This window comes from Ursus maritimus, unplaced genomic scaffold, assembly GCF_017311325.1.
Source record: "Ursus maritimus isolate PB19 unplaced genomic scaffold, ASM1731132v1 scaffold_12, whole genome shotgun sequence".
NCBI classification, from domain to species: domain Eukaryota; kingdom Metazoa; phylum Chordata; class Mammalia; order Carnivora; family Ursidae; genus Ursus; species Ursus maritimus.
This window is the reverse complement of record NW_024423564.1, coordinates 5,544,892-5,616,980: the sequence shown is the minus strand read 5'-3', so window position 1 is coordinate 5,616,980 and position 72,089 is coordinate 5,544,892.

Genomic DNA, 72,089 nt, shown 5'->3' with positions numbered 1-72,089 from the left:
ATGGATTTCAGACTTGCCTAGCCAGCCCCTGCAATCACATAATCCAGTTCCTTGTAAGAAGTCTCTTAGTCTCTACATCCTACTACTAATATAGATCTCCTACTCCTGCTATTCCTCCTGGTCTGTTTCTCTGGTTGCACACTGACTGATGAGGTATCACAAAACAGGGTAAATACAGTTCATAAGGAAAAGGAAACACATATATGATCTTACCCAATAAATCACTGAGTGCAGTTTTTTGTTTGTTTGTTTTTTCCTGGGCAGCATGAATCCTCCTCAAATGTCCCTGACTCATACACTTAGGAGTCCAGCTGCTATGCCTTCATATTCCATCCCAAGTAAGCTCCATTAATCACTTTACTCAGATCTCCCAGCTCAATTTGTCACAATAGAACTTTTATACCAGTCAAGACTCTTTTCAGTTTCCAGTAAGTTAAACTAACAGAAGCCAAAAATGGGAGAATCACTGAAAGGCATGAACGACAGAAGCTCGAAGAACCTCAGGGACCAGAGTACTCAGGACCTTCACCTTACTTTGTTCCTTCCTTGTGTTCTTTACCTGCTTTCTTTGACATGGCAAGTTTCATGGCTACTAGCAGTCATTAGCCCAAATATTCCCAACATTTCTTTGTTCATTTAACAAATATTTTTTGAGAAACTTCCATACCTTGCACTGTTCTCAATGTTGGGACTACATCTTTAAATACACACAGAAATTCTGCCTTATGGCAGAGGAATCAAGGAATGACCAATATATAATATGATGACTGTAGGATAATGCTTTTTGGAGGGGCAAGAGAACTCTTTCAGGTTCAATTTTTAAAAATTGCAGACAAGACTTCTGATTGGATGGCTGTGGGTCCTGTCCCCACATTTCCCCTGTGACAAGCAGCCCTCACTCAGATCCATGGTTGTAGCTGATGTAGGGGGCAAGGGTAGCAATTCCTGGAAGGGTACATTTCCCAGAAAAGAGGGAGTTGGGGGTGGGGGGATGGGATGGACTGGTGATGGGTAGTGAGGAGGGCACGTGTTGCATGGTGCACTGGGTGTTATACGCAACTAATGAAGCATCAAGCTTTACATCGGAAACCAGGGATGTACTGTATGGTGACTAACATAATATAATAAAAAAACATTAAAAAAAAAAAGAAAAGAGGGAGTTGACTTGGTAGACAAAAACATTTTACATCTTTCCACAATCATATGTTGGAATTCCTGGCTTACTATTTTCTTATCCCCCAGGTACTCAAAAATATATTTCCTGTGAATTTAAGGGTAATATTCTTTGGGGAACCAGAGTAAGAAGAGAACAGTCTAAATGCAAAGTTGCTCAATTATCCTATTATGTTAGAAGACCCGCTGTGTATGAGACATCATAGGTGGACCATTCTGGGGTTGTGTAACCTGGGATAGGAAGGGCGAGATTGAATTCTTTGGCAACAACTTTAAAGACAGTGGTTCACGTATCATTTGTTCATTCACTAATTCATTCATACTCATAAAAACAAGTATTGAGCATATGTTATATGCAAAGCAAATATTCCAAGCCCTGAAAACAAAGGCAAAAATGCGCTCTCTCTATCATCAAAGAACTTAAGATGGACAGGGAGGCAGGAGTATTAAACAAATAATCAAAACGCACTCTGGTATATTCTGTAGTGCATATAGTATGATGGAAACACTGGGGCTGCATTTAACTTTTGGAGGAATCAGAAAAGGCTTTGTAAAAATGGTGACATTTGAAACAAGCCTCAAAAGATAAAAGTTGCTCCACAGATACATGTGTGAGGGGGCTGGCATTTCAGCGGCTGAGCTCCAAAGGCACAGAAGTGAGTGAAAATGTGGCAAAAAGAGAAGCTAGGCAGAGGGTGCAGTAGCAAAGGGAGTGGAGACAAAACTGTGAAGAACACACGCATGCCATTCAAACGACTTCAGACTTTGCAGTCCGGGGGCCACAGGAGCTCCCGGAGGACTGACAGCAGGAGAGAAGCTGTGTTCTAGAGGTTGTCAAGGAGGAGTGAAGTCTGAAGTTGGCCCTGTGGGAGCTGTTGAAGCAGTCCTGGCAAGAGCTATTACGCAACTAAACACAGTCCAGGGCCACAGGATCGAGAAGATGGGAGAGAGCTAAGAAATAATTACAAAGAGGGGAGAAGAGGACATGATTGCATTTCTGCCTTGCCCCCAGACCCTGAGACAGGTATTTTATACACCTTATTTTGTTTACTTTTTACAGCAACCCTGGGAAGGTGTAATGTCCCCCGTAAGAAATGGAACACAGTGAGGTGGACTCGATCAAGGTCACAGAGGCATTAAGTGGCCCAGCCAAAACCTATGCTCTTTCTCCCTCCTCACATGGAATCAAAGGGCTTGGTGATAAGGTTCCATCATCCCTCCCTTCCCTATACTCTACAGAAAGCGATGTGTGTGCACCAGCCCCAGGCAGCCACGAGAGGAAGGTATTCTGTTAGGTTCCATCATACTCAGGAAAGGAGTTTCTTATATCAAGCTGAGTTTGGAGGCCTAGTCAGTGTTCACCCTATCTAGGTCTGATGAGTTTTCTGTTATCGCTGCTGCAACAAACTGTCATCAACTTCAGGCTTAAAACAATATGAATTTATTATCTTACAGAGGGTAAAGTTCTGTAGGGTAGGAGTTTAACAAAGGTCTTACTGGGCTAAGATTGAGGTGTCAGTGGGGCTGTGTTCCTCTCTGGAGGCTTTAGGGGAGAATTTTTCCTTGCCTTTTCCAGTTTGTAGAAGATGCCACTTTGGTTCGTGGACCTCTTCCTTCAGCAGTGACAGCTCCAGTGTTTTTCCCACTGCATCTCTTTGACCTTCTTTTCTGCCTCTCTCTTCCACTTTTAAGGCAACTTCTGATCACGTCGTGCCCACATGGATAATCCAAGATAGTCTGCCCATTTTAGGGTCAAGTGATTGTCAGCCTTAATTCCATCGGTAACCTTAGTTCTGCTTTGCCATGAAATAGAACATACTCACAAGTTCTGAGGATAAGGACATGGAAAGTTGTGAAGGGCCATTATTCTGAGTAGTTTCTTTGCATGGTTTTAGACTGGAATCTTGTTGTGTTAGAGATTTACAAGGAGAGGCTCAGGGTGGCGGTGGTAAGTAAAGAGTTAACTAGCTATCCAAAAAACCACAATGACCTCTTGACAATGTTGAGTGTGGTGTAGACCTGTGGACCAAGAGCGAGGTTGTTGGGGGTAGGCAGCTCACATCTTCGAAGAAAAGCTCATCAAGGCATGACCAGTGGAAACCAGGATACCGGTCACCTGGGAAACCAAGTAAACATAAACATACAGCCATCCATCACTGCCATCTGGAAAAAATTGGGTAGTGAGGGTCTTCCTGTTAGGCCCTGTTCCAGTATTTATTTGTGTAGCTGGGGATCTCAGACCAGCCCTTCTGTCAGCGATGCTTCAGTGAGGTGTACGAGGCTGAATCTCAGCCTGGAATTAAAACACACCACCGTCCTGTGTGAACGTGGATGTAAATATTACCAGCAGACAGGTCACTCAAGAGATAGGTGTCCATATTTCCAAGTCTAAACAGTCTCTGTCGGTCAGACGGGGAGGCCCCATGTGCTTGTTGGCAGCATCGTCTTTAGAAAAAAGTCTGAATTCCCAGTGAATGCCGCATGTGTTCTGCTCTGTCCGGGAGCTATGGTGCCCAGAAGTCTTGTCCCACCAGCTCCTCCCTGGTCAATGTCTTCAGGTAGAGATATGCAGGGAAAAGGTGGTTTTAGTTGGGTCCACTGTACAAAGTGTCCTCTTGAGTCCTCACTGTTGGTCAAGAAAGTTTTCAGTGGTTGTTCCAGCTGTGGTGAGAGATTTGCCCTGCCCCCTTCACATGCTCTCACCCCGTCTGCCAAGTGATTCAAATATATTTATAAGGCAGCTGGCTGGGGTTTGCCGGGGCAAATCCAAGCCATGGATCAGAGCAAAGCCAAGTGACCCGTGTAGGGAACAAACCTATGACCTTGGCCTCCTAAGCACTATATCCTGACAGACTCAGCTAACAGAGCCCATGAAAGCCCACCCTTCAATTCAGGTCCGTATGCAACATTGAGACACTCAAAGGCTACCTGGCTGCAGCAGGAAAGAGAGCATTCAGACCACGCTAGATTTCCTGGGATTACATTGTTTTCTCTTACCTTAAAGATACATATGGGGATCCCTAGCTGGATGATACTGAGTCAAAACCAAACCTATTCTTGATGCCCAGGGAGTGCCGTGGGCTGCAGAGAAACTCTCCCATCCTTATTCATGGTTACAGTGTAAGCTCTTAAAGGGCATTGACTATGCTGCATCCCGTCCCTGGCACAGAGTAAATGTTCAAAAAGTGTCAGTAAAATGAAATTTAAAAATGGATGAATTAATGAGATAAGTAAAATTTTCACATGTATCCCAGCTTTACTTGAAAGGTGGTACTCAAACCCCCCATGGTCCTTATCACTTGTTTCATGGATGGGAAGTAAACAAGCCTAGTCCTGCCTATTAAGAATATAATCCAAGCCCACAGTGCAAGTCACACACAGACTTTTAAATTTTCTACTAGGTACATTAAAAGAAGTAAAAAGAAACATAAGAGGTTAATTCTAATACTATCATATTTTATTTAAACCTCTATGTCTAAAATATTGTAATTTTACATGTAAGTTATGTAAACATTATTGAGATATTTTTTGTTCGTTTTTGGTGCCAATTCTAGCAGCACATCTCAGCTCATACTTGCCACATTTCAAATAGCCACATGTGGCTTGTGGCTATGGTGTTCAACAGTTTGGCTCTAGATACTATCCACTCTCATTGGTCAATATCATTATTAATTAACAGCTGAATAACCCTCCACAAAGAATCCTTACTTTGATTAGTTCGTTAGTAATGGCTATGTTGATAAGTGCCATTATTTCCACTTTACAGTTGAAGAAACAGACTTAATTTCCAGCTAGTAAGTGGTGGAGGCAGGATCACACACTAACCATTCCTACAGAGAACCTCAACAGAACATAGAACAGATGGGCTTGCTTCTGAAAAGACTGCATTGCAGGGACTCTTCATTCTAATTATCTACCATGTTACCGTTGATTTAAGTCAAATGGTTTAGGCAGACACGGCCATGTTATAAATGTCATGTGGTAAGGATATTTAAGACTGGCTCAGGGTTCAGTGTTCCACAGGCTTTAGCATGGGAACCACTGCCTGATCCTTTCCCAAGTTCATTGTTTTAATAGCTGTCCCAACTCTGGCTGGCACCTCCTAACTCTGAGAAGAAAAGCAAGGCTTGTGGAAAGACACATTTCTTCTGGGCCATTACACACAGCTCCTTCATTTCCAATATTTTGTTCATTGGAACAATGAACCTCTTAGTCCTGCTTTCGGACAGAAAATTGAACTCATTTTCATTCTTCTCCTTCTGATTTCCAAATGGTAACAGTATTTGATAACGCTTCCCAATTTTATTTGCAGAGACCTATGGCCTCAACTCCCTCCCCGGTTATGCTCTCAGATAGACTCAAGTGTGGTTATTTTGCAGCATTAATTTTTGCATAGTCTGGCTGGTCTATAATGCTGCTTTGCTTGGAACCCTGATGCTGTGATTTTCCTCTTGAAATCCAAATTGTCTTTGGAGAAGACAACAGTTTCTCACCCAAGCCATGTCCAAACAGGTCTGGTCCCCAAACGATATCTGGCATGAAAGAGGCTCGGTGAGGTACACAATAAATAACTATAGTCTCATTTTAGACCAGATAGTTCTGAAGACTATGTTTCTTCTCTGTTGACCCCAATCCTTAGCCCCTGAGGGATCCTGACAGGCATCAGGGACATCCAAGAATGAACACAAGGATTTTCCTAAAACACTATGTGATCCTGCTATCCTCTGATTAAGACGCCTCAGTGGCTTAGTACATGCTACAAGATAAAATCCAAACTCTTTAATCATGCAACAAGCCCCTCCATGTTAGGACTCTTTCCTGCCTCCTCAGTCCTCTCCCATCACACCTCATGCCCCATGCTCCAATGGCACCAACATCCCTGAAATTTTCCTGAAAACACCAGATGGGTTCAGGCCTGTGATCTCTATACCTGAATGGCCAGTTCTCCCTCATTCTTTTCTGTGCACCTTTCAACACTTACTGTGGAGTCTCACCGGAACCGTCCCCCCACCCACCAAATTGGAATTGACCACTCTTTCCTTTGTGCCTCCCAACACTTTCCACTCCTCCAGCACAAAACTTGCAACATGCTACAGTACTTTTTGTTTAAATGGCTAAACAAGGGGCAAGGACTATGTCTTAGTTATCATTGACCCTCCTTTGCTTATCAAAATGTCTGGTGCCTGAATAAGCATTTTATTTATTTACTTATGAAGAAAGACTAGACAGATATTATGGAGGTAGGGTGACGACATACTGTAGGTAAATGGTTGCAGTAGTCAATTTGCCTGTCACTTAGCTCCTCTCTCATCCAGGGCATGCTTAGAAATCTAAGCATGGGTGAGGTTCTGGGACCTTTTGGTGGCCTGGAAAGTAGAGGAGATCAGGTGGGACCAGGAGAAGAAAAACAGGTTGCTGATTGTGTAGCATTTTCTCTCAGCTTCAGAAAACGTGAACAAAGGGATCCTCAGGTATTCTGTTAGGTTTCCCAGCTTAGCTCAGAAGGGAAGGCCAGGAAAAGAGGCAGGATCAGGGCAAAAGTCTTTCTCTGAAATTAAGTTTCCACTTGAGTGGAGCATTTCCTATGTGGCATTTTCTGAAAGAATGATGTGTAAAGTGCAGTAAAGTGAAGACTCAAACTTACTCCCCTTCAAATCTAGGAAGGAAGGTCCTGGATCCTTACTTGATTCCCACAGTTTAAAAATGACTGAAGAAAATGCTGCAAAATCTGAAATTATTGGAATGGTTATCTCTGATTTACAGAATCTAGGGAAGACTTCTCTTGGTCTTGGTCCTTTAGAAAAAGATTACTTCATAAGGAACAGACTATAACTGGGGGCCTTACTAGCACTAATTTAAAAAGCCCTGCAGGTTCCACCTCCAGTAACATCCGACCTTTCTTATCAGGACAACCTATGTGCATGTGTGTGCATGTGCGCACACTCATGCACACACATATGCACACACACTGCACAAAATATGTTTTAAAAAGCACTATCTTAAGATAATGGAGAGTGATTAAAATAAGGAAGATCCTGGAGAGAGTCTATACATAGAAGAAGGAAATGGCGCTGTTGAATCTGCAGATTTTATAATGGTTAGACCAATGTAAGCTCTACTCTGCGCCAGGCAGAATGGCTACAACTCCAATATAAAACCCACAGTCTCACTGGCTAGAAGAGCCAGAGTACTGGGGCAAAAACAAGTAGAAAATTAAGGGGGGATCCTCGAAAGGATAAAGACAAAGAGGGGGATCCCCAACTGCCACATTTCTTTTTTTTTTTTAAGATTTTATTTATTTATTTGACAGAGAGAGAGACAGCCAGTGAGAGAGGGAACACAAGCAGGGGGAGTGGGAGAGGAAGAAGCAGGCTCCCAGTGGAGGAGCCTGATGTGGGGCTCGGTCCCAGAATGCCAGGATCACGCCCTGAGCCAGCAGACGCTTAACCACTGAGCCACTCAGGCGCCCCCCAACTGCCACATTTCTGACTGACCCTGAACTACACTTACCATAGGGCAGACACCAAGCCACCTAGTAAAGTGAAAAGTGCTGAACTGAGATTTAAGCTGTTCCCCCAAAAAGGGAAACATTAAAAGAATGTGGGTGGCTCAGTCAGTTAAGCTTCCAACTCTCGAGTTTGGCTCAAGTCATGATCTCAGGGTCATGAGACCAAGCCCTGTGTTGGGCTCTGTGCTGGGTGTAGAGCCTGCTTAAGATTCTCTCTCTCTCTCTCCCTCTGCCCTTCCCCCCTGTTTGCTCTTTCTCCCTCTCTCAGGAAAAAAAAAATTAAGAATAATAAGGAAATATGATGAACACTTTAAACCAATAAATTGGCCAATTTATATAAAATGAACAAATTCTTAAAAGACACAAATCAGCAAGGCTTACTCAAGCTAAACTGCACAATCCTATGTTTACTTAAAAATTTGAATTAATAGCTTAAAACTTTCCCCCAAAACAACCAAGCCAGACGTTTCACTGGTGAATTCTGCATTGAAGGAAGATGTTATACCAATTATATAAAAGGAAAAGAAAAAACAGAATGGAAAGAAACACTTCCCAACTTATGTTATGAGGCCAGCATTACCTTGATACCAAAGTCACACAAAGACATTATAAGAAAATAAAACTGCAAACTAATATTCCTCATGAATACAGATGTAAAAAACTTATATAAAACATAAGCAAATAAAATCCAGCAATATATTAAGATAATGACACATTATAATCAAGTAGGGTATGTCTTTGGAATACAATATTGTTCAATATTTGAAAATCACTTGATATAATTTACCATATCAGCAGATAAAGGGGAAAAAATGAGCATCTCACTAGGTACAAAAAGATCATTTGACCAAATTCAATAACCATGATGAAAACTCTAAGCAAACTCAGAATTACAGGTAACTTCCTCAAGTTGATAAAGGGCATCTATGAAAAATCTGTATTGTACTTAATAGTGAAATACTGAATAGTAATATTAATATCAGAAACAAGGTAAATATGCTCACTCTCACCACTCAAATTCAACATCATACCAAAAGCCTTTGTTGATGCAATAAGGCAAGATAAAGATATAAGGTGCATAAATTTAAAAAGTATACAAAACTGTCTCTAAACACAGATAACATGATTGCCTACATAGAATCAGCACAGAAACTTGAAATACTTAAGGAAAAAATCTAGTAAAACATGTGCAAAATTTGTATGCTGAAACCATAAAAATATTGTGAGAGAAACAGAATACTTATAATAAATAGAAAGATATGTCGTGTTCATTAACTGAAACTCAATATTGTTGTCAGTTTTCTCCAAATTGATCTATAGAGTCAATACAATTCCAACCAAAATCCCAGCACCTTTTTTGCCACACTCCTTAAGCTGATTTTGAAATTTATAAGAAAAACCAAAAGAATTAAAACAGTCGAAGCAATTTAAAAAAAAAGAGCAAAGTTAGGGACTCATATTACGTGTTTTCAAGACTTACTAGGAAACCACACTAATCAAGACAGTGGGGTATTAGGAAATGACAAACAAAGATCAGTGAAGAATCCAGAAATAGGCCAAAGCAATTCAATGATGAAAGGGTAGTTTTCACAGCAAATGATGCTGGAACAGTTGGACATATGCATATGCAACAAAATGTATCTTTACCCATACATTAAGCCGTATACAAAAATTAAACGGAAAGTGGATCATAGACCCACATGTAAAACTTAACAGTTGAAAAATTCTAGAAGAAAACACAGAAAATTTTTTGTGACCTTGGATTAGGTAAGATTTATTAGATAGGATACAAAAAACACAACCCATACATGAAAAAAATTGATGAACTGGACTTCGAAAAAATTAAAAACGTCTTATATTTGAATGATGCTTTGAAGAAAATGTAAATACAAGACACAGATTAGGAGAAAATATTTCCAGAACATATGTCCAAAATATATGAGACCCTCACAATTCAATAATAAGGAAACAAATAACATTTAATCGAAGACAATACATGGATGGCAAAAAAGCACATGAAAATATACTCAACAACTTTAGTAATTAGGGAAATGAAAATTTAAACAGTAATCAGTTACCACCTATTAAAAAAGCCACTGGAAAGAATGTACAACAATGGAACCTCCATATATTGCTGATGTGAATGCAAATTGTACAGCTACTTTGGAAAACAGTTTCACAGTTTCCTGTAAAACAAAATATGCAATTACTGTATGACTCATCAATCCCACTCCTAGATATTTACCCAAAAGAAATGAGAACATATGTACACACACAAACAGATGCATAGATGTTTATACTGGCTTTATTCATAATTGCCCCAAACTGGCAATTATTCAAATGTCCATCAACTAGTGAGTGAATAAACAAAATGTGGTGGTATGTCCATACAACAGAATATTACTTATCAGTAAAATAGAATGAACTACTGATACATGCAACAACATGAATAAACTTCAAGTGCACTATGGTAAGTGAAAAAAGCTAGGCTCAAAACACTACATGACAAAATGCACGATGACATTCTGGAAAAAGCAAACATAGGGACAAACAACTTAGTGGTTATTTGTGGACTAGAAACATTGGAGGGATTTGACAACAAAGGGGCATGAGGAAATTTCAGATTGAGAAAATGTTCTATACCTTGATTGTGGTGGTGGCTACCGGACTGTATGAGTTTGTCAAAATTCATTGTATCTAAAAAGGGTGGATTTTACTGTACACAAATTACTCCTCAATAAACCTGACTTTAAAAAAAGAAAATAGAGCAATATCTTTAGTGACAAAGTAAAGCAGTTTTTTCATTAGACCCAAGAAGACATAGACCTAACCTCATACTTCCCATTTGACCTCACCCCTTGATAGAAAACAGAAATGGTGAAATTGATATTTGTTGAATGGAAAAGAAAACATGAGGTTATTTTAAGTGTAGAAAATTAAGTATAAGTTTCAAATAATGAATTAAGAATGCATTGTGATAACTGAATTATGGGTTATGACAAGGGAATGAACAAAGGATACTTGAGAAGAGTATGAAAACTTTCTCTTATTCAGTATAAGTCAAGTTTACTTCCCAGATGGGGTTACCATGGGTTGTAACTTGAGAATTTAAATTCACAGAACTAGCCTTTTAAAACTTTTATTTGATTTTAAATCAACTTCTTGTTGCTATTTTTTCTTTTGGCTAGAAAACTGGAATGTAGATTTCATAAGAAAGCTACCTTTTCAGCAACACACTCTAATTCATTTATGACTGAACTACAGTGCCACTTTCAGAGGCATTTTTTATTACTAAAGACAAAAGTAAAAGGCTTTTGCAATTTTCATATATAATTTATGAAGGGGGCAATTAAGCTATATTTTAACTTACAGATATTAATATGTTTAAAAATTAGGAATTTTTAAATTGCTAAAACTTCTATAATTCTAAAAACATTTTGATTAAAAAAAATTCCTGTCATTTAAACTTTATAAAGTTAAAGTCAAATGGTAATATAAGAATAATATAAGAATATAGAAATAAATTTCATGGACAATATTTTTAAAAAGAACTTTTAGATTTAGATTTGGACAGTGCTCTGCAATTTTCTCTAGATTCCTACTCATAAAAATTCAAAATATTTCATCTAAAAGAGTATATAATAAGAGAGATTACAAACAACTTTATGTTAATAAGTTTGAAATTTTCAACTCAAATTCCTTGAGCAACAAGATTTATCAAATCTGGAGCAAGAAAAAATAAGAAATCCAAATAGTTCTGTACTGAAAAAAGAAATGTAATCCATAATTTGAAACCTTTCCATAGGTTTCACTCAGTAATTTTGGAGTAGCTTGTATTAAATAAATCAAGATTTATTATAGAAAGCAATGAGGAAATAAAAACTACTTGAAGGCACTGAATAGTGACCAAAAGCAGGCAAAAACTGGAGAGGAATTAGTCCTTTTGAGACAGCAATTTTTTTCTGGAGGAGATTTGCCTTTATATGCTTTCTACCTGAGGGCACTTTTCAGTCTATACAATATAAGACAACAAGAATGCAATAAGGGAATACCAGACCTACCAGTTTGAAGAATCATCAAATGGAGTTCAGGGCTGCAACAGCAGATGAGAGTAAGAGAGGACATCTCAGAAAGGCAGGCGCCAAAGAAGAGCTCCAAAATGTGCATGTAAGCTCTACCCAAAGCACTGGATGACCCATGAACTATACATGTGTGGGACAGTTTCCAAGAAACCCAGTGAAAAACAATAGCAGAAGTTTGAAACAACTTAGTAGAGACTGGCTACTACCCATTATAAGGGAGAGAGTTGGGGTTTGAATCCAGCCAAGTTAATCCCTGATTAAAAATGTCTAATACAGAGCACCTGGGTGGCTCAGTCAGTTAGGCGTTTGCCTTCAGCTCAGGTCATGATCTCAGGGTCCTGGGATCGAGTCCCCCATCATGCTCCTTGCTCAGCAGGGAGTCTGCTTCTCCCTCTCATCCTCCCTCTGTGCTCTTTCACTCTCTCTCAAATAAAATAAAGTTTTATTTTAAAAATAAAATTTTTAAAAAAAATGTCTAGTACACAATGAAAGACCATTGGGCACACAAGAAATAGGAAAATGTGATCAAGAGAAATAGCTGTGACTAGAAACTTACTATGAAATGACCCAGATGCTGGCATTCACAAAGACTTTATTTATTTTTTTTTTTTTAAAGATTTTATTTATTTATTCGACAGAGAGACAGCCAGCGAGAGAGGGAACACAGCAGGGGGAGTGGGAGAGGAAGAAGCAGGCTCCTAGCGGAGGAGCCTGATGTGGGACTCGATCCCGGAACGCCGGGATCACGCCCTGAGCCGAAGGCAGACGCTTTAACGACTGCGCTACCCAGGCGCCCCTTCACAAAGACTTTAAAATAGCTGCATAAAGATTTTCAAAGACTTAAAGGGAGCATGATTATAATTAATAAACAGATACGGAATTTCAGCAGAGAAATGGAAACTATTAAAAGGTGTCAATGGAAGTTCTACAGCTGAAAATAAAAACATCAGAAATAAACATAACTGGCTGGGATAAAGAGCAGATATGAAAAGACAAAAGAAAGGGTTAACAAATGTAAAAAAATAGATCAATAGAAATTACGCAATCTAAGGAATAGAGAAAAATGGGGGAAAAAGTATAATCAAACTTCAGTAACATGCAGGACAATGTCAAGTAGTTTAACTTAAGGGTAATTGGAATCTCAGGAGGAAAAGAAAAAGAAAATGGGGCAGAAAAATATTTGAAAAAATAACGATAAAAAATTCCCCGAATTCTGTGAATAAACAGATCCAAGAAGCTCAATAAATGCTAGTCTGAGTTAAAAACAGTGAGAATCATGGGGTGCCTGGGTGGCTCAGTCATTAAGCATCTGCCTTCAGCTCAGGTCATGATCCCAAGGTCCTGAGATCCAGCCCCGCATTGGGTTCCCTGCTCAGTGGGAAGCCTGCTTCTCCCTCTTCCACTCCCCCTGCTTGTGTTCCCTCTCTTGCTGTGTCTCTCTCTGTCAAATAAATAAAATCTTAAAAAAAAAAAAACAGTGGGAATCACAACTAGGCTTATGGTAATTCAATTACTGAAAACCAAATATAAAGATAAACTTCAGAAGCAACCAGAGAAGAGGGAAACACTGTATGCGAGAACAATAACTCAAATAATGGCTTGGCATCTCTTCAGAAACAATGAAGGGAAAACATAATAGGACAATATCTTAAAAAGTAACTGGAAAGAGGAAAGAAGAACTATAAACATGGAATTTATATCCAGTGAAAATAAGCTTCAAACGAAGGTAAATTAAAACATTTCAGTTAAACACAAACTGAGCAAACTCATCACCACCTATGCTCTGACACCAATTATCTGATACTAATAGGGTGTTCTGCAATTCAATTCAATTCTGACACTACCTGGAGATTGTGCAGACCCCACAAGTTAAGGGCAGTCCTTCATGAAACCGTCCTGACTCAAGACTCCAGTCACTAGTCTTGGAGGCCATCTACACTTCGAACTGATATAAATTCAGAGATTCCCATGATGCTTCAGGTTTGATAATTCATTAAATTGACTCAGAGAACTCAGGAAAGTGTTATATTTACAATTACCATTTTATTACAAAGAATACAAATGAACAACCAGATGAAGAGAATTCCAAGCACATGAGCTTCCGTCCCCACTGAATTCGGGTGCACCACTTTCCCATATATCAGTATGTTCACCAACAAGGAAGATCCCACTGAACCACAATTTTCTGGGGGTTTCATTACATAGGCTCAATTAATTCATTGGCCACACGATAAAACTCAATGTCTGGCTCCCCTCCCTTGTCCAGAGGTTGAGCTGGCCCAAATTTCCTCTAATTATGTGGTTGGTCTTTCTGATGACCAACCCCCATCCTGAAACTATCTAGGTGTCTGCCTTGGTCACCTTATTAGCATAACAAAAACACCTCTGTCACTCAGGAAATTCCAAGGGGACAAAAACCAGGTTTTATTATTATTATTATCATTAATTATGCCACACCAACAGAACTAACGTACACGAAATGCTAAAGAAATAACTTCAGAGGGGCACCTTGGTGGCTTGGTTGGTTGGGCATCTGCCTTTGGCTCAGGTCATGATCCCAGGATCCAGGGATCAAGCCCCACATCTGGCTTCCAGCTCAGCAGGGGAGTCTGCTTTTCCCTCCTCTCTGCTCCCCCTTTCTCTCAAATAAATAAAATCTTTAAAAAAAAAAGAAAGAAAAAAAAGAAAAGAAAGAAAAGAAATATCTTCAGTCCAAAGGGAAGGGAAATGAGACAGATGAAAACTTGGGCAAATAAGAAGGAATGAAGACCACCAAAAATGTTTAATATGTAGGTAAATAGAAACATATTTTTTCACCTTTTGATTTCTTTAAAGACATGACTATTTCATACATGACTATAAAATTGTATTATTTAGTTTATAACATAAATAAATGTTATATATGCAAAATGGTACAAAAGTTGCAGCTGTAATAAAAATACTGTTGCAAAGTTCTTAGGTTTTATATGAAATGATATTAGATTAACTTCAAAGTCTGTGATAACTTAAAAGGGAATATAGTAATTCCTAGAGCAATCAATAAAATCAATGCAGAGTTATATGGCTAAAAAGTCAACAGAGAAATTACAAAGGAATGCTGAAAATATTGGGTTAATCTCCATCCCTTAAAAGTGCAGAAAAGGAAGAGATGAGTGACAAAAACAGACAAGACAAAGAAAACAATGGCAAATTAAGAGACCTAAATCCTACCTTATTGCTAATCAGACAAAATACAAGTGAGTTAAACGCTTTATTTAAAGGCATAGATTGTCAGACTCTATAAAAAGGCATGTCTACAAGAGATGCATTTTAAACATAAAAACACAGATTCCGGGTAAAAAAGAAAAAGATGTTTGTTCAAACATTAAGCCTAAGAAAGCTAGATTGGCTATGTTAATATCAATATAATATAAAATATACCTCAAGGAGTGTCATCAGAGATAAAGAGGAATATTTCATAATGATAGAAGTATCAGTTATTGAGGAAGACATAACAATCATAAATGCGTATGCACCTAACCAGAGAGCACTTCAAAATTCTTGAAGCAGAACTGTGCACAACAAAAAAAAAGAACTATGAAAAGTCCACAATCATAGTTCAAGATTTTAACACTCCTTTCTGAGTAATTGGTAGAACAACCAGACAAAAGATTAGCAGAAGTAGAGATCAGAGAAACATTACCAACCACCCTGACCTAATTGATATTTAGAAAACACTGCATCAGGGCGCCTGGGTGGCGCAGTCGTTAGCGTCTGCCTCCAGCTCAGGGCGTGATCCCGGCGTTCCGGGATCGAGCCCCACATCAGGCTCCTCCACTAGGAGCCTGCTTCTTCCTCTCCCACCCCTCTGCTTATGTTCCCTCTCTCGCTGGCTGTCTCTCTCTATCAAATAAATAAATAAAATCTTTAAAAAAAAAAAAAAGAAAACACTGCATCCAACCATATAATACATATTCAAGTACAAATGGATTGTTCAAAAAAACAGACCATTAAAAAGTCTCAGCAGATCTCTGAAAAACTAAAATCTCACAGATTACGCTCTCTAATAAAAGACTGTTAACTTAGAAATGTCTAGAAAAGCCCAAATATTCTGAAACTAAAAAGCATACTTCTAAATAGCCCAAAGTCAAAGAAGTGATCACAAGAGAGACTGTAATTATTTTTATTTGAATAACAATGAAAACACAACATATCAAAATTGGAGAAATGTAGCTGAACTTAGCAGAATGTAGAAGGAAACTTATAGCATTAAATGCTTATATGAGAAAAGAAGAAAAGTTTAAATTCAGTGATCTATGTTTCTACCCTAAAAGCTTGAAAAATACGAGTAAATTAAACTTGAAGTAAGTAGAAGTGAAGAAGAAAATAAGAGGTGAAATCACAAAACACAAAACAAATAACACAGAAATTTAACAAGGACCAAATGTGGTTCTTGGGAAAGGATAAGAAAATGTATAAATTCCTGACACCACTGATGGAAAAAAAAAAAGAAATACAAATGAACAAATATCAGAAATGAAAGAAGGATATCACTAGAGATTCTACAGTCATTCAAATATGATAAGGGAGTATTATGAACAACTGGATAAAATGAACAAATTCCTTAAAAGGCATAATTTACTAACCCTAGCACTAAATAAAATAGGAGATCCAAGTAGCTCTTTATCTATTAAAGAAATTTAACTTGTTAGTTAAAAAAAATCTTCCCACAAGAAAAGACTTCAGGCCGAGATGGTTTCACTGGTGAATTCTATAAAACACTTAAGGAAGAAATTAAACCCATAGAGTTGGTAGGATCACTTCCCAACTTATTTTTATGAGAGCAACAGGACCCTTACACTAAAACCTGACAAAGATATACAATTCCAGTCCATACTGATACAAACAAAAAATGAATAAAACTTTAATTTACTTTGTTAACGTAATAAAAGACAAGGATGATATCCTATGTATTCAGTAGATGTATACAAAACATTTGGTAAAATTTAAACCCATTCATGATCAAAAATAAATAAATCAAAGCAAAAAGAAAACAAACATATCTCCTTGAAAACAAGGAATAGAAAGGAACAGGGATGTCCTTAACCTGATAAAGGACACCTATCAAAAATCTACAACAATATCATACTAAATGGTGAAATATTATATTTCGCCAAGACTGGAAATAAGACAAAGAAACCTACTCTCATCATTTCTGATTATCATATTATTAGAGTTCTAATGTTGCAATGGTACAATAAGGAAAGGAAAAGAAATAAAATATCTAAGTATTGGGAAGAAAGAAGTAAATTTATTATTTGCAGAGAACATAATTGTGTATCTAGAAAATTCAAAGAAGTTTATAGGTAAACTTTTAGAATTAAGAAGTTAATTAGGAAACTTACTGGATTCAAAGTCAATAAACAAAAATTAAGTGTGTGTATAGCAGCAACGAATAAATAGAAAATGAAATATAAAGAAAACACAATCGAATAAAAGAGCATCAACTACCTAGGAATAAATATAATTAAAAATGTGTATTACATTACACCAAAATCTATGAAACAGTAATTGAGAGAAATTAAAGAAGAGCTAAAACAGATTCACGTTTAAGAAGACTCACTATTGTAAAGATGTCAGTTCTCCCCCTAATTTATCTAAGATTCAATGCAATCTCAACTGAAATTCCAACAGAATTTTTGCTAAGAGTAGACAAAATTTATAGACAATTGTATATGGAAATGTAGAGGGACAGGAATAGCTAAGAAAATCTTTAAGAAGAATTGGAACACTTATTCTACCACATGTAAGAATTATTATAAAACTGTGGTAGTTAATTCATTGTGTTGGTGGCATAGGCATAGACAAATAGAACAGAATAGGGAGTTTGGAATCAGACCCACACATACATGGACAACCACTGGCAGAGCAGAGGGGAAACAATGCTCCTTTTAATCAATGTTACAGTCAGTTGGATATCCGTATGAAAAAAAAAAACAAATCTTTTTTTTTTTTAAGATTTTTTTAAAAATTTATTTGACAGAGAGAGACAGCCAGCGAGAGAGGGAACACAAGCAGCGGGAGTGGGAGAGGAAGAAGCAGTCTCCCAGTGGAGGAGCCCCGATGTGGGACTCGATCCCAGGACGCTGGGATCACGCCCTGAGCCGAGGGCAGACGCCTAACGACTGCACTACCCAGACGCCCCCCAAAAACCCAAATCTTGACTCTTATCTCACACATTATTTAAAAAACCAATTCCAGGTGTGTTTTTTTTTTTAAAGATTTCATTTATTTATTTATTTTACAGAGAGAGAGAGAGTGAGAGCACAAGCAGAGAGAGCAGGAGAGGGAGAATCAGGCTCCCCACTGAGCAAGGAGCCCAACTTGTGGCGCTATCCCTGCACCCTGGATCATGATCCAAATGCTTAAGGGACTGAGCCACCCAGGCGCCCCCAATTCCAGGTGATTTTAAAACTAGATGTGAAATATGAAACAGTAAACTTCTAAAAAATAACATAGAAGAATATTTTCATGATCCTACAGTACGCAAAAATCTATTTCTTAAGCAAGACACAAAAACTTTACCCACAGAGGAAAATGTTAAAATATTGCTGACTTCTGTTTATCAAAAGACACCATTGAAAGAATGAAAAGGAAAGCCATAGAGTAGGAGAAGATACTTGCAATGCATATATCAGAAACATTCCCTACAGTCCAATAAGGAAAAGTCAGAAAACCTAGTAGAAACTGGACATTATTTTCTTCACAAAAGAGGATGTCTGCCTGGTCAACGAACATATTAGAAATGACTCGATCTCATTCGTTACCAGTAAAGTGCAAATTAAAACCACAATGGAGTAGATGATACACCAACAACATGGCCACATATGTTAGACTGGTAATACCAAGTGTTGGTGAGCTTGCAGAGTACGGGAGCACGCGCATGTTGCTACTGGGAGTGTAAACTGAGCAACCGGGGCGTATCCTCAAGTTGAATATACGCGAGTCCTAGAGCCCCGCAGTCCCGCCGCTAGACATACACGGCGAACAAATGCATGCAAGTGTTCACAAAAAGCCACATACTCGAATGTACCCAGCTGCACTCATTAAAATAGCCAAACCAGGAAACAACTCAAATGTCCCCAAATAACAATGGAACAGAGAAATGATTTGGAGTATATCCGTGCAACAGGAAAAACACAGCAACAACCATGAAGTAACCACGGGCACATACAGTAATAGAATGATGGCTTTATCCACTTTTTGAGCTCAGAATTTTTTGATTTAGAGGCAGTACGTGATCCTTTTAGAAAATAAGCAACAACAGACAAATGCAAAACATTAGAAATTATTCATAATTGAACTATCTTAAGACAAACCTTGTAAGTCCTTGGGTGAATTTCCTTGTCTTTTTTATATATCTCCATGTAAATTTAGTATTGCCTAGCTAAATTTATAATATGTCTACAATTTTGTTTGTATCCAACACTCATTCTTCTTAAACCTAGAGGCTTACTTGTACCTAAGTATGTTCAATAGGGTACATGGTTAGAGATGTTCTATTTTTAAAATAATGAGTCCATGGTCAAGTCAGGTAAGAATCCTCTTAGTTTAATACAGTTAGTGTTGTTGGTGCTTTTTTTTTTTTAGACTACAGATTTCATGGAGTCTTTAGTATACTAACACAATCATGATGTCCTAAGAGAGGTGTTATGTGGGATGATATTTATGCCTTACTTGATTATGAAACAAATCTGTGTATGTGGCTTTATAACTTGAAAATGTTCGTACCAGTGTTTATAGCAGCATGGTTTACCATTGCTCAAATTTAGAAACACCCCAAATATCCATCAACACGTGAATGGATAAACAATGGAATATTATTTGGCCATAAAAGGAACGAAGTTCTGATCCATGCTACAACATGGATGGAACGTTGAAAACATTATGCTTAGTGAAATGAGCCAGACACAAAAGGGCAAATATCGTATGGTTCCACTTTTATGAGGTACCTAGCATTGGCAAATTCAGAGAGGCAAAGTATAAGAGAGGTCCCCAGGGTCTGAGGGTTGGGGATTGGGAATGGGGAGTACTGTTTAATGGCTACAGAGCTTTTGTCTGGAATGATTAAAACATTTTGGAAATAGAGATGCACAACATTGTGAATTTGCTTAAAATTGTACACTTCGAAATGGTGAATATGATAAATTTTGTGTAGTGTAGACTTGGCCACAATAAAAATAATTACCAAAAAAAATCCTGAAGAATTTGATTCACAATTTAGGGGAAATTGGCAAACTTTTCCCTGCCGGATACTATGGATTTATTAGTTGCATATGCCAATATACAACCAATTGTATGTATTCGTTTGACACCAATTTTTCACATTCCTTTTTCCCGTTTCTCTGTTTCTGTTTGAGGATCTTTGTGGTTTCAGGGAGCTGACTTCTCACTTCTTGGGTAGAATTCACACATGTTAGATCAGGGTTCAGCAAACTTTGATCCACGGTCCAAATCTGGCACTCCGCCTGGGACACATGCATCCCTGCCCTTCATCTGCATGTTGTCTATGTCTACTTCTGTGCTACAACAGCAGAGCTGACAACTAGTCATGACAGAGATCACGGCCCCCAAGCCTACCATATTTACTATCTGGCTCTTTACCGAAAAAAACAAAATTGCCAACTTTAGGCTAGACTGAAACAATTAATATATTATATCTCAACCCAAGGATCCATTCAATTGTGGACATGTGGCTTTAACTGATCTAATCAGATTGAATCTCTGGAATTTTCCTTGACATACTCGTTAAGAGAAAGTCTCAGTCCCTCTGAATGGCAGTGGTTTGCAGATTTGAGGCTTTGCAATACTGCAGCCAGTTTGGCTACCAGGGAAGCCAGCCTAAGGAATTAACTGCACATGAAGATGGGCATGAGAGAAATTAAAAGTAATGTGGACAGAGAGCAGATGATATTGAGGACCTCTGGATCCAACCATGCCTGAAATCGTGCATTACTTCTGAATTTTCCTATTTCATGAGCCCATATGTTCATTATTGCTAAAGGCAACTCGAGTTCAGTTTTCTGAATTGCAACCAAATGATATATTAATGATATATTTTACTTAACCATTGTCCTAATATTTTGGTACTTAGACTGTTTAATTTTCAGTAAGTCTGAAATAAGCCTGGTAATTAAAAGCTTTTTTTCTGAATTTCCAATTATTTTCTTCCAGTTGATTCCCAGAAGTGGAATTATTGGGTAAATAATATTCTTTTTTAAAAAATTTTTTTATTATATTATGTTAGTCACCATACAGTACATCCCTGGTTTCTGATGTAAAGTTCCATGATTCATTAGTTGCGTATAACACCCATTGCACCATGTAATACATGCCCTCCTTACTACCCATCACCAGTCTATCCCATTCCCCCACCCCCCTCCCCTCTGAAGCCCTCAGTTTGTTTCTCATAGTCCATAGTCTCTCATGCTTCATTCCCCCTTCTGATTACCCCCCCTTTCTTTATCCCTTTCTAAAGGCTTTTGATATGCCTTTCCAATTTGCTTTTTAAAGCCATCACCAGAAATGTATCTATTTGCCACACCTTTGTTATCATTTTTACTCTTTGCTATTTTTAGGATGAGTCATATTTCCTTAAGTTTGATTTTCTTTTTTTTTTTTTAAAGATTTTATTTATTTATTTGACAGAGAGAGACAGCCAGCGAGAGAGGGAACACAAGCAGGGGAGTGGGAGAGGAAGAAGCAGGCTCCCAGCGGAAGAGCCTGATGTGGGGCTCGATCCCAGAACGCCGGGATCACGCCCTGAGCCGAAGGCAGACGCTTAACGACTGAGCCACCCAGGCGCCCCTAAGTTTGATTTTCTTAAATTACTAATGCGAGTGAACATATGTGTATCTTTATTAGCAACTTGCATTATCTGTTTGCTGAGTATTTGTTCATGTCCCTTCCTATCTAGGAAGGACTTCACATCATGTTGAGGTTTGAAAGAACAGCTATAGTTCTTCAGGTGGGCAGGAGAGGGAGCACAATTAAATGAGAGGCAATAGTATGTGGGAATGCAAAGGTGTGAAAAGTGAGGTGCATTGTGGGGACCTATCCGTTATTTAGCATATCAAGCAGAAGGTAGCGGGGAGGGCAGAGAAAAGAGGAAGGGGGAGTCGTGGGATGTGATGAAGCTGGGAGTGGGAGCAGCAGCAACCAGATCCTGGAAAGCCAGGCGGAATTTTGCTAATTATGTGTCCGATGTTAAGAGGCTTGTACAGGGAATAGTTTGGCTACTGTTTTTAGTGCTTTGGCAGCTCCATTTACATTCACACAAGCGGTGTGTTAATTTCCAGTTTTCTTACCTCTCCGTTAACGTAGAGCGCTGTGTTAAGTGCCTTTGGGTTTGGTAGCAATCAAGCCTGCATTTAAATATTCTAATATTCAGACTATTGATTAGCTTAAATGGTCTCACTCCTCCTGAGTGGAAATGTGTAAGATTTCCTTTTTGGCTACTGGAAGAGTGTGAGTGTGGAGGTGGCTCAGCACCCCGAAACTCAGGCCACTGCATTCCTGTTATTTCTGGAAGCCAAATCACCTGCTGACGTCTGCAGGCGCTCCTGAAGGGTCTGTGACGTCGGAGTCCAGCTCAGCACCTTTACGAGCTGTCTTAGCGTGTTTGGGCTACTAAGACCAAATGCCACAGACCGGGTATAGCTATTGTACTGTAAGTGCCTGACATGAAGCTTCTGGTTGCCAAGGCATCCATTTCAACGACGTGCATCTGGAACAAACATATTGCCAACTGTTGGACACGGCTCACAGTAAAAGCCCTAGATAGGAAGCTGGGTCACCCCCACCCATAGAGTTCTCTGGTTAGGAAGCCATGGGTGGGCTAGAAAACTGAGTGACCCTGCTTCTCCCTTCTGGTACTCTAATTCCCGCTTTTATGTTTTAAATTTGCCAATAAAAAGTGAACCTAGGCACCCCACGCTCCACTCCAACAAAGGCAGAGTGCCAGGTCCTCTCCACCCCCCCCCCCAAGCTCACTGTGTGGCCCTGGGTCTGGGGCTTCTGAGTAATGAACGCTGTTTTTTCAAGATTCCCTAATGGTTGCTTCTGAGGTGCACCTTACAATCATAATGAAAACCACAAGGGCTGATCCAGCCACGGCACGGGCTTCAGTCAGGGGAATGTCTATGGGGGCTCCCCACAAGTAGTAGGAACCAAGGTGAGTGCCCCCAGGCATCGCCAGCCCATGGCTCCACTATGATAGGTCAAGACCCACAGGAAACACTTACAACAACAGAAATTTATTTCTCACAGTTCCGGAGGCTGGAGGTACGAGATCAGGGCGCCGGCATGGCCAGGATCTAGTGAGAGCCTTGTACCAGGTTCATAGCCGGTGCTTCTGGCTCTGCCCTCACATGGTGGAAGGGGCTAGGGACCTCCGGGGGTCTCTATTATAAAAGCACTAATCCCATTCATGAGGAGCCCACCCTCATCACTTAAGCTTCTTCCAAAGGCAGTCTCCTAACACTATCATCTTTGAGGGTTAGAATTTGGCTGGTGGGGGGGGGTGTGTGGCGCACACAGACATTCAGACCATAATAAAACTCTAGGGTTGAGCTTTCCACAGAGGGGCAAGATTGGCTTTTTCTCACCTCTCACCTGGAGGGCTAGCTGCTCTCTGATCTGGCCAAGGTCATGGCCAAATGGTCCTGGGCAGGGGCAGGGCAGCAATCCATCAGTGACTTACATTAAAATCTCAAAAAGCATAGGAGGCACAGGGACCTGATGTCTTCCAACTTGCAGCTGTTATGGCTGAGGACTGCAAGTGCCAAGATATACACCTGAGTCTGCCGTGAATGTGCTGATTAATCTTTGGAAAAGTCAGGAAACCTCTATGCCTCTAATGTCTCCCGGGAGTAAATTCACTACATGTCACTGCGGCTGAAAAGATGGATGCTGGGCAAGGAAGGTGGAGAACTTGACAAACGTGTGGAACAATAACTCTTCCATGTCTTTCTCTTATTCCTTTAGGTAAGTGGTTTCCAGCCCTGGGCCGTACCCCAAGTTCGACAGGGGGAACTTTAAAAAAAAAAATCAAAGCCTGCGCCTCACCCCACAAGTTCTTCCGCTATGCAGCCAGAGAAGAGAACCCCTGGTCCACGTCATGGTCCTCACCCTGGCAGCTAAGAAGTCACTTGAAAACAGCCTCAGCACTGGTAGGAGGGCAGTAGGGGTCCACACAGATCACCCTGATGTGGGCTTCCCTATCCCCCCAGAAGGCCAGCTCTCATCACTTGATGACCAAAGTGGCCCTTCCCATTAGAGGCTTTAATAACATGCACAGAAATCAGGATAGGTGGAATCATAACAGAGATCCTCCCTCCTAGAAACTATCACTGGAATAACACTTTATAGAGAACAGAGCAGAACAGAAGCCAACTCTATTCATGACCAACAGATGGCGCTATTGGCCAATGCCCTGCCATTTAGGGCCCTGCCAACCATTTCTTCTGTAATACTTGGTAGAGTACCTGCATTTGTGCATGATCTTGAGATGTTTCACAAACACTTTTGACTTCACATACCTTAGAAACACAAAAACAGCAAGAATATTAAAATACTGCTGAAAAAGGAGCATAGTTATGACAAAATGAAAGTAGAGATAATTTTTAAAAACAGAGGGTGGTAAAGAAATAAATGGAAGGTTACACATCCATATGGTATTAATTTTTAGAGAATAGAAGCAATCCCAAAGGCCAGAGTGAATCACGAAGCCTGAGAAAAGTGTTGTGCCTACACAATTGACAATAATAAGCAGGAGATGCAGAGATGGACGAAATGGAAAATTTGTAGTGCACAGCTAGAGAATTACAGGACTTGGCACGCAACTCATCGTTACCACCAACCACTGAGTGCTTTCCTTTCTTCCATTATCAGCTGGACAGCCAAAGCCAGTTTCTATTAGGCTGTTTTCAATTCTAGAGATGGCTGGGGGTGTTTTTCTAGAACTTGGAACTAAGCATGGTAAAAATGATGCCACTTCAACTTCCGGAGTGAGACATGGGCAGCTCTGTAACTTCAAGCCAATTCTAATCTATTCTACCTTAAAGCGGCAAGGCAGCCCGATCTCACCTAACCTTAACTGCCAAGAAGTTCTGTTTGCCACCACACCTGCAGAAATGACTGAGGAAGTGGGTTAGATCAATAGATTTCACACATATCAAACAGGTTCGCATTAGGAAGAGATGCAATGTATCAGCAAGAAGGACAAACCGAATGCTGATACATTCTGGTATCAGCAAGAACAATTTAAAGCTGTGAGAGTCTGACATCTTATTTACAGGAAATGCACTGGGGAACTGTGAGCGCAAACCCTTTTGGACATTTTGAATTTATAGTGTATCCGTCAGGATTCGATCAAAGAAGAAAAACAAGTAGAGATTAAGAGATTTATGGCAAGGAATCGGCTTATGTGATCACAGGGGCTGGCTAGGCAAGCCCTACGTCCATAGGGTAGGCTGTCGGGGCTGGGGGGGCAGGCTGCTGAGCTGGAGCTGCTGTCCACAGGTGGGATTTCTTCTTCAGAGAAGCCGCAGCTCTCCTTTTAACACCTTTCAACTGACCGAATCAGGCCTACCCAGATTATGTAAAATAATCTCCTTTACTGAAAGTCTATTGAGTATAGACTCGAATTACATTTACAAAATAGGTATTTACAAAATACCTTCGCTGCAACACCGAGATTAGTGTTCGATCGAATCACTGGGTACTGTAGTCTAGCCAAGTTGACGCATCAAAAAGACTATCACAAATAATGTTTTGGAAACTTATCGTCTGCTTCTAAAGAATTTTTAGATTAAAAAAAAATATTCCAGCAGGCTCTAGGTACTAGATGCTTTATGTAGAAAGCAGAGATGTCATTGTCTGGAGGATCAATAGCCGGTGGTGAGTGTGCACTGGTGGTTCAGGAGGGCCCTCTAAGCTAGCCTGTGAAGTCCAGGAAGGCTTGCTGGAGGAGGAGGCTCTTAAGCAGGGTCTAGACTTAAACTTTGTGGAATGTGGCATTTAGGAGTGGGGAGAAGGGATGGCAGAAAAGTCATCATAGTGATGGTTCTGGCCCCTAGACTGTGCTGACCCCACTCCGAGGTGGTGCTGACATTCTCAAACACATCATAAAAGGCAAGTGAGTTGTGGCCGACTCACAGATCATTTTTACTTTACAGTGTTTCCACACCTGTGACTTTCAATGTAGCTGTTAATGATGTGTCCCCTGCCCCTCTCTACGGTCTCCAAGCTCCCAGGGAGGTATTGCCTCGGTCAGAAGTGAGAGTTTACTGCCGAGGCTGGCAGCACGCACGTGGTCCAGGTGCTCAGAACAGTGGCTTTCTCTTCCCATTTCAGCTTGTTCAGTTCATCTGCTTCCTGAGCAAACCTCCCTCTCCTGACCTGTTTCTCCGTTCCTTAACCCACGTCTTTCCTCCCCATCCCTCTCCCTTCAAGTCATCAGTCCTGTGCACTGGTCATCTGTGCATTCATTAGCAAGTGAGTCTCTTCGTTTGCAAAATGGATTAAATAATCTTTCCTACCTTCCTCTCAAGAAAGTCAGGGTAAAATGAGGCACTGTGTGGAGCCCCTTAATACTGGCACTGCCTTGGGGCGTCTAGGTGGCTCAGTCAGTTGGGTGGCTGCATTTGGTTCAGGTCATGATTTCAGGGTCCTGGGATCTAGCCCCACATCGGGGTGCCTGCTCAATGGGGAGTCTGCTTCTCCTTCTCCCTCTGCCCCTCCCCCATCTCGTGTTTCCTCTCTCTCTCTCTCAAATCAATAAAATATTTTTAAAAAATACTGTCTCTGTCACACAAAAGTACAGACGAGGCATTGCCATTATCTGACCCTATCTATCTATCTATCTATCTATCTATCTATCATCTATCTATCCATCCATTCACTCATCTCACCTATATTGTGTGTCACTTAAGTATAGAGATCATCACTGAATCTATGGTACCCAGCACAGTTTCCTGCACATACTAATTGCTCGTTGACTGTCTGGTAAAGACAATGATAATGAAATCACCTTTAGGAGAGAGGTCATTGCAAAAAGCCACCCTGTGGTGTTAGAATGTTCCCATTCCCTGCCTCTGGCTAATTAGTTAAGACCGAGTTCATGGAACATCTTTGCTAAGAAAGCTTTGCCTCCCTCTCCTCATGTCTGAGTTTCGTGCCTTCTCCTTTTCCTGTAGAATCATCTCCATACTTTGGTCATTTCTCTTGCTGTGGTGGGCTTTGTCTTTCAACAGGCAGGAGAGTTCTCTGAGGTGAAAGATCTAATAATCTTCGCCAGCATGGCTCAGTTCCCAGAACGATGCCAGTATGCCATCAACAGTAAATTAATAGCATGACACTCATCCCTCTTGACTTTTATTTCCATAGTAGCCTCATGCCAGAGAGACTATTCGGAGAGGGAATTATGCTTAGACGTGTGCTTAGAAATTTCATCTGTGTCTTTGTCAAATGGGTTGAAAATAAAATGGATTCCAGAGGACGGGCTGAGCTCCTGACCCGGTATTCTCTCAGAGAAGACGTGGTTCCCAGAGCTGTACCTCTCTGAAGTTTCTCTTCGCGGATTCTGTGACTTTCCTCAGGCTGTGTCCCTCACAGGTCTGGGCATGTAGGTAGTTAAGTGGCATCAAAAAGTGACAGCAACATGTACTGGACACCCAAGGAACTTCTAGAGGGTGCTGGTGGAGGAAAGTTCATTCTCCTGGCTTTGTTGTTGTTGTTGTTTTAAAACCTCAAAATATTTATGCATGTCTGCAACATGCGGCCTCTTTAAGGGGAGTCAAAATGTCTGAACTCATTTTCGTAGGTCTCAGATCTAACCCAGAGTAGGCACTCAATAAATATTTATTGATTTAAGTACCTGTTGAGCATGTACCCTCAAGGTTGGGGCAGGGTCATGGTTTTATTGTCCCTACTTATTAATCCATCTCTCCACTTGACCATTTCCTGTTGCTCTGAGGTGCCTGGCAACGTGATTCCACAGCACATCCATGAAGGAACCTCACCAGGTTACCTTTCTGAGTGAGAAAATGCAAAGTGAGAAATACAAAGACTACGGACTCTGGGAAAAAAACTGAGGGTCTTGGGTGGGGGAGGATGGGCTGGCCTGGTGATGAGTATTAAGGAGGGCATGTATTGCATGGAGCACTGGGTGTTATACGCAAGTAATGAATCATGGAACACTACATCAAAAACTAATGAAGTACTGTATGGTGACTAACATAATAAAATAAAATAAAATAAAAAAAGAAGTAAGAAGACAAAAGGATTCTGAGTTGTACATTCTGGGGAAGACCTACACAGCAAGGTAACTTGTTTGGGTTTTGGGGATTTTTTTTTGTTGTTTTGTTTTGTTTTGTTTTGTTTTGTTTGTAACAGGCACAGAATCATGCATTCAAGCATTAACTAACACTCTGCTGACTTCTGGAATGTGACCGCCAGAAAGCCATTGCCATGAGGGTAGGACTGCGTTGGTGCAGCAACTTTCAAATGCCCGCCGGACTACAGGAAGAGTTTGTGGAGCTAAGTAATTTATGGGGTGTTAAGAAGTTCCTTAAGCCATTATTAAAAACATGCAAACTCCTCCCTGCTCAGACCTCTAGTAAGTCAGACTTCTAACTAAGCAGAACTGATAGGCCATCTTTTGATGTTTAATGAGTCTGCAGCAGATGGGAGATGTGATGGACAGGGCCGTGGTGGTGATTTACTGGTCATGAAACAGAATGATGAGAGCCCTCTCCTGAAAAAAGAAAATGTAGCCAAAAGGGCAGGTTCCCCCCTCGCCTTCCTCTCCCACCAATCCCTTCCCCTTTCCTTCTTGGTGCATGTGTTTTTGATTTCCTCACCCCCGTGCCTCTCAGTACTGGGCTCATTTCCATTCAGGCGCACACAGAACACTGCAAACTAATTAGCTTTGGATACTGCCACAGGAAGTCAGGCTGCCAAGTCCTCTTTCCCCACAATTCCTCAACTCTCTCAGCCAGTCCTGGGCCCACGGCCTTGCGCTGGGCCTCTCTGTATAAGTTGCCAGTTCTAATTTTGCAATTTCCCTTCACCTTATCAAATATGCCCCGAGCCCGCCAGGGGACGGAGGGGGGACAGCTCTGGAGTCAGTCTTGTCCTCTGGACTCTTTCCTCTGGCCCCTTCTCTGCTCTCTCCCCACAATTAGGGAGTCTTGTTTGGATACGGTTTCGGTGTTGACTTGTTAATCTGACCTCGGTTAATGCTTTTTAAAGGAGAGTATTGCCCATGATGCAAGACTCAGGAGAGTTCCCCACTGATTTCTTCCACCCCACTCACATCGCCACCTCCCAGGGGCCCTGTACGTCTGACTTTTCTCAAAGGTTAACCCGTTTTCTCACGAGTTGTAGGTGTCAACTCTTCTCCAAGCAGTCCGTATTGAGAGCCCTTGATACTTCCTGGAATAGGGTGTGAAAGGGGGGTGGAGGGAGGCGAGGGGCTGAGGAATGGAGAGATTATGGTCTCCGGGACTCCAGCAGGGGAGGCCTGGCACCCACGCTCCTGCTAAGGGGCACCCCTTCCATGGAAGCCCCGAATCAGAGATGGAAAACTGGTAGCTTGCAGGCCAGATCTGAGCCACTGAAACAGAAAATTAGTTGTCAACATTTGGAAATCAGATTTCACATACAAATCCAAATTGCTTGTTCCTAGGAAAAAATCAGAGGTGGTGACACTGGGCCAGGGTTCAGGCCTACATGACCCCAGTTGGCTGGAGCTGGGCAGCGCCTGCTCCCTAGAGCTAAAGCGTGGACTCTGCAGGTCACTGCAGCCCCCACTCGTCTCTGTGGTCTTGTTAATCTCACCTACCTGGCTCCTGTAATCATTTGAGTTGGCCGTTCTTGCTCTAAATGGAGAAAGGGAAATTTAATATTGACCCCTAAGAGACTTGACAGGGCTTTCTGCATGACTTTTCTTCTTTTCCACATTCATTTCATCACCTCAAGTACCCACCACATCACAGAGATTGCCTGCTGGGTTCTTGGGCTTCCTTCTCCATTACGACCATGAGCTCCCTGAGGGCAGGCCTCAGGGATGTCTTGTTCATTGTCATACTCCCAACACCTTACACAGGCCTGGATGCTCAACATATTTTTCTTGGCAGATGACGATGATATTCTTTCTCATTCAGCAAATGTTTACTGAATGCTCCCATGCATCGGGCTAGGTCAGTGTTAAGTGTGATTCCAAGGTCATGAGACAGGTCTCTTAATGAGCTCTGAGAGGAGGAACTATAGAAGTGGCAAATAAGATATGCATGGAAAGTAGAGAATTCAAGAGGGTAAAAAAATTGTGTTTTGATGGACCAAGTTCTAAGAGTGAGCTTCTCAGAGGAGAATGCTCCCATAGGGCTTTCTCAGTTGGGTAGGATTGGGGTACAAGACTCACTTTTTTCACCACACCCTTGGTCTCACCTTTGCATCAGAGGGCTCGTCCTCTGAACTACCAATTTTTATCTATCCAAATCTGCCAATGACTGAACTATATTCATTTCTAATCATTGCTTCATGGCTTTGTTGCTGTGTGGTAGGAGGCCAGCTGGTATGGAAAACCCTGAGCTCCAGCCCACTCTGTGGTATGCCTAGATGAACAAAAATGGCGCATAATAAATACAGTGCTCAGCAGGAGGAGGCTTAGCCAAAGTCTTGATGGCGATGATAATGGAACAGCATGGGCAGAAGGCTGAAGCATTCAACGTGCAAAATGTGAGATGCAAAGAGGGAAAATGATCCTGTCTTCATGAGCTGCAGTGACAGAAATGTTCGATGTCACCTACAGCGACTGCTTTCCTGGACCCGTACTGACAGCGGCCCGCCCCATCTCTGTGAATCAAGGAAATTCTTCTTTTGTGCTGTGTTCAGTGCTCAGAATTCCCTTTCCAAGAAGCCCTTTTGATGTAATCACCATTTGCTGTACTGATAGGAATAATCTCAGGGACCTTTGTCTACATGACCTTGCTCCAGAAAGGCAGAGAAATTATGACTGTGAAGGCTGCAGGGTGGGGAGGGGAGCTGACCAGGGAGATTTCATAAAACTAAAATACAGTGAAAAAAGAAAATCTTACACCTAACGTGTTTTCTTTCATCAATATTGGCTAGCACTTGGTTTATTTTAACACTGAGATAAACTCATCAAATATATGCTTAAACTATGTTCAAATCATGGTGGGTATCATTAGAAAAATAACACTGAAGGGAAGGGACTAGCAACTTACTGTATAGACTTCATATAGAAATATTCATTCCAAGCATGAGAGACTATGGACTATGAGAAACAAACTGAGGGCTTCAGAGGGGAGGGGGGTGGGGGAGTGGGATAGGCTGGTGATGGGTAGTAAGGAGGGCATGTATTGCATGGTGCACTGGGTATTATATGCAACTAATGAATCATCGAACTTTACATCAAAAACCAAGGCTGTACTGTATGGTGACTAACATAATATAATAAAAAAATATTATTATAATAAAAAAAAAGAAATATTCATTCCAGGAGCCCTATAGAAGGATATTTGCAATAATTATGATCTTTAAGATCTTGAACCTGTTGAAAAATAATTCTGAAATTATATAAAATTTATAGATATATACATACAGGTATAGATACAGATATGCCTAAGTTATATATTTATATCTCATATATATATATATATATATAGTGCATGTGTGTGTGTGTATATATATATCTCATAATATTAAAGACATGCTTACTATAAAATGGAAACTTCAGTTCCAGAGGTGTTTGAATCTTCACAGTAGACATTTGTCACCTATAGGAAACACATGTGCTGCCACTCACCCCTCCCACGTGCATTACAGACATCACTAATCGATCACAAAACTTGTTCCTGTTGTACTAAGATTGGTCACCAGAAAGAGTTCTTAGCACTATGTGCAGCTACCATTTCCAACCTACTGAAGTTAACATTCACATTGAAACTTATTTGCCATCATCATCTAGATCTTCACAAAAACAGAGTATTTTTTGAAGACATGCTTTGGATCACATAACACTCATAGAGGACTTCACAATTCACATGCATTACACAGTTTAATCCACTTAACATCCATGCAAAGATGTTATGATTCCTATTTTACAGATAAGGACACTGAGATTTGACTCCTATGAATGATGATATTCAAGAAATGTGACTTCCCTGCTTCTTAGCTTCTGGTCTTAGAGCCGGCAGAGACCTGATTACATAAGGAGAACCTCAGACTGCTGTACTATACCAGGATTTACACAGCAGAATTTCTTAGATAGATTTAACCTTTTAATCTCTCTTCCCAATCTCTCACTTCAATTTTTTGAAAGACACACATATTCTTTCTTTTGTCTTTTCATTTAAGCATTGTGTTTTTCCTTTTGCTTTTCTCCATAAAGCTGTATATCACTATAGATTATAGCATAAGACCAGACTTTCCAAGACCAGTGTAGAAATAAAGCTCTTGCCCAGGCCAGTTCAACCCTCATCCTGGTTAAAGCTCCTCAAACTGACAATCTATATCCAATAGAGTTCTGTGCCATTGAAATTTCTGGTCAGAAGGATCCAGACACAACTGGTGTTATATGTGAACAACTGGGCTGACTTGTCTCCTGGTTTTTATAGAAGAATTTGGTTTTCAAAGGCAGAATGATCTGCTTGAAATTAGCCAGAAGACTCCTCTCCAGTTGTAGGAGCAACTTGGCAGTTAGACATTTCCCCGCCACTCACGGCCCTTCCTCTATGAGCACCACAGAATAAGATAGGATTTGAGTAGCTCCAGATTCCATGAGAGAGTGCCTAAGACAAGTTGCTGAGAAGGGGACAAATTTGACCCACATGTTACCTTGAAACACATCACTCTAAGAATTGGCATGAGCCTTAGAGGATATCTCTCTCCCTCCCCCCTCTCTCTTTCTTTCTCTTACTCTCTCATTCCAATATAAGTAATTTTGAAAGGCATCAACCTTCAAAGGGACCAGTTTTTTTCCCTGGTATTTGAGATGGGGTACCTCCACAACTTATCAGTATGGGTTTTCTGAGGCTTCAATGGTATTCAACCACCAGACTAAAAATCCAGGTGAATATAGTTGTCAAGACATCATAATCCTAATTCAAATACACATCGAAAGTATATACCTGGACCTTTTAATCAGGAGCTTAAATTGTGAAGTAGGCTAGATCAAACTGAGCCATGACCTAATGATATTTGACCTGTATATAATCTATATAATTAAATCTATCATCTATTATATTAAATATAATCTATATAATATCTATATAATTAAACTTTTCTCAGTTTCTTGGTAGATAACTTGGGGGCTGCATTTTTCCAGTAATGGTGAAGATTGAACTTGAGAATCTACTTGTCTGAAGTCCTCCTTCAAGTCCTAGGAATGGCTTTCTGAGGTGTACCTACTTGCTAACCTCGCATGGTCTTGGTGCAGAAACAACAGTCTCTCCTCTTAGGGAGTTATGTGGATTACCAGAAGATGTTTTGTGGGGTCTCCTCATTTCTGATGTAACCAGAGAATTATCACTCACCAGGTAGGACCTGTACGTTCCATACCTTCTCTCAGTCATTAATTCACTATTCACTTTAAATAAATGAATAATTCAAAAGCACATTTCCACTATATTATTAATTTAAAAACCATTATTGCTTTCTATAGACTTGTTTTTCTGTGACAAATGATCAGTTGAGCCCCAGATTTGGACACTAGTTCAGAAAATCTGGGTTACATTTGGCTAAATGTACTTAGACTAGGACCCTCCTGGGCAACAGGGCTTAAACTCAAAGAGAATTGTTAATTCATTATTTATTATTTAATAGAAAACAGAACTTTATAGTTCATTATTTAATCAAAAAACATTCCATTATTAGAGTTGACAATCATCGATAAATAAAGCCAACTGTAGAGTACTGGTCTAGAACAACTACTTCCTTTTTCCTGTTATCTGTTTATATCGTATATGGTCATGTTCTAACTATAACAATAACACCCTCTATTGCTGAGAAGTGAAACCCCACACAGCATATTGGATATGCCTGCCTCAAAATGTCCTAAATTGTTTACTCTAATGCAAGTCTTAAAATCGGGTGGATGACATTTTAGCTCAATTTATTCCGCAGTAGGGCAGAAAACCATCCACACATGGATGTTCTCTCTTGTCATCATCACCGCCATTATCCTCAAAAGTTCATCTTTAAGCTTTGACACCTAGGCTATATATTTGGCATAGCTGGCGCTGAGGATAACACTGATTATAAATAATTTGTTGAGACAATTGGGCACTTTTAAGGCTCAAAGGTGCCAGCAGAGAAACACATTTTTATTCATGAAATAATGATTTATTGAATGTATACTTGGTGCCAGCAAAGAGCTAGATGTTGGAATACAGTAAAAAACAAGACAGACATAATCATTGCCTTTGCGGAACTTACATTCTGGTAGAAAGACAAGCAATCAAATAAATAGCATAATTATTTAATTAAGACAGATTAATAGCTGTCTGTGCTTTCAGTTCACTTGAATCAAAATTTCAAAAAGACTCATCTTTGGACATTATGCTGCAGATATCAATCAGACAAGGACTGATGTTTACTTCTTTTCAAGTTTTCACTCTTTATATACTCCGTTATAATAGTGTCTTAAGCACAGAGTCCTAAACTCAGTAGGGGGGAGGGAGGGAAGAGAGCGACTGGTGTTTCTTTCTGTTGGTCACTGTTGGATGGATCATGTGTTTTTAACAAATCACTTGTCTTCTCCAGGGTTTAGTTGTGCTGCTTATAAAACTTACTCCTTTACAAGAATAAAGCAATTAGGCACAATACGATTTCTGGAACCACTGCAGTCATATTCCTCCGCATGTAAAGAGGGAATAGGGCTGGAAAATGGTCTGACCCTTAGATGCCCAAAAGACTACACTCCTTTGGGATGACAGAGCCCCAGTGCACTATCAGGAGGAGTGGACTATGATTCTAACCAAGCTAGCTTTTGTAAATGAGCTACTGGTCTTAATTTCCCCTAAAATGAGGGGAAATGGAAGTGATTAGAGTCTTTCATATTCCTTTTAGCAACATAAACAATTCTTTTGTAAACATGACACAAAGTCTCTCTCTCTACCTATTATCTATCTAACTATCTATTATCTATTTATCTATCAGTCACCTATCATCTATAAATCAAATAGTGTTGAAGAGTTTACAGGAAGGTGGGGATAAGAGAGTGAGTATAAGGAGATAGATCCCTGACACCTCAGGCTATCTGACGTCACTCCCTGTAGTGATTCTCAAAATACCTCTTCTGAACCCCTTGGGCTCCATGATCCACAGTTTGAGAAGCAGTAAGTCCTTTCCTTACTGATACCATGGGGGTTAGTATAGGCACTAAGAGGCAGACATCCCCAAAATGCCAGATGGGATGGTATCCCCACCAACTCAAGTCAACTAGCCCCTAGTCAACAGAGCAAAACTGGGGAGAGGCATCAAGTCAAGGAGCATGGAAACCTGTTCCTGTGACAGGAACTCCCCTTCTCAGTCCCAACCCTGCACCCATTGTACGCAAAATATCACATCACACCACTAGGTGGAGCCCAGATCTTAGCAGAAGGAAGAGTGCTGAGGTCTCTGGAAGGCTGTGCACACAGTGCCTGAAAACTGGGTTCCTTGGGAGGTTTAAAAGAAAAAAGGGTGGAGACTTGTGGCAGGGGCATTGTGGGAGGTGATGTGTCTATACTGGTCTCTGCCTATAGAGAGAATACTTGAATTGAGTTGAGATATCACTTCTTTTTTCCACCTAAACCCTCTGTGAAATTTAAAAATAAAAGGCTTTAAGTATTTAGCCACTGAGTCGTCTCCATTACCACCTAGAAAATTCTTAGAGGTCCCATCAGATGCTGGTTTAATAGAACATTATTCCACAGGAGGAATGTGTGAGGATGCAAGCAGCCTTGGAGGTCATCAAACCCAACCACTACAAAGTGGCCTTCTAATCTTGGCTTATACACCTCTAGTGATAGGGAGCTCATGAACACTTGAGGCAGTGCATTTCCTTTCTGCCACATATATTTATCGTAAAATTCTTCTTTTGTATTAAGCCAAAATTTCCTTGCTTGTTTGTTTAGCTTCCACTGTTTGTTTCTGGTTCTGGTCTCTGAAGGTGCAGAGAATGAGCTTACTCGCCTTCATGAGAGTCCTCGAGTATTTGAAAAGAGCTACCATGTTTCCTCCACATCTTCCAATTTTCCAAAGCAAAACCTCTTTCTTATTGCTTGTTTCTTGAAGCACACTGCAGTCTTTTTATCATGACATTAAAATCATCTTTCTAGGAACTGATTGATAAAACATAGCAAAGGATTTTGATCTTAGCATAACAGCAAGAGGGGTAGTAAACACAACATCATCTTAAAATAACAAGTAGTTTGAGGTGAACAGAATGTAAGAGACATACATAGACACATCATGAAAGGTCCGGGTGGAGAGTGTGGGAAATGGAGTTGGGAAAGGTGGACTGGGAGAGGTTGGCAAAGGTCACACCTCATCATCCGTCACCCATCCATCCTTGATTTATTCAACCAACAAATATCTACTGAGCAATTGGCACTGTACTAAGCCCTGGGAAGAAAACGGTGAGCACAACAGATTTAGTCCTTGCCCTTAAGCAATGTGCATTCTAGTGGTCATAAAACCGACATTAACCAATAAAATTGTACAAATATAAGTGGCAGCAAATGCAGGAAGGTAAGGTAACAGGGAACCTGATCAGGTTGAGGAAGGGATGGCCAGGGAAGGCTTCCCTGGAGGAAAGACCAATTCAGCTGATATCTAAAGGAAACAAAGTTAATGACTAGGCAAAGAGAAAGTGGATAGGACAAGTGGAGGAGAGCATTGCAGACAAAGGGAGCAGCATGTATAAATGTCCTGAGGTAGAAAAACTGAAAGAATGCTGAGGCTCTTGGAAGACAGAGGTGAAGGTAAAGTGATGAGAAATACAGCAGGGCAGGGGCAAGATTAGGGGATCTTGACCAAATGAAGCTGTTTAATCTTTATCCTAACATCAACTAGAAGCCATGAAGGAGTATTTCCATAAGGTTTTTGCAGTAAGAAAACAGACTAGATCTATGATCAGAAAGATACTGTGGCAGCATGTGTAGGAAGCTGGGCCAGGGACACACATGGTGCAAGGAGAGTCTGGGGGTGGGAGAATAATCTCGCGAGAGATGATGAGGGCTGAATCTAAGACCACGACAGTGATGAATCATGGCTGCAGAACATACCAGAGAGGAAGCTAGAACAGCTACTATACCTGTCTCATTGTTGCATGACTGAAGCCCTAAAGGAAAGAATTTAAATGACTTGCTCAAAATCACACAGTTAGCTGGTATCAGAGAGAATATGATAAGCAGGGACCAAACTAAATAACAGTCTGCTAGTCACCGCACTTTTTTTTCTTGAAAAGATTAACTAGGACATGTCAGGAATGGATAATGTTTAATGACGTGCTTCTCAGAAAGGAAATGTAGGTGCTGAAACCCAACCGTCCATTGAAACATGGGTTTCTTAAATAGGAACTGGGGTTTCCACGAGGTTAAACCTTGAATAGGAGACCTCTGGATTTTAGAGCTACTCTTCGTCCACTTGGTTTGTCATTCTCTGTCCGCTGTGGTGATTATAAAAATAGATATTAGATCCAGAAGATCCAACATTTAGTCTGGTAGTTTTCAATCCTGTGTCACAGCTCAATGGGCTAGTTCACCCTGGTCAGAGATGTGCTACCAAATGTTCACTAATGCGTGGAATCTACTTCTGCTTTACATGAATTGCGTTTATGGTGATGCTGTCCGACAGAATACCAAATTGAGCAGGTCATGTGATCTGGTAGGGAGAGACCACTGGCACTGAGAGCTAAGAGTGTGACCTTTAGCAGAACACACAAGAATGTTGGGAGTAGTTAGAAGTCAAGACCAGGGCAGTAAGTGGTTCCATCAACAGCCATCCAGAACTAAAGGGGGCTGTGTGTATAGAGCCCTAAAAAGACACTATTACAGGCACTGCGTACATGCCTTCATTAATTAAACAGTAATTAACTGTTTACAGTGATCCAAGAGGTAAATGTTATTATTTTCATTTTCCAGATTGCGTAGGTAATGCCTACAGTCGCAAAACGTATGAAAGCAGCAAGGCCAAGTTCACCTGAGCATTAAGTGCCTGCCCTCTGCCTGCTACACAGCCAGCTCCCTGTCCAAGTGTGTCATTCAGGACGGCAGGTGGGCAGGTGACTGCCACTCTCAGTTCATGGGTAGGGAACACGGAGGCCCCAGGGCTAGAAGAGGGTGAGAATGGCCCATGCTACAGGAAAGGAAGAAGCCAAGGGCATTTCCACCCACCCCTCCTCCCTGCCCGCCCTGGTCTCAGTTTTCCCACTGCCATCAGCCTCCCTGCTATACGCCCCTGCAGCTTGAGAAACCTTGGTCACTAACACGTTCTGCCTCACGAACGGGTGGGAAGGAGGAGCACTGGGGTGTGTGTGTGTGTGGTGGGGGTGGCATGTCCTTCCTTCAGTGGATCCCGGGAACCCTAGGGGAGGGAAGGGGACACCAGAGGACATGGACACCAGTGTTCTCTCTGTACCCCAGAGCTGGCCTCATCCCTGCCACACCACCTGCAACCAGAACTTCACCTCTGCCTCGTGTTTCATCAGGCTTTGGCCATTTACTTCCTCAGATTTTATTTGGACTCTTTTTCCCCACTGAGGGGAAAACTGCTCAGCACTGGGGACTCTAAAAGCTCACGGGCAACTGTTTTTCTGCCTCTGTTCCGACTGCAGTTGGGCAGCAACTGCCCCTTCCCTTCTGCCCCCAACGCCACCCTGGTTTCCCTAAGTTCTGCTTGACCTTCTCAGCCTTCACCTGTCTTCTGTCTCCTCCCGCCTCTTTCTCTTCTCCAGACCCAACCAAGTGTGCCAGGTCTGTACCTGCACCCTCAGGACATCAGAACCTTGGCTCTGAGTCGTACCCCTGTGGCCTCATAGTCAGCACCACCCTGAATGAGGCCAACAGTCAATGTGCAAAACAAAATGATGACTGGCCTCCTCTAGCAGCCCTGTCCCCAGTGGGGCTCCCCTAGCCCCTCTCTTCTATTTTCTCTTCTCTTCTCCCCTCTCCCCTCTCCCCTCTCCCCTCTCCTCTCCTCTCCTCTCCCCTCCTCTAACCCCCTTCATTGAAAACCTGCAGAGCAGAAAGAAAGCAGATACACAATGAGGATGTTTTTACTCATTCATTTACATGAGAAGCCATTTCATGGCCTACTCTTTGTCAGGCACCAGGGTAACAGGTGAGTGTGATTTTAGTCTTGATCTTGGGCTAGCATTCCATCCCAGAGAATAGCGTGTCCTAGAGGGGGAAGGAACAATTGCTCAGCCATGGGTGACAAGTCACAACTGCTGGAGATGAATGGTTGGTCAGGGAGGGGCAGACCCCGCAGGCCTGGGGCCAGATAGGCGCCAGCACTGGGTCGAGGCCAGCACCTGGTTGCAGTCAGCGGAGGACATTGTGCCCTGCAGTAAGGCACTCAGCCTTCACCCTGTGGTCACCGGGAGCCCAAATGGTTTTGGCCTGAGCCATAGTGGCAAGGTCTGAAATGCATTCTAAGAATGGCACTTCTTGGTAGGATAATATGGCTTAAGTTATTGCCTCTCCCAGAAGAGGTTTATACTCAAGTAAGAGTTAAGACTCAAGCTAAATAAATAAAACTCTAGTATTGAAGTCAGCAATCACCATAGAGGCAGGGGAGGGATTTAGGGAAGACAGACTGAGGTCTGAGGCCACGGAAATCACACTAGGAGAATCACTCAGAGCTTCCACAGTGCCTGCATTCTGCTCCTGCCTGCTGCTTCTCGGTAATTCACTCGAAGAAATTCACAACAGAAAGAAAAAGCCCAGCCCCACGCCTGGCTCCCACCCGCAGCTCCCTCCCTCTTTTGTTAAAAGTCTTTGTAGAAAGCAATGACTGAGAGGATCAAAGCTTCCACTTCCTTCCCTTTGATGTGTGGTCAGAGTCGGGCTCTGATATCAGAAGCGCATTGCGTTTCATTAGACCTGATACGAAGCTTTCTCGAGGTCATGGTGACCATGCTCACGTCACTGGAACTATCAGAGCTCTCCAGCCCCTTCAGGCCTATTAGGAAATTATACAAGTAAAGAAATTTGGGTGTAAATATCTCTTCTAGCTCTTCTCGCTCCCTCCTGCTTTGCCTTAAGGGGCCTCTCTCTTCGAGAGTCCTCTTTCCTGCCAAAACAGCCCCGATTCTGCATTCATATGCCTTCCTCATGTCAAATTTTGGAGCCTCAAGCAGGTCTGAGAAGGCGCAAGTTTGCGTCTGAAATACATTGTTTTCAGCTGAGAGAGCCTGTCCTTTCTCTAAAACAACTGCAACCCCAGCTGATTGCAAGGCCCGGGGGTAGGGGGGTGAGGGGGTGTCTCTCTGGCCATGTTAGGTGAGCGCTGGGTAATGGTGCTGGATTTGCTAGTGATACTGGAAGAAGCACAGTGCAAATTCCAGTTAGCCTCTCTCCAGAGAAAATATTTAACCATAAATTTTCTCCTGTTTATAGGACAAATGGTTTAAGCTGCAAAGCTGTGCTTATGCCCCCAAGGAACATGTTTCTTAGCACATCTTGATTTCAGGCTGCATTCAAAATTTGCTATGGGAAAGCACTTTTAATGGAAAAACAGAGACTTTTGTAAGTTAAGTCTACTCACTTCCCAGGCCAGATTAAGGCTCAGGCAAATGCCTCAATTCTCCCCCGTGACTGAACTCATCTTGTCTGCAAAATGGGGAAACAGTCCTTAACAGCACTTGGTGGGTGTCAGATTCCCCACACACATCCTTGAGACATTGAAAAATATAAATAAGAGTTGTCATCCAGGAGGGAAAAAAAAGAATGAGAACTCTGCCAGACTTGCTTATAATTACTTTATGCTTTCATATTTCTTTTCATTTTCCATTACTGGAGGAAGGGATTACCCTCTTTCCAGTGCTTAGGGCTTCTAAGAGTCTTCACCTCACCCCAATGGGGCCCTAGGCCTCCTGGCTTCATCCCATAGCCCCTTTTCTTCTTTCTTTCTTTTTTCTAGATTTTATGTATTTATTTGTCAGAGAGAGAGAGCACAAGCAGGGGGAGTGGCAGACAGAGGGAGAAGCAGGCTCCCCGCTGAGCAAGGAGCCTGATGTGGGACTCGATCCCAGGAGCCTGGGATCATGACCTGAGCTGAAGCCAGATGCTTAATGGACTGAGCCACTCAGGTGTCCCTCATGGCCCCTTTTCTGGTCTCTGCGAGTCCCAGGACTGGGCCTTCTACCTCCTCTGCAAGCTGCTCAAGCCCGTGGTCCTCTCAAACCTCGTTCCTGTTGGAGGAGAGCAAAGCAGATGTCCCTGCCTGGTCATTGCCCCTAAGAACAATTACACGAGCCCTCTCCTCAGTGCTTTGCTCCCTGCTAGGTTTTTTGTTTTTGTTTTTGTTTTGTTTTGTTGGAGATAGGGGCCAAAGGAAAATCCTAGTGTGGGGAATTTACCACATTCCTTATTCCTGGTGCTCTCAGCTGACACCTGAAGACAAGTCCTGGGGGCAGATGAGATGGGCTGAACCACTGGCTCTGCCTCTCCCCTCCTCTGGCAACTCTCTTAACCATCCTGGGCCCAGTTTCCTCACCTGTAAAACCCGCTTAAGGGACTGTGTGGGGATTAGGAGCACCAAGGCAGCCTTCACTTGCCTTCTGAAAACAACCACTCATTCCTCTTTCTCCTCCTCTCCACTCTCCCTCTAGTCTCCGCAGAAGCCACAGCAAACTGAAGACGGAGCCCCCCATTTGGGCCCTGACCTAAGCTTCCTCTTGGGCTGTTTGCCCTTTCCCCACTTCTTTCCTATCCTATCCTCAGTACTCAGCTCTATTTTCTCTGGGAAGTTAGTAACTCCCCATGCTGTGATGCTGTAATATTTCAAATATACATTATGATGTGATAAGCACCACAAGTTTATTTACCTCTTTCAACTCGGGTAAGAGCTCCTCAAAGCAGGGAGCGAGTTGTTTGCGTCTTTCTTTCCTTACGTGGCACTTCTGTTAATAATAACAGCTACCTTGACTTTACTATGTGCTAGGCAATGTGCTACTCATTCATTCATTCTTTGCTCACCCACAAATGTTTATTGAGTACCTGTGGCAGTCCGTAAAGCCTATGTTAAATGCTTACCATATGTATGTGTCCACACATTCCGAAAAGTTGAGCCTTTGCCATTTGGGATCCACGGGATAGTCATGGCCATCTGCCCTCTGTACTACTTAGTGGGCCTTCATAAGTCAGTAAATGCCTTGAATCTCAGCCTTGAATACTGAACAGGATTGATAAGAAAAAAATTTTCTCTCTAAACCATATTATAATGAAAGTTAAGAGTATCAAAAACAGCTTCTAGGGAGAAAGGAAGACTGACCACAAAAGAACAAGAATCTAATTGGTATCAGACTTCCCAATACTGAAAACAAGAAGCCAAAGGGGTAATTAACATCTTCAAAAGTGGAAAGAAGGAAAGAACTTTGAACCTGAAATTGTATTGTCTGCCATGACCTGAAGAAGGGTGTCAGAGAATATAATCACCTCCTTTCTGTCTCTTGAGGTTGGGTGAGAGAGAGCAGGGAAAGTAAGTCCGAGTAGGTGTTACAGCAGAAAATACGAGGAAGAGTAAAGTCTTATTCCCCCAGACACAATCCCAGGATATGTATGTGATCTCAGTTCCCTGTTCCTGCTGTGCCGGCTGTGGTACCAACAAGGGCTGTGATGGCGGCAGCCATCCTGTACTTAATGTGCTGCCTACAGTTCCATCAGTAATGGCTTGACCACTCCCTCCTTCCTTCCTAAGGATTGGAGGAGCGTGGAACCCCTGCCCTTCTAACCAATGAAACAGTGGCCAGGAAACTTTTCTAATCACACTCACCAAGTTCTGTAGAAACCATAAAGTTGGCTCAAAGAAACCTGGAGTGGCCAGGTTCCAGGTGCATGTCACCTGGCCCCAGAAATTCATTTCCACTTTCTTGTTCTTGGCTATGCTCTGGTGATCAGATAGAACAGCAACAGAAATGAGGGCGGCGGTGGAAGGAGAGCTGTTCCTGGAGGCTCTAATGATCTTCAGAACAGCAACCAGAACCTTACTTTCAGTTAATGCATATAGCGTTCCTGCTGCATCAAATAGCCTTTTGGTTATGAGTAATAAATCTCTAATTTAAGTAAGAGATCATTGAGGTTGTTACTTTTACTTCTGGCAAACCATAAAGAGAAAGAGTCAACCCATGTGGTCTGGAGAGTAGGGCATACATCAAACACAAAGACCAAACCTAAGCATTAGCAAAGAATTAGAGGAGAGGCTTTGACCAAATGGACAAACTGCCCACTCTTAGTGGTATGGCACTGGGCCAGGTGCTAGGGAACAAGACAGACCTAGTTACTGTTCTTAGAGTGCATTAGATAATTTCCAAAGATGGCTGCCACCAATTCTGTTTTCCCCTTCCTATATGTGCGTACCACTCCTTTATTGAGTGAGAGTTTATTTCTCCTCACCTTGAATTTATGGCTGCTTAGGCCAACAGAAGGCAGCAAAAGTGATATCCTGGGGCTTTTGAGCTGAGGCTCTAAGAAGACTTGCCATTTCTACTTTCTTCCCCTTAGTATCCAGCAATCATGCTGTGAAAAGTCCAAGTCACGTGGAGAGGCCACATGTGGGCACTCCGGTCAATGGCCCTGGCTGAGCTGCCGGCTGACTGCCTGCATCAACTATAGCTATATGGATAAGCTCTTAGACGTTCCAGCCTCATCCAACCCCAGATGACTTAAATGCCAATCGACATCACTTAGAGCAGAAGAATCACCCAGCTGAGGCCAGGCATCCTGCAGAATTGTGATAGTGAATAAAACTGCTGTTGTCTTAAGCCACCAAGTTTCGGGTAGTTTGTTACACTGGAGTAGGTAACTAAAACACAAAGCGTCTTGTTTAGTGGAGACGACAGGCATTAACTGGGAGATAATGAGATAATGGAAAGATGGGATGAGTGTGCAGTGTACTCTGGGAGTCCAGAGCATGTTCTCAAGTTGGGAGCTCGGATGAGTAAGAGCTAACTCATTGAAGAGGAGATAGATATGGGTGTTCCTGATAGAGGCAAAGGTACGTGTGAAGGCAAGAAAGACTAAGAAGTCAACATAACTTCAGTGCAACCTGATCTTGGAATGTCAGGGGTACGATGAGGAGAGGGCCAGTGGTATTTAGATTTTGGAAATTACCAGAAAGAAGGACTTTGAAGAATGGTAAGCTGGAAAGTAATGTAAACTGATTTGTGCTAGTTTCATCTTGACTGTAGTGTAATGTGTGTGAGTACTAACAAATCCAGCCAATTTTTATTATGCCCATTTTCTTTTCTTTTTTCTTTTTTTGTAACTGGATGGAAGAACAGAGACACTTTTGGGGAGTGAAACTCCCATCAAGCACTCTTGGCTGGTTTGGGGCAATGTGGTACTTTTGTTCTTGGCCGTGGCGGCTCTGGTCCCCAGGCTTGGCTGCCTTCAGGTTAGCTAATGGGTGGGACTGGACTGATGGTTTCCATATGAGCTGCTTCTGAAAGGCTCTTGGCATGGACTGGTACAACTCCATCTTCAGTGTTAGAAATTGTTGATCAGTCTATCTCAACAACCCACCAGAGACGCCTGCTGTCTTTCAGGAAATTCCATGCTCTTCGGCCAAGCCCATTGTTTAAATGCCCCTGAACATCTCCAAGGAGCTGCTCTCAACCCCAGCCAGAAAGAAGAAATAGATACGGACCCAAAGAGACTGGAAATTTTGGGCAGGAAGCTATAAAATGAGATGCAGCTTGGAAAAACACAGATTGCTACATCTGGGAGAGAAAATAATAGATCACTCGCAATCCCTGTACCCTCACCCCGAGCAAATATATAAATGCATTCAAGCATAGGAGCAGGGGCAGATTATGGTCAAGCTAATGAGGCTTATGCTTGAGTCCCTCAATTGTAAAGACCCTTTCCAAAGCCTTGGGAGAGCCTAGTAATGTGTTCTTTGTATATTTTTATGAATTTGCACAGGTAAGCTATTTTTGCAAACTTTTTTTTAAAAAGGACCCCACCCAAATCGTATCAGCTTCATGCTACCCAAAACCTGAATCTGCCCCCGGGGCAGGCTGAAATGGTTAGCAACAAATCAGCAACAATGTTGGTAGTCATTCTGGGAAACAACAACCTTTCTTTCCTTGCTTGTGGGACTCTGTTGGAATAGTCCCTTCAGGCCATCTGTGATGAAGTGAGGCTCAAACCCTTTCAGGGCACACCTCTGGGTGAGGCTGTGGGCAGATACTGGGCCTGATGTGTGCAAGGGGAGCTGCGACATCACGTGACTCTAAGACTGGTCTTTGGTAAAGTCTTGAAATTAAGGAAATATATTTTAACACCACCAGCCTTTCTGGTGCTGAGCCTCTGATGCAGTGTTCCTCTCTTTCCCCTTCACCAAATTTTGCCTTTGGTTTAAGAGCCTGATGGCTTATGTTCACACCGAGGTAGATATGGCTGTAATTGACCAAAGGTCTCTTGGGGTAGAGGTTGCTTTCTTCATGATACTGGGACTCAAGCCTTAAAGCTAAAGAATTCTATTCTATCGGTAGGATCAATTTCAGAAATGGCTAGTATGGACCCATAGGATTTCCGAGAAACCCCTTAAAATCACGGCAGGCTTGAGGGTTAGGCTGTCCCTCTATGAGGGGTGAGGAGTGACTCCTGGGAGTGTGAGAGACGCCACCTGGAGTAGCAGGAAAAGAGCTTGAAGTGGCTTTTTTGAAATCTCATATTTCACACAGAAAAAAATGTTGCTGATTATTTCCTGTTGAGTAAAATTACCCCTATAGGAGGAAGCAGATGATTATCCTGGGATCCCCAGTACCACCTCACCATCTGTCACATGCCCCACGGCCGTGCGTACCCCCATGAGAGAAGCAGGCTTTCCCTCATTTAGCATGGAGCTTGCAAGGGCAGGTTTGGCTCAAAAGAAGGCCTCCTTCACAGCCTGGGACAAAAAGGAATCTCCAGTATCTGGAAGGGCTTCAAGCTTTTTATACTTCAAGTTGCAATCCTTCAGGGCTGTGCTTCTTAGCCAGTCCCCTAACAGCGCACAGACGTTTGGCAGAACCAGCCTCCCCCTGCACGGTCAGGCTGGCTTTGCTCGAGGTGCCTTGGAAACACGGGGAATGGTGTTTGTTGACTGTGGAGGTGCGCCAGGCTTGGCTGAGGATGGATGGGCCCTTTCGGAGCCCTGTCAGTGGTGCCTTAGTCAGGGAAGCACTTCTGATGGCCACAGCCTGCAACCCGTCCGTTTAACAGGGATCACACAATGTGTCTCCCATCTGGCTCTGAGTATCCTTCTCCGTGCTTTATCTGAAGTTTAATGATACCACATTTAACAAGCAAGAATAGCTTCCAATCCCTGAAGGCAGACATTAGACCACTGACCCTGAGCAAAAAGGTAACATAAGTGGGATTGGTCTTTGACCCTTGCCTGCCCACTTCCCAGTGCCTTCTGCTTTCTAGGTCTTTCATCCCCCGTAGGAGTTCCCTCTCCTTCAGAACAGGGGCTCTGGTGATTCAGACTCACAGTCAGCCCCTCTAACCATAGTGAATGTACACTGAGGGATCTGGTGTTGGGTGGCTCACTCCTCTCAGAGATACCCCAGAAGAAGTTTTCAGAACTAACAAATAAATCCTTAATGATGAACTCATAAGCACCTACAGAGGAGTTTTGTTTTTTTGCTTTGGCCCTTCCCCCTCTCCCCCAAACCAGGAATCCCTTCACTGGGCTTTAGGACAACTGAGAGCAAAATCTGCTGGGGTCAAGGCTCTGGCATTCCAAGCTCTCTGTGTTGCTCAGTTGAGCCAGGATTAATATTTGGAAAGACAGAGAGATGTATTTCCAATCACCGAGGGGATCCCTGGGCCAAGTTCTGTTCCTTCAAGATGCAGTAATTGCTACAATGATGTCTCTTCCTAGAGCTTGTAAAGATACCCAGGAATTTCCACAAGCTGCCTGCCCACTCCTCCCAGCTAAGTGTTGACTAAGGAGATCCGCAGCCGGAGAGGCCTGGGCCACAGAGCTCCCAGGGGCTTTGGTGCCTGGTGCGCTTGGTCCCTTAGGAAATGAGCCCCAGCCAGTGAGGTGCATGGAGACCCCTGAACAGCGGTCCAGCCTTATCTGAGACGTTTGTTGGTGAGAAGGCTCTATGTCTGTTTCGGGACTTATTACAGGCCATCCAGCTTCTGAGGCTTCTTTGTTCTCTCACTTCTTCCCACTAGTCTTTTTAATTCAGCTCTTGTTCTCTCTATACACACACATGCCTCCACCCCATCATCCTTCCTCCCATCCGAGTTGTGTCTCCAACTTCCAACTCTCTTTCCCAGGTGCTTCCTTCTGGCCCAGCTCACCCAAGGAATGCTTTCCCACTTTGGGGGACGTCCTATGCAGCCTGGCCCGGGAGTCCAACCCCCCTGCCTAGGTCAGAGGTGGAAAGCGGGGCTCAGACAGTATTTCCAGGAATTGCAAATGAATCCAGATCACGGGGGAAAGCACCCACTGTGATTTAAGATCAGTTAAATAACAGTGCTCAGGAAGAGAATGGAAGGAGGGTGACACCGAGAACATTTACCTAATTGTATTTTTGTCATCTTTAACTTAAACTAAATGAGAGTGATCTGCGGCCCCACCATTCTGTCTGGCTAGTGTGATAGGCCAATAATACAGCAGTTAATTCCCAAGTAAACTTGGCTCTAAACGCAGAAAGCCTCTCAGCACACCGGGGCCAGCCATGTGAAGGGGTCACTGCTCCCTGTAACAGCCCCTGGCAGGAAATACACGAAGCCTGCGTTCTGGCTGCGTTCCCTTGCCCTGGACTCCATCCTCTTTGGGCGGGTCTCACTTGCTTGGCATATGTGTGAAGGCATCTGTCTGTTTCCCCCATTCTGGTTTGGGCTGAAACTGATTTATTCCAAAATCTGTTATGTATTTAGGATGTGTCATGCCCCGAATACTGGGTTTCAGTTCTATTCGAGTAACTTGTCCAATTAATTACACTTTATATACGGGCTATTAGGACTTGAGCTGGCATGACGCATCTATATTGGGCAAGAATAGTATGCAGATGGCATGTAACAACCACGCCAATAGCTAACATTTGTGCAGTGTGCTGTGGCTTGCAAAGCACTTTTACGTGCATTATCACTTTCGGTTCCCACGGTAACCCGCTTGAGGTAGGTAGCAGAGTTCGCAAAGCTATTCCTCCCATTTGACAAATGATAAATATTGGACTCAGGGAAGGTAAAAGTGGCACAGCCAGAATTTGAGACCCCATTCCACTTAAGAGCTCACATGAGCTGAAGGAGATGTGACTTTGGCTCCTGGGAGTCTTCAGTTATTTTGTTTGAAATTCTCTGTCATTAGCCTGCAGTGCCTTTTTATTTAACGTTGTTACTGAGATGTAATTGGCATATAATAAACTGCACATATTTAAAGTGTACAACTTGATAAGTTTTGACATATGTATATACCCATGAAATTGGCACTATAATTAAGATAATGAACATATTCACTGCCGCCCAAAAGTTTCCTTGGACTTCTTTGTAACCCCTCCTTCTCACTATTGCCTGCATCCCCAGGCAAACACCGATCTGCTCTCTGTCACAATATTTCCATTTGCATTTCTTAGAACTTTATGTAACTGGACTCATATAGGATGTACTCTTTTTTTAATTTGGCATAAGATTCACTTATATTGTAGCATGTATCAACAATTCTTTTTTTTTTTTTTTTTTGCTAAATAGCATTCCATTCTATGGGTATACCACAGTTTGTCTATCCATTCACCTGTTGATGAGTATTGGGTTATTTTCAGTTTCGGGCTATTACAAATGAACATACATGAACGGCCCTTATAGAGATGAATGTCTTCATTTCTTCTGGATCAGTACGTAGGAGTGGAATGTTTGTATTACAAGGTAGGCATATACTTCGCATTATATGAAACTCCCAAATTGTCTTCCTAACAGGTTGGACCATATTACAACCCACCAGCAATAGGAGAGCTCCAGTTTATCCCCATCGTTGCCAACACAAGGTACAATCAGTCTTTTTATTTCAGCCTATCTAATAAGTGTGTAGTAATATCTTATTGTAGTTTTAATTTGAATTTTCTTAACGACTAACAATACTGAGTATCTTTTCATGTGCATATTTGCCATTTAAGTATCTTCTTTGGCAGTGTATCTGTTAACATCTTTGGCCCATTTTTTAATTGTGTTGCTCGTTTTCTTATTGTTGAATTTTGTGAGTTCTTTCTAAATACTGGATGCAAGTCATTTATCAGATGTGTGCTTTGCAAAAATTTACTCACAGTCTGTGGCTCACCTTTCCATTCTCTTAACAGCATCTTTTAAAATTTTGATTAAGTCCAGTTTACCAATGTGTTCTTTTGTGAATAGTTCTTTTGGGAGTTTATCTCAGAAATCTTTACTTAACCCAAGGTAACAAAGGTTTTCTCCTATGATTTCTTCTAGAAATTTAATGGCTTTAGGATTTACATTTAGTCTTATGATCCATTTTGAGTTAGTTATTGTACACGGTGAGAGGTAGGGATCAAAGTCTATTTTTTGCAGATGGATACCCAATTGATCAACTGCATAAAAGACTATTTTTTTACCACTGTCAGCTATAGCATTTTTGCTGAAATCAGTTGTCCATATGTGTATACTCCTGTTTCCAGACTCCATTCTATGCCATCAATCCATTTGTTTGTCTTTATGCCAATATCACATTGTCTTGATTATGGGATGGCTAGCTTTATGTGCCAATTTGGCTAGGCTTTGGTAGTACCCAGATATATACACAAACCCTAATCTAGGCATTGCCACAAAGGTATTTTTTTAAAGATTTTTTTGTGAAGGTGTTTTGTAGAAGTGGTTAGCAGCTGCAGTCAGTGGGCTTTAAGTAAAGGAGATTGCCCAAATAATGTAAGTGGCTCTCATCCAATCACTTGAAAGTCCTGAAGATCCAAAACTGACATTTCCTGGAGTAGAAATTCTGCCTCAAGACTCAACATTAACTCCTGGCCGAGGAGCCAGCCAGCCTGCCCTACCATTTCACATCTACCGACCCCTATAATCATGTGAGCCAATTCCTTAAAAAATTCTATAAATTATAAAAATGATTAATTTATAAATATAAAAATTATAAATTACATATATACATATAAAATTAATCAGTCCTCTTCCATATAAATCTATATGGATATAGATATGTCTCCCTATTGTTTCTCCAGAGAACCCTGACTGACACAATTACTGTAACTTTACAGTAAATCTTTAAATCAAATAATTTTAATCCTCCAACTTTGTTCTTCCTTCTCAAAGTCTCTTCATATGGTAAGGCAAAGAAAGGAAAGATGACATTCCACTGAACATTCAGGAGGGATGTCCAAAAAGAGATGGTCCGAGTTGGACCATGAGGTTGGGAAGACTTCTCCAACTAACTATAGCAGAAAGGGTGTTATTCCATTACAAGAGAAGACTGCCTGAGCAAGTCCTCAGAAGAATAACTTTTCCAATATGCTCTGGAAATTGAGTCATCCAGTATGGCTAGAAAGTAAAGGATATAAAAGGACAGTATGTTTGAAAAACTTACCTTGGGTTAGTAGGTACCCTTTTACTTCCAAGTGAAGAAGCCAATTGAAACTGGCTTCTGTTCAAATAACTGAACAATTCAAAGGGTTATGGATTCAGGCATGGCTGGTTTCAGAGGGCTCATATTCTCTCTCTCTCTCTCTCCCTGCCTCACCTCCCTTCCACCACCTCCCCTCCCCCCAGCTTCACTGTCAGCTCTGAGCTGCTGCTTTCTATGTGGTTTCAGTCACTACCTGAATAACTTGTAGGTGTATAACCTGCAGTCTTTGCTGGGAGAAAGCTTCTAATTGTCTCACTAGTTCCAGTAACAAAACTATTCCAGGAATGAGTCTCATTAGACTAAGTCAAGTTACAAGTCTACCTCAGAACCAAGAACTGTGTTCTAGGATCACTGACTTGCCAGACCTGGGTCACGTGACCATCACGGAGCAGGCAGGATGTAAGGTCAATGGGATTACCACATCCTTCTCAACTTCCTCTCTCAGTGACACTGAGGTTTTTACAACCTGGGCATTCATTATTTCATTTCATCCTGGAGACCTTCTGTTAACTGCTGCTTTCCACACTGTTTCGTTCTCCTTCTAAGAAAAATGCCTCAACTTCTTCTTCTGAAGAGTCAGCATCACACGTGCTGGTTTCACCACATGTATCGTCCCTGGTTGTCAGTCAGTTCTCTCCGGGATTCTGGTTTATGGCTGCCACCACTGGAGTTTGCAACAGCTTTCAGTTTGGCTCCTTTGTGAAACTCATTAATATGCAGTTATCACCTCCCTCCAGATCATTAGCAGACATGAACCAAAACCAAACCTCGCAACGAAGTCTGAAGCTCCTGTGGCAGTAACTCTTTCCCAGGGAACAGAGGAACTTGACAGAAGAGGAATCTAGGTAGGAAACTGGAAAGGGCCTCCTTTCCCAACTCAGTGTTTTCATCCACCCCAAAAAGGAGACCTTCAGAGGAAAATGAAATAACCACAGCATAAGAACGAGAAGAGAGAAAAATATGCCCCAGTGTCTGTTTCTGAAAACTTAGGGTAGAAATCACAGCTGTGAAGAGCTGTAAGCTTCAGAGGTCTGAGGTTGCAAGCTATTTGTTTGAAATGAGAACTCAATTGGCAAGGCCCAGTGGAGGAAGTTGAGCAAAGAATTCAGTTGTGGGCTGTTCTCCCTTGAGTTCTGAAACATTGCCTCGTAGTCTTGGAGGTGTGGCAAGCCGCTTATGTCTGGCTTGGGGGTTCCAGTTGAGCCAGAGCACCACTCAGAGTATGATAACCTGACCATTGCTGAATAACATCAGCTTCTCCTGTCAGTCATAGATGTATTTACTCTAATGAGTTGGGTCTTTTCCTCTTCTCTTCACTGTCTCGATCTTGACTGCTCCTCATAACACTCAAATTTATTGGTTCGTGTTCCTTACCTATCTCTCATCTGGACTACTATGGCAGCTCCTTAGCTGGCCTCCTTGCCTCCATCCTGTGACCCACTCCCATTAAGCCTCCAATCCCTGCTCTTTACTAAAGTCAGAAGGAATCTTTCTAAAACGCAAATAGATCATATCACCTTGCTTTTTTCAGAAACCAGTAAACTGCAGTGCTAGAGAAGGTATGTAGAAGGACAGACACCATTGTCAGTGGCCTGATTTATATATATGGAGGTAAGAAAGTAAACAAACAAACAAACAAACCACTGAATGGATGAAGGCAATGACTCTTTGAATGTAGTTTGGCCACATGCTTAGTCCTGTCCAATGAGTCCTGTCCCATCAAGTGGGAAAGTGATGTGGGTTCCTTCTAGGCTTCAGCATTTAATTGCCAGCATGAGACCCTCTTGTGTTGGGAGTATGGTGACAGAGTCTCCATCAGCCTGGGTTCCCGGGATTACAATGAGCAGAGCTTTCCTGCCAATTTGTTGAACATAGAGTGTGAGTGACCAACAGACTTCTGTTGTCCCAAACTGCTAAAGCTCTAGGGTTGTTGCTTGCCAAAGCATAGCCTAGATCTTTCTGATTGATATAGACATTGAAGCTGGAGGAAGGGTACTGTAACAATAATGACAAAGACAAGCAAACAAAAAATCCAATGTGACAAAAAAATGTGTGACATTGGCTTATAGGCCAGGTGGTAGGTGGTGAGAAAACTAATATTGGAAAGTTGACAGTCCATGTTGTTTAATGGGGAAACATTTGATAAAGCTGTCACCTTCAGTTATGCACCTAATTAATATATAGATCTATGAGAAGAGGTTAGAAAACAGAATGCTGTGGTGTGCGCCAGTTTCAGCAGGCTATATTTGGAAGGTACTGTAAGAAAGAGATGCACGCAGAAAAGAATTGGCTGATTTGCAAGCACTGAATGAAAGAGAACAGAGAGGATTCAAAAATTTAGGGACTAGTGAGGTTGCAAAGTCAACTGCTTCTCAATTCTTAACTAAAAAAGTAAGAATGAGAAATCCTGTGAGCAACAAAGGCTAATGAAATCTCAAGGTCTCGGGAGGATCACAGTGAGGGTATAGTCATCGCCCACAGTGGTTAAAACCTCTCACTGGAGTGAGGTGTCTTACAGTGAAGAGCCAATGAAGGGCAGGTGCCCAGTGAATCCTATGAGTTGGATAAAGTGCTCAAAGAAAGAAAATAAAGGTGTGGCATGTACTTGAATTGAGTCCAGAGACAGATACGTGGTGAGAAAGCAAATCTGGGAGGATGTGGTCAGTGGCACATAAAGCTGACCAAAATCCAATACATGGGGAGTCTCAGCTTAGTAACTTTTGAGAGAGCTGTGCACCAAGCAATCACACTAACAGAGGATGACTCTTAAGACCTGGGCCTCTAATCATCTACAGTAGGAAGTGGACTAGGAAAAATTCTTGGTCCCCTAAGACATCATATCCTCTAATGCCTATTTTGGATGTATTCTAAAAAAATAAAAGAAAAGGAAGAAGCTCTGAGGGGAGGTACAGCAGTGATGGAGAAAAATGGGTGGGGGAGCACTTTCAACCTGAAGAGATTAGTCAGAGTACACTTCCACTCCAAGGAAGGGGGCCTCAAATCTTAACCCAGCAGGATTCAGAACTTCCGCCCGCCAGTGTCTGCTACACGTCTCTATTCTTCCCCTTTCTGAGTAGGAGTGTTTATTGTGGATATCCTGTCCCTCATTTCCCTATTCTATCACTGTGAATTGAGGAGTGGGTGGGTGCGGGGGCAGATCACTTGTCTCAAGCTCATGGCTTGAGATCAAAAGATGCAGCTTCCAGACCTGATATAGAAATTACAATGTAAGATATCATGATGAAGGAACGTCTATGCTTCGTTCAGAGACCGTAGACTTTGAATTTAACGATGAGGTATCTAGGTTGTCTCCTTGGAAAGGGGACTGGTATGTTCTTCACATATTAAAAAGTCAGCACTAAATTTTTAGAGATTTAAGGTGGACCATGCAGGTCTTTCTACCATTGGCCAGTACTTAGTTCCCCTCTCTTTGGGGGCACATGGAGGACAGCACTTCCCCACACTCTTAAAGTTAGACATGGCCGTTTGATGAGCTCTGGACCATAGGTTGTGGGCAAATGTGAGGTGGGTCAGCATATTTAATTGAGAGACCCTCTGACTCTGCTTGTTACCAACTGTGGTGACTATGGATTACTTTGAGACACCTTATTCCATGCATAGGGAAGGAGACTCCACCAGCCTATGTCCCTGAGTGGCTAGAATAAGCGTATGTTTTCTGCTAACCTGACTTGGATATGCAGTGTGAGAAATACACTTTTGTTTTAAGCCACTGAAATTCTGGAATGCTTGTTCTGCAGCATAACCTTTCTTATTCTGAAGGATACACTTAACCTTTCCCAAAGGCAGAAAGAAGAGATAGGACCAGGATTCAAATTCATTTCTGGCTCCAGCCACCACCTCCCTGTCAGCTGCAGGGGAATTACTAAAGCCAATTAGGGCTGATGAATAAAATACAACACTATATAGCTTCAAAAAAATTAAAAGATACATCTACAGTTATATCTACAAAGATGTAGATATAACATGATTGGGATGGGGGAGGGTAGAGAGGGAGCTTATTTTCCTCATGTAAAGAAGATGAAATTTACAGATACTTGAAGGAGATTCACTCGGAATTATATGAGAATCATCGATAGAAGTAAGCCTTCATTTATTATGTCCTGCACAGACGGTCCTCCCACAAACTCTGAGTGACAAATGGCTATGTGTGTGGTGAGGGGTGTGTTAGGGGGTGGGCAGGCATAAGTGGGAAGAAAGAAATCAATAATGCTTTGAATAGGTGAATGAACCAAACTTAACATCTCTAGCTAATGTTTGAAATTGTCAAAAGGACTACAACAGTTGAGCTTTGAGCTAGGAATTTTAGCTATCATACAATAGTCAAGAAATACATTTAGATGTTTGAAGAATTTGGATACTTTGATGCTTCCTTGAAAAGTAATATATGTTTTGGTTCTTACTTTGTTTACTTAATGTTATCTGTTTTAATAAAGTCTGTTTTCCATCAGCGTAACAAGGGAGGTTCATAATTATAAATCTCTGAAAGAGATTGAGCCTAAAGCTGTATGTGGCCTGTAACTCCAGGGTTTGGCAAATCTTGATGAGACATGTTATTACTTTACTGACATCTGGTGGCCATATAGCTTAATTGCAGGAATATATTTTTAGCAAGGCAAATGAAACTCATTGAAGATTTATACTCAAATCATGTAGTATTAGCTGCAAGTGTTTTTATAATTTCCTTATTCCTATCTGTTACTTTACTTCCATATTTTTTTAGAGGGGAGGAGGAGCAGAGGGAGCGGGAGAATCCTAAGCAGGCTCCATGACCCTGAGATAATGACCTGAGCTGAAACCAAGAGTTGGGCGCTTAACCAACTGAGCCACCCAGGTACCCCTTTCTATCTTTTATATTATCTTTTCCAACTCCGTCTTTCTCTTTTCCCCTTTATCTCAGATACAGCATATGATTATAGTCCAATATGCATAACCTATAATCCAAGATACCCAGCACATTTCTGAAGGAAAAAGTCAGAGAAACCGCTGAGCCTGCCAGCGACCTATAGCAAGGATTTTGGAGCTTCCCTAACTCATGTAGTAACCAGTCTATGAGACCATCCCCTCATTCATTTATCTAACATTTACACAGGTCCCACTGTGTGCCAGGCATCATATCATGTGCAGAGAATTCTGAGACAGAAACTAAAGTATTCGTCCTCAAGACTTCATTATCTTATAGGGAATAAAAGAAATCATTACAGTATAGTAGGATAGAGCATCCCCGATGCTGAAACCCTAGTCATTTTTAATAACATTTTTATCACTTTCAGCTGAGCGTGGAGCTCTCAGGAGCAGCCCACACATATGTTACACGGGGACCCTTCCTAGACTTGCCTCTTTCATCTCATCTTTGGAACACTCAATACAGAGATTAAAACAAATAATGTGTGTAAAGTGCTTAGGTCAATGTCGAGAATGAAGAAAGCACTTGAAATGCTAGTTAATGCCATTCTTCTATATGTGTGTTCATTAGACTCTATGCCACATGCCATGCTGAAAGCTAGGGTACTAAAGTGAAAAGACAGCCCCCAACTTTAAGGAGTTGATGAGACTAGTGGAGGAGCTAGATATGCAAATAAATAATTTCAGTGCACTATGGTCATTGTTAGATTAGCAGATTAGGAGTAAGAGAGGGAGAACTATTTTAATCTGGCGGAACCTGTATAGCTTGTCTTGGAACAGAACTGTCAAATGTAGACTAGATTTGGCCAGGATATCAAGAAGAGCATTCTATGTAGAGGGCGCAGCATGAGTCAAAACACGAGGTGCAAGAGCACATGACCCATTCAGGAAACTCCAAGTAATTCAGGAGAAGAGAGAAGTTGGGGCCAGGTTAGATAGGTAATGAGATCCGAGTCAGGAAAGGCCTTGAGGATATACCAAAGAAATTAGAATTTACATGGTAGACGAGGAGTGATTTAGACTTGTGTCCTGAGGACTTCACAGCTAAGAGATGTTTTGTTTGGTCTACTCAGAGTTTTAAAAAGCAACATACCTAAGCAGGTCACAGTGCAAACTGCTGATTGCATGTTGTTTTACCAGCAGTCCTTGCCATGAGTTTGTGTTGCCTTTAGGTGTCTGTATTGCAAGCTCAGTTCAACCTGATGGGAAAACCGCTGGAGCGTTCTGAGCTGGGAACAGCGTGATTGTATTTGTGTTTCCCCAGTAGTAACATGGTACATGGGATAAGAGAACTAAGAATTAGTGATAAAGAGAGAGGAAAAAAAGAATTAATAATAGAGATAAGTAAGAGACTGTTAAAATAGTCCTGATGTGAGGGCCTGAATGGGGGTAGCAGTAGAGGGGATACACATAAAGTTGATTTAAGAATTAAAAGAGTAGGCAAGACCTAGTAAGTGATTGGTTGGTTGGTTGGTTGGTTGGTTGGCTTTTTGGTAGTGGTGGTGGGCAGGGAACAAGAGGCAGGAGTCAAGAACGACTCCCAGCATTTTAGCTTGGGCAGTTGAGTTGGGGTGCCATTCCTAGAGAGAGGTCCAACAGGATGTGAGGGCAGGTTATGGGCCAAGGTCATGTGTCAGGTTTGGACAGGAAGAGTTTGAGAATTGCAGTGGATATTCTGGCAAGGATGGTGGTCAGGATGGATCACAGACCAGTGGCAAATTATGGAATTGAAATTGGAATTGGAAAGGTTCTTAGGCACCAAGCCTACATCTCTTACAACTCACAGAGGAGGGTCCCTCAGGCTTGGAGTCAGGACAAGAATTCCCTAGCTCTCCCAAGGCTGATCCAAAAAGTTATAAAATGAATGCTAGTGATAAAAACCATAATGGTAATATAGTATTTGTCTTTAGTAGAATTCCACATGTGAGGGCCTGGATTGTTTCATTTATTCCTCATAATAATTTTATATCATATGTGCGCTTATTGTCCCCATTTCACAGATATGAAAACTGAGGTTTAGAAGAGTTAAATAGCTGGTACAGGTCACATAGTCTTAAGGGGTGGAGCTAGAATGTAAGGGTCTTCAGAGTTCCGTGCTGGTCACCACTCTAGCTTAAGCAGGAAGCAGAATATGAGGGATACCAGGGAGGTTGACTTCTTTGGATAAAATACCCATCTTCGCCCCCCAGTCCACACATGTGCCTGAAATTTTAACTTTGGGAATGTATTTCTTAGCATCTACACAGTTTAGGAGGGAAAGTTTCTCAAATCCCACTATCTGGATCTAAAAACCTCTGAGAGTTAAAGACCTGGTCTGAATTTATAGAGTTTTTCAGCCTGATTGCTCTCCAGATTCCCTCGGGGGAGGGAGGTGTTTTTATAAACTACCAGTGTGCTAACTGCTCTGTGGAATCACCTCCAGCACACATAGACACTATATATATATATTTTTTAGAGGGAGACAGAGAGAGAAAACACATGCATGTGGCAGGGGTGGGGAGGACAGAAGGAGAGAGAGAGAGAGAGAGAGAGAGAGAGAGAATCTCAAGCAGACCCCCCACTGAGTGCTGAGCACAGAGCACAACACAGGGTTCCATCTCATGACCCTGAGGTCATGACCTGAGCCGAAATCAAGAGTTGGCTGCTTAACTGACTGAGCCATCCTGGCCCACACAGTATGTTTTGTTTTGCTTTGTTTTAAACAGTGATTCAAATTTGCATCCATATTTGAGAACCACTGGTAATACAGTGAGATACCAATTGTCAGTGAAATGCAAATCAGAAACTGGGGATGGGCTCCAACCATCTGTTTTCTCAAACCTTCCAGGTGATTCTGGTGAGTACTTTCTGAAGTTAAGGAGCAGCCACAGAAGAATAAAACAGGGATAGGACCCAGTGCCAGGCAGTGGAGGGGGAAGGGAAGATGCTGAAACGGGAGTCCAGCCGGAAGACAAACTTCTCTTCTATACCATTTGAAAATCTGATTCGTTTTTCCTCACATGTGGGCTTGTCAGTTACCTCCATGCACCCCAGGGGACCCTGAGAAGAGTTGATTCTTCTGGGGGGCGGGGGAGGAAGAGGAGGTGGAGAGAAAGGCCCAATGCTCTCCTCCCTGAAGCGGCTACTAAGAAAGATGAAGTTCACAGCATGACCAGAAGGCGGCGCCACAGTCAATTCTCCCTTCAGTTCTCTGGGAATCAGGCATCTAAGGATCCAGGAGGCACAGGGTGAAGCAGAAAACGTAGAATGGGATTCAGAAGATTTGTGAGCTGGGATACTGTATTAACCAGAATTTATTTGTTCATAGTTTTTGAGGGAGAGGAAACAGAGATACCACTTGCTGGGAAAGTTATGTGAAGGGAGACTGCCTCCTTCTCATCCCCAGAGAGCTAAATGGAACCATATTGGGCCCTCCCCACGCCACTCAGGGGAGATGCTTTTCAAGGGAGTGAAATGTTTTATTGAAGAAACTCCAAGGAGGGAGGAAAGAAGCCCAAGAGAGGGGCAGCCTGACAGGTCAGCAGATGGAAACAGCATCTTTCATGCATGTGGCTGAAAGCTGGAAGTCAGTCCCTCTGAAGGCATAGCGGCGGTCCACAGGTCCGTGACGCCTTTCATCTTCCTCCTAGCGGCTTCGGACTGACGGGGGCTGAGAAATTCACAGCAATCCTGTGAGAAGCAGACGTGGGGCCCACTTTTTGGAGTCCACTTCGCAGATAGAAATGGAATGAAACTGGGGCCTTCTCATCGATTTTGCCAGTTTTATAAAATGAGGAGAATAGAGATCCCTTTTACTACGTGGTTATGAAGATTAAGAAAAATTATGTGTGGGGATCACTTGGCACATGCCAGGCATACTCAACAAATATCTCTACCATGTTCCTTTTCCCCGGAAGTACTCAACAGCTATATGGTCAAAATATCATCGACTATTCATTTCATTCCTTAGCTTAGTTTCCTCAAGCAAAAAAACAAAGAGGAAATAATGACACCCTTTTCTCCTGGGGCAGTAGGAAACCACAAACGTGAGTTCCCCATTCAATCCAAGGAATATTATTAGTTAGCAATAACTGCACTTTGGTTGAACTTCTCAAGTTCTGATATTGCCACAGGATGGGGTATTAGTGAGTAAGAGGTCACCATCACTTTTCGTTTCATAGTTTACACAGCTTACGGTCCATTTCAGTTTTCATGGTCTGTATTTTCACAGGTCTTGTCTTACCCAATTAGATAGTCATCCATTGGAAATTTATTAAGTATTTTAAATAATGTTGAATTATTTAAAATTAAACTAAATAACTGAATCACCACCATTACTTTCAGAACCCATTCCAGAACATGACTTTCAGGTCTGTGGCCTCAGAGTCACCATGTTTTCTACAACAAATCTGGATAAATACTCACTCCACAAAAACACATCTAGTGAAATGTTCACCAGATCCCTCTTTATTACCAAGTACGGTAAAAATGTCATCTTTATCCACATTTGCCTCCTTGGACCCCCTCACAGACCTATGTACTTCCTTGGCTTGAGAGATATTGTTGGCTCCTAGCTTTTGCCTCTTTCAATGTCTCTTTTCAGTCTCCTCCTTGGGCTCCCCTCCTCCATCACCTGTCATTTCTAGAAGGTTCTATCATTCACTACTCTCTGTTGACTCTCTGGTCTCTACCTTAATCGGTTCCATCCCTTCCCCCCTAGATTGACTCACCTCCCATATTCTGATGCCTTACGCAGCATAGCTGGTAACACTCACCACAAATAACACTGGCTCCTCTATATTTCCCAGCCCTTGCTGTTGGGTGGGGCCATAAAGCCAAGTCTCCAGTGAAATGCAAGCAGATGGAGTGTATGTCATTTCCAGCTAAGGGGATAAAAGACCCACATATGATTGTGTAGTCTCTTCTCTTGCCCAGGTGACTGAGAAGGACTCATGTTCTCGATGTTGAAGTTATAGGTTGCTGCAACATGTCTGGGTCAAGGTGGATGATGATGTGGAACCTCAGAGCCACTGAAGAGCACATATGTGTTGGGTAGTATGAGTGAGAAATAAACTTTGGTTTTTGTCTTAAGATTTGGGGATTGTTTGTTACAGCAATATAACTTGAAGTCAATATAACTGCCTTCCAAGTCTAGCCCCTAACTTAATGTTGACGTACAGCAGTCAATAGATTTAACAAATCAAATGGCTGTCTGTAGCCCCGACTGCTTCCCAGAGTTTTGTATTTATTTTTTCCAATCTGCTGCTGGACAAGCCCAGCTCTCAGAATTGCTCCTCTTCAGCCCTCCAAACCTTTGTTAGTAGCTCCTTGTCTCTCCAGCCACTGAGTCAAGACCCAGGTGTCAACAGAGATCTCTGCCAGTGCTAGCCACGCCACCTCAGTCCAGTCACTAAACACTTCAAAAAACACTTCCTAAATATCACTTCAGTCTCTTTGTAGCTCTATTATGACTTCCCTAGTTATCATGCTCACACTCTCTTGCCTGGAGTAGTGACCTGCCCAGCCTCCCCATCACCTGCTCTGCCCTCTCCCCAGCAACAGCATCTAAATCATAGGTCTAACTCTGCTTGAAACCATGTTTGGCTCTCCCTCACCTGCGAAATAAAGTCTGAGCTTCTTGGCTTGTCAGAGAGGTTTCCTGGTACACATGCCCTAGACCCACCTTGAACCTCTAGCCTTCCATCTTACTTCTCCCACCTTGCCTTGTGCTTCTAATCCTCCCTACTTACCTGTGGCTCCACCCATACTATGTGGTTTCATGGCTCCTTCCCCAACTCTGTGTCTGGCTGGATCCTCTGAAGTCTCAAAGTTTCGCTTCACTGTCACCCTTCCTCTGTGCTTCCACAGCACCTGGTTTATACTCTCCTCACAGGGACAGTGGCTCCACTGTAGTCCACAGATGTGAAGACAGACATATTGTGCCTATGGCGAGGACAGGCCCAAAGATCTTCATCTGACTCCCTGAGGACATGTTTCATTTGGAAATTATTTGGTTCTGGATCTATGTCTAGTTGCTTATCCCAGGTCTTAGAATAATTTACTGAAGAAGTACTCAGTATCCAGAATTCTTTCTTTCCTTTTCTTTTTCTCCCTCCCTCCTTCTATCTCTTCCTTGTTCCTCTGGCTGTGGGGTCAGAATGACTGAGTTCCAATCCAAGCTCCACCATTTATTAGCTATGTGACCCTAGAGGAGTTTCATAACTTCTTTGAGCATTATTTTCCTCATTCAGAAAATGGGGATAATCATATTTCCCACAGAGATATTCATCTCACTGGATTGATTTAAGAATGAAATATATGTACATATAAAATACTTAGAACAACACCTGATATGAGGTAAGCACTCAAATAAGTGTTTGCTGATATTATTACTTTCTTTGACTGGTCCAATGAATAACTAGATAATAATCAACATTTAATAACAATTCCTAACCCTGGAATCCAAGTTCAGCTTTAACTTAGAACTTAGCTTTAGCTTAACTTAAGAGTGGTGTCTTGGATTTGGGCCCAACCCCTCCCCCCATTCACTTGCCCAAATCCCTCTGTCTAGGGCACTACAACCAACATTCCATACCAGAGTTTCAGTCATTCGACTTAAGACTTGTTCCCCCCTTAAAGCACAAATACCACATAAAGTCTTATCAATCATTTATAATGCCCGCATTGAAGTAGTCCCAGACAACCCCAGCTGGAAATAATAATAACTCATATTTGTATGGCACTTTACAATTGACAAAGCACTCTCACGTACTCTCGTTCTTTTGATCCTCAGAACAGTGCTGTCTGTGGGGAGGAGCAGGCAGAACTGGGTTTGTCACCGTCTCAGAGAGGAGAATACTAAGATCCACTGAGTTTAGGAGACCAGGTTCTCACAGCTGGCCCGACACGGAGCCAGGCTCATTTTTGAGTCTTGTGGTTCCTGGGTCCAAGTCCCTCTCACTCCACACTGGTGATGTCACCTCTGAAACCCTCTTGCAGCAAAACAGGTCTTAGATGCCCTAAGTGTCTAATACAGGGTTGTGGAGGCTGGAGACTATGTTTCTATGTCAACAAGTTTAGATACCTGGGGATGTCGAGGCGAAATGGAACTTTAGAGATGATTTGTGGAGAAATCCAGGATTGCAACCAGATTTACTGAGTTCAGGCCCAGCTCTGTCACTCACAGATTCCCTGAGAAAAACGTTCAATTTCTATGTGCTTTAACGTCATCACTTATGAAACAGGGATAACAATAGTCATCCATAGATGTTCTGGGGGATCAAATGAAAGTACTCGCTTAACAGCACTTAGTGAATGAATGTTCATCATCGTCACTAACATGTTCAAGTCACAGCTGGTAAGATTACATGTTCATTGCCCTTTAAAGATGAGTAGGAAGAAGACCAGGAAATCACCTGGACCCACCTCCACACTTTCTAGGTAAGGACACTAAGTTGCCGTGAGCAGTGGTAATTTACACAGCTTGGCAAAGCAGAACCTAGAACCCAGAGCCCTGAGTTCCTAACTGGGACCTTCCACCATTTACTATAAGCTGCATCCTCTATGAGGTCTGTGGGAAGATATTTCAATCTTTCAACAAATATTTATGCCTGGCCCTGAAATAGCCACTGTGAAGGATTACAAACATTTATAACCTATTTGGATTGGCAAGTGTCAAGTAATAAAGCATTTAAATCAGCGTTTAATTGGTAGAACAATTGGTATGAAGCCATCAGTGGAATGCATGAAGCATGTGGGAAAGGAAAGGGCTCCATTAATTAAATAATTTAGTGATTAACAGGCATTTTATTGATCTCCTAATTTTGTCAGGCACTTGTTAGGCATCAGAGATACACAGTTTCCACTTTTAAGGACCCCACAATTTACATGGAATGATAAATGTGTAAATAAGTAATTTCAGCACACTATTTTTAAGAAATCCACAAGAAAGATATTGACAAGAACTGCGAAAGCACAGATGATTATAGGATCACTAAGGAGATTATTTCTAAGACTGCCTTGGGAAGTCAAGGTCCAGGAAGTAACATGGGTTCTCAAGTACAAATAAGAGTTTGCCAGTGCAGAGTAGAAACCAGTTAAGGAAGAAGACAGAGGCTTTACAAAGGCCTGGACAAAGAGCATGGCTCCTTATGTAGGGCCCTGGAAGATAGTTGTAAGGCTTGAGTCTGGGGTGCAATCTAGACTGTGTCAGGGAGAGTTAGGAGAAGCAGGTGAGGCCAGATCACAGAGCTCTGGACTACTAATCTTGGAGTTTGGTCCTATTGTGTAGAAAATGAGAAACTGGCCCAAGTTCTGAGTGGAAAAATAAGAGGGAAGATTGGAATGTTTTTCTTTGTTCCTGTGGAATTTTCTGATATTTCTACAATGAACATGGATTACTCTGATCATCAGAGGAAACGTGGTATTTTAAAAGAATGCAGGGGCCACTCTAGTATCAGTGTGGTGGGGGGCATTCAGAATCAAGAATGAAAACACAAAGCCCAGGTAGGAGGTTGTTGCAGTCCCTCAGATGCAAATTATTGAGAAAACGGACCAAATTGGAGATGGAGGGCAGTGAAGTTACCTGAGAGAGTATGAAGGGGAAAGACGGATGGGGAGATGAATGTAGATATCAGGTCACCCATGAGGAGGGGTCCAGCATGACTTCTGGTTTGAGACTCAAGACAAGGGTCTACCAGCTGTCTTTTGAGATTTCTGTACTTTTAGCTAGACTGAGAATGCTCCTAGGACAAAGATTCTGCGTTCTGGGGTCTCTTCCCATGTGCCATCCAGTGCCTTGCTCTTCTCTGTGCTGACAGACTTGAAAGCTGGGGGTTTGGGTAGACTTGATTTATCAGATAAAATAAAGGACACTCAACTAAATTTGAATTTCCCATAAACAACAAATAATTTTTTAGTATTTGTATGTTCAAAGCAACATATGGGACATACTTATATCTTAAAATAATCATCGTTTATATGTAATTGAAATTTAACTGGGCATCCTGTATTTTTATTTGGTAAAGCTGGCAGCCCTAGTTCTGGGGTGTGTGTGTGTGCTTGCACAGTAGTCAGCGGGAACAGAGAGCTGTAGGGAAGTAATGGGGCATACAAGAGATTAAAATTACGGTAAGGAGCCTTCTCTCTCACAGAGAGAGCAGCAAAGGCACGAGAGACAAAAATTGGAGTCACACTAATGGCGATAGAGGAGAGTGACATAAGAGCGAGACCTTCTTCAGGTTTCCTTAATGCCTTCGTTCCGTCTCTCAAAGCAACAACCCCATAATCTGGCTTCCTAGGAAATTGCTCACGGACAGAGAATGTGCTGATCCGGGGACAAGCCCTTTCTGAGCCACATGAACAGGAAGTAGAGGACATTAGAGCATGAGTTTTGTGTTCAGACAGTCTGGGTTCAAGTTCTAGCTGCATGGCCTTGGGCAAATCACTTACTTTTTTAATTTGTTTTCTTCATAAGCAAAATGAAAAGAATAAAACTTACTTCAAGAATCCTTTTAGAATGAAACGGATGTCCATGTAATGCCTAGAACATATTAATACAGTAATATTATTTTCTCATCACAATAATAGTACCTCACCTTCAGAGACCACTTCAGTGTTTTCACATCCATTTTTTTTTTTAAGATTTATTTGACAGAGAGAGACAGCAAGAGAGGGAACACAAGCAAGGGGAGCATGAGAGGGAGAAGCAGGCTTCCAGCTGAGCATGGAGCCCGATGCGGGGCTTGATCCCAGGACCCTGGGATCATGACCTGAGCCGAAGGGAGACGCTTACCAGCTGAGCCACCCAGGTGCCCCTCACATCCATTTTTCAATTATATCTACACAATAGCTCTGTGACATAGACAGTATAGGACATGTTGATCCCGTAATACAGATTTTTAAAACAAATTAAGCAGCTTGGGTGACCAAAATCACAGTACGATTCTTGGTTAGTACCTGAACCAGGACCCCTAAACTGATACAGTATTAGGACTAGACGGGAAATGGATCATCCGGTGATTATCAGCTCAGTCTGGAAATGCGAGGGAATATGTGACTATCACATGCCTGGCGGTTCTGCTGTCATTTAATGACCCGGGCACAGGTGCTAAACATTCTCTACGTGCAGGACTGTCCTAGCCCCAGACACCAATGACTCTCCATTGAAAGACACTGGCACTTCTGCCCCCTTGATGTGAAATGAAAAAAACTGAGGCCCAGTGTGGTTAAGTGACAGGTTCTTGGTGGCTTTCATATGGGACATGATCAAAAACTATTTGTCGAGTGAGAGATTAAAAAGGGAAATTAAAGACAGCTCATTAAGGGAACTTGCTGCTTTCACTGCTCTGCGTGGTGCATGTGGTACCTCATGGTTGGCATGGCTGGGGTGCGGTCTGTGATGCACAGCTGGCCCACGTGGCTAAGAGCAGTTCCCTCCTTAACCCCCAAGACTCAGGCTTTCAGTGGGACACCCACTGTCTCCCACAAGGCACCCATGGCACCTCTCACACAGATGGGCTGTGGACACAGAGGAGCCTTCCAAATGTCTTTGAAGTGAGGTACTCATCCCAAGCAGTCAGACTTCCCAGACCTATGGCCCTCGGAGCTTCGTGGTAAATGTGAGCATGAGCAGTGGGGGCTCCGATGCTTGAGCAGCCCTCCTGGCCGGGTGGGAGGACCTGTTTCCCTAGCGGCACCTGGCGCACAGCTCACAGCTAGAAATGGTCTTACAGAGCATCTAGTCCAAAGCCAACATGATGATGAGGAAATAATAAACATGCAACTATCACCCTCTCGTGATTTTACTACATGTGCTACCATGCGAAGCCATTTGCACTTAGTGCCTCATTTCACTCCCACACCAGCTCTGTGACATAGGTGTTTGCATTCCCACTGACACGCGAGGAAAGTGAAAGTACAGAGTATAAGTAAATGTACTAATGTCCAAAAGAGGGAAGTGGCGAGGTGGGCTATGGAATCGAGGTCCACCAGATTCTACCAGCAGGACTCCTCTGCTGCTTTCGGGAAGAAACTGAACACGGGAAAGGGACTTTACCCAAGAGGGCCCTCTGCCAGGAGGGACAGGCACCCAAGGCCCCCGCTCCCGGTTCAGTGTGTTCTGCCAAGCCACGCTCTGTCAGGCATGGATGTCAAGACAGGGCAGCGTGCTGTGGGAGGTCGTCCCCCTCGTGCTGTGGGAGGTCGTCCAGAAACTTCCTTCCTAGCTCCCATTCCGCCCGGAGAAGCTGCAACGAGGATGTGATGTGATTACTAAACCCCCACCCCCGAGGCTGGAGGCCTGGCCTCCCCACCCGGATCCGGAGCCGCCAACATCAAAGCTAGGGCAAGCAGGTGCGGGAGGGGAGGAGGTGCCGGCCTGCCCGCGGCCTCTCGGAGCTGCGAACATTTGCGGAGCCCCCGGCCCGCGCCCCTGCAGGTGTCCGCGGTCCCGGCGCGCCCCGCCCCCGCCCCGCCCCTCTCGCTGGCAGCTTTCATGTGGCTCAAGGCCCGGAAGATGACAAGCCTCCTCACTGAGAGATACACGGAGACTTCGCTGGTGATTTATTGGCTTTCTGCACCTGACTAGAACCACTACGCCTATCGGAGGAGGGAAATATATGGGCTTTCCTGACTCCAAGTGGCAGCCGCGGGGCGAGCATGTGATCTCAAGCTGGGCAGGGAACGCAGAGCTGTGCACCGGCCTGTGTGTTGTAAGCGGGCCCAGGTCATAAAAGTGTCAGCACGCGATATATCTCGCGCGGGGGATCCTCTCTGGGCTTTTGCCAGCGCCTTCTCTCTGTGGCTGGCAGCCGCCGGGTGAGGCTGTCCCAGCCGCCTTAGCCCCGGCTTCATTTTTAGCCAGGGGACCCGGGGGTCGCAGTCCCTCCGCACGGCCCCCCAGCGCGATGCTGGGATGGGGGCTGGTGGCAGCCACCGTGCACCCAGGCTCTTACACCAGCGAGATGTCTCTCACCATCACAGCTTGCGCTGGGGACTTAGGGGCTCAGAGCTGGGGGTCAGAAGTGCATGGGAATTCTGGGGCTGTCACTCATTAGATGGGGGCATCTCAAGCAAGTTACTTAATTCCCCTCTATCTATCTGTTCCCTCATCTGTGATAATAACCCACACTGAATAGGGTGAATATGATTCATTTGGGAGGTCAAGTCCAACCCAGCTCTGAAGGATGATGTTAGTTGGAAGCAGCTAGGAAAGGAACAGTAAGGACGGCCTGTCCTGGCCACAGAAAGAGAGCAGGGAAGTGTCAGAGATGAGGCTGGGAGCCCACGGTAAGGAGTTTCCTGTTCTCTAATTGCTCGGACACCCAACTGGCCACAGTATTACATCGGTGTATGTGACAGGGCTTCTGTTAAGGCAGCGATAAAAATCTACCTTTTCTTATATCTAGAAGTAGAGACTCCCCGTCATCTGGAGGATTTTTCCTGGGGGAGGGGGAATAATGTACAGGCCCTTCTTGGTTATGTGAACACGGAGGCGTGTGGTGTTCTGATCTTCGGAGATAAGAGAACTTTCTGTTACTAGGGTGAATGCAAACGCCTCTGGCATTCAAAGCCCTGAAGTGGAGGTGTATCCACTGGTGTATCCAGTGGATACATTGGCAAATCCAATGTAATCAGAGCATTACAGAATGTTCCAATTTGTAAGAAAAAAAAAGTGCACAAGAACTTTCTGAGAGAGAAGATGTTAAAGCTGCCAACGGGTCCTTCCGAACATTTGAAAACAGGAAGACCTGAGAGGGTGGACTGGGGTGCTCCCAACCAAGGTCTGTGGACAGAGAGGGATGTTTGGGCCACAGAAATTAAAATGAACTGAAGGAAAAAGGGAAGCTTGGGTCCGTAACACCAGCTCAGTACCATAACCAAAAGACTCGCAGAAGAGGTCCGCTAACGATGACATGACATGGTGTGGCTGATGCTGGAAACTTCCCCAGAACCACCTGCTAGGCACAGTGGTTGTGTTTGGGGGAAAGATGGCTGAGCACAAGAATGTGAACCTAAAATCTCTAGAACGAGGACAGGCGTGCGGGGCAACATTCTACCAGCCTGACCCGAGTTAGCTTCTCAACCGGCAGTTCCGAGTCCAAGCACATCATCAAGGGCAGCAAGATGAGCAACAGTAGTCAAGTCCAGGTCTTGTATCTTTAAGCTGTAGGTCCTCAGCATTCTCGCACAATTCAGGGTGAGGATGGGGCAAAGAAGGGGACACCGGATTCGCTGTTCATGAGGTAGGTGGGGAGGGGCTTGAAAAATAAGAGATTAAACTGCATTTGGACCCTAAGTTGGTGAAAAAAAGCAAGTTCCAGTGCTTTTGATACTAACTGTTCTGTCTGCAGTTAGAGTATAGGCTTAATACTGGACCCACGATATTCAAGAAATATATGTTGGTTTTTCTTTCCTAGAACTTCATTCTGCTGTGATATTTGGAAATAGGCTAATTCTTTTTTTTTTAAAGATTTTATTTATTTATTTGACACAGAAAGAGACAGTCAGTGAGAGAGGGAACACAAGCAGGGGGAGTGGGAGAGGAAGAAGCAGGCTCCTAGCAGAGAAGCCTGATGTGGGGCTCAATCCCAGAACGCTGGGATCACGCCCTGAGCCGAAGGCAGATGCTTAACGACTGCACCACCCAGCCACCCCAGGAAATAGGCTAATTCTAAATCGTACTTGCAACGTCTTTTTAAATGTCTAAATTGGCAATATGCTTTACTCTTGTCACTCATCGTCCCTCTTTCCTAGCTCCTGTCTTGCTCTTGGGGAAAAAAAGAGAAACCAAAACATTTTACAGGTAAATATTCTGCTGGATGGCTTCATATAGGTATTCAGGGAAGAGAAAGAGTGACTAAAGCAAGTAAAGCCACATCAACAAAAGCTGTAATATGAAGGAGGCTCGTACAAGATCAGTCCATGGCCCTCCCTATGCCACCAAGCTCAGGGGTGGATCTGCTGTCCCACTTCACACCCTACCTCACTACAGGTCCACCCACAGGTAGGGCCAGCACCAGCCCCCAGTGCCCTTCTGGTGCATATTAGAAAAGGGGGCCCCTCTCCAGAGGGCATGGTACCTTGCCAGGGTACAGGGCCTAGGGATCAGAGCATAAGCTGAATTTCAGCCCCCACTGGCTCCCTCTGCTGGGGGTCCTTCCTATAGGGGTCAACTGCACAGCTGTATGGAAGACTCAGCCCTCGAGCTGCCCTTCCGTGACCTGCCTTCCCCTTCCAGGCCTCCACTGGGGCTCATTGTAGATACATGGGGTCCTGCACTGTAGGATTCCTGGCTCTGCCATCTCTAATCTGTGTGATTGGGGCTCCTCAATTACTCTTCCTGAGTTACTTTCCCCTTTTGTAAAGTGGAAATAAGGTTACCTCCTTCACAGGGCTCTTGTGGGGGAAAGGTGATTCCCACTGAGCAATGATCTGGAGAGTCCAGGCCCATCCCTCATGTTTTTAATGACGATCCCATTTTATAAGATGGAGGGTTAAGAGATAATTCTAAACTTTGAGTTGGAAGGGGCTTTAAGAGTACGGAGCAACAGGTAGTCAGGGCTTGATGGCAGGACTTCTGCATACCCCACAGAGCCCGGGCGTTCCCTCAGATCTTTCTGCTACAGGATTCATGTCTACATCCGCCCCTCAGTTGGCAAGGCCAAGGCCAGTGGCCTCCAGTGAGAGCTTCCAAAGCAAGGCCAGGAGCTTGTTCCTCCCAGATTTCCCGAGACTCAACACTCTCTATGGGCTTGTCACCAAGCAAGTCCCCAGTAAATTCTGGAACGCTGGGCTGAGCTGAACTGGAGCTGTGGTAATTGTCAATATTCCTTCATTCCATTGCAGATCCCACTGTCAGTTTGGAAAATTTCCCAGAAGATTTATTATTGGTGCCTCTTCTTTCACTCTCATGAGTTGTGTGAACACAGTGACCCTCCTCATCTTTGTCCAACCCATCCCTGCTGGACCATGGCTCATATACTCCAAGAAAACAGTGATCTGGGAGAAGGTGCCAAGGCACACTCAGTTCTGGCAAATTCTTGGATATTCTGAAACTCTCACTCAGCTTTCCAACAAGAATGGGAAAAAGATCTGGGGTCCGGAAAGGAGTCAAGGGAACGGTTTCATGTGTGATTTGAGGACACAAGCATCTGGGAGAGTGGCCTCGGAGAATCTTCATGAACCCAGTTCTGAGAAGTGTCCCAGGGCCATGTCATCAGCCTGACTCTCCAAGGCGCCAAGTTCCCCCCAGCACCCCCAGAAAAGCAAGTGTGTAGAGTAGACTGTTTGAGATGTGGGTTTTCCATAAGGCTGACTTGGGTTAGCCAGACTGAGGGTAATGTGACCCTGTACAAGAAACCCAACACCTCTGCCCTCCCTTCTTCATATATTCACTTGCCTCCAAAGTCCCAACAGTACCACAAAAATATCTATGTTTTTGTCCAGATGATAATAAGACTGAGTATTTACATAATACTTAATTTTCCCCAAAGGGCATTTTTAGATAATCACAATATCTGAAAGGTTTGTTTTGTTTGTGCATGCTTCACAGACCTCTATCTGTGGTAAATATCAATGAATCAATACATAAATACTTTTAAATTCTAAAATAAATGAGTGTAAGTTACCTGATTTTTTGTGTGTCCCACAGATGGCCATCTAGAGTCAACAGGGTCACAGTCTGAACTCAGATCGGGCCCTTGGAAGTCTGAGAGCCTGCAGTTGTCCCCTAGTTTCTAAACTACGGTGTTAGGTAAAAGATTTCAAAACATTTCTCCTCCTTTGCTTTCTATCACAGCCACTTGATATTTTAGACATCTTCCACCAGGGGGCAGGAATCACAAAGATTAAAAATACTAAAGCCTGAACAAAAGAACATTCTACTGAAGAGGCCAATCTATGGTGTAGGTTTCAGGGAAGAAAGTCAGGAAAACTGAGTATACTCCCTATTGGATCACTGATTCTCTACATGGAAATGGCAAATTTTTTTATACCAGGGCAAACTTTTTCTGTAAAAGGCCAGATGGTAAATATTTTAGAGCTTGAGGGCTGTACACTCTCTGTCTCAGCTCCTCAACTCCGCCCGTGTAGCGTAAAGGCAGCCGTAATACGGGTACAACCCTGTTCCAATAAAACTATTTGCCAAAAAAGGCAGCAAGCCAGATTTGTCTCCGGCTCTCTACCATCTGTGCCTCTGAGTGTAAAACTAGACATACTAAAATTTTTCCTCAGAGCTGAGGCTGGCTACAACTGAACATCTGCCCTTGTGCCTATCCAACCCTGAGGTCAGGTCGTAGAAAAAGTCCTGGGAGTAGAGGCGCAAAGAATGAAGCCATGTCAGGTGGAACCCCATGGTGAGGCCGGGGTAGCTGGGACCAGTATAGCCCATCTCCAGCACCATGCCCGGGGCACACAATTGGCACTTTATTTATTTTCTGAATTAACAATGATGTGATTCATGGATTATTTCTGGGAATTTGAGTTTGCTATTTAGTTGTTCAGAGTACTCATCGGTCTCCAGGCCAGCCACCAGCTTCACCATCCTATCCTACAATCAACCT